Source organism: Chiloscyllium punctatum, chromosome 3 (genome assembly GCF_047496795.1).
Source record: "Chiloscyllium punctatum isolate Juve2018m chromosome 3, sChiPun1.3, whole genome shotgun sequence".
NCBI lineage: Eukaryota > Metazoa > Chordata > Chondrichthyes > Orectolobiformes > Hemiscylliidae > Chiloscyllium > Chiloscyllium punctatum.
The window spans coordinates 697,940-766,244 of NC_092741.1; the positions used below are offsets into that span (position 1 = coordinate 697,940).

Below are 68,305 nucleotides of genomic sequence, written 5' to 3' on the forward strand. Positions count from 1 at the left end.
ACCGACAATCTGTGTAATGTCTCTGTTATCCCTCTCAGACTGACAATCTGTGTAATGTCTGTGTTATCACCATCAGACTGACAATCTGTGAAATGTCTCTGTTATCACCATCAGACTGACAATCTGTGTAATGTCTCTGTTATCACACTCAGACTGACAATCTGTGTCATGTCTCTTTGATCACTCTCAGACTGACAATCTCTGTAATGTCTCTGTTATCACCATCAGACAGACAATCTATGTAATGTCTCTGTTTTTACTCTCAGACTGACAATCTGTATAATGTCTCTGTTATCACTCTCAGACTGACAATCTGTGTAATGTCTCATTTTTTACCATCAGACAGACAATCTATGTAATGTCTCTGTTTTTACTCTCAGACTGACAATCTGTGTAATGTCTCTGTTATCACCATCAGACCGACAATCTGTGTAATGTCTTTGTTATCACTCTCAGACTGACAATCTGTGTAATGTCTCTGTTATCACCATCAGACTGACAATCTGTGTAATGTCTCTGTTATCACACTCAGACTGACAATCTGTGTCATGTCTCTGTGATCACTCTCAGACTGACAATCTCTGTAATGTCTCTGTTATCACCATCAGACAGACAATCTATGTAATATCTCTGTTTTTACTCTCAGACTGACAATCTGTATAATGTCTCTGTTATCACGCTCAGACTGACAATCTGTGTAATGTCTCTGTTATCACCATCAGACAGACAATCTATGTAATGTCTCTGTTTTTACTCTCAGACTGACAATCTGTGTAATGTCTCTGTTATCCCTCTCAGACTGACAATCTGTGTAATGTCTTTGTTATCACTCTCAGACTGACAATCTGTGTAATGTCTCTGTTGTCACACTCAGACTGACAATCTCTGTAATGTCTGTTATCACTCTCAGACTGACAATCTGTGTAATGTCTCTGTTATCACCATCAGACTGACAATCTGTGTAATGTCTGTGTTATCACTCTCAGACTGACAATCTGTGTAATGTCTCTGTTATCCCTCTCAGACTGACAATCTGTGTAATGTCTTTGTTATCACTCTCAGACTGACAATCTGTGTAATGTCTCTGTTGTCACACTCAGACTGACAATCTCTGTAATGTCTGTTATCACTCTCAGACTGACAATCTGTGTAATGTCTCTGTTATCCCTCTCAGACTGACAATCTGTGTAATTTCTCTTTTATCCCTCTCAGACTGACAATCTGTGTAATGTCTCTGTTATCACCATCAGACCGACAATCTTTGACATGACTCTGTTATCACCATCAGACTGACAATCTGTGTAATGTCTCTGTTTTCACCATCAGACTGACAATCTGTGTAACGTCTCTGTTATCACTCTCAGACCGACAATCTGTGTAATGTCACTGTCATCACCATCAGACTGACAATCTGTGTAAAGTCTCTGTTCTCCCTCTCAGACTGACAATCTGTTTCATGTCTCTGTTATCACCATCAGACCGACAATTTGTGTAATGTCTCTGTTATCACTCTCAGATTGACAATCTGTGTAATGTCTCTGTTTTCATACTCAGACTGAAAATCTGTGTAATGTCTCTGTTCTCACTCTCAGACTGACAATCTGTGTAATGTCTGTGTTATCACCATCAGACTGACAATCTGTGTAATGTCTCTGTTATCACTCTCAGACAGACAATCTGTGTAATGTCTCTGTTATCCCACTCAGACTAACAATCTGTGTAATGTCTCTGTTATCACCATCAGACTGACAATCTGTGTAATGTCTCTGTTCTCACTCTCAGACTGACAATCTGTGTAATGTCTCTGTTATCACCATCAGACTGACAATCTGTGTAATGTCTCTGTTATTACACTCAGACTGACAATCTGTGTAATGTCTCTGTTATCACTCTCAGACAGACAATCTGTGTAATGTCTCTGTTATCCCACTCAGACTAACAATCTGTGTAATGTCTCTGTTATCACTCTCAGACTGACAATCTGTGTAATGTCTCTGTTTTCACCATCAGACTGACAATCTGTGTAATGTCTCTGTTATCACTCTCAGACTGACAATCTGTGTAATGTCTCTGTTATCGCTCTCAGACTGACAATCTCTGTAATGTCTCTGTTATCACACTCAGACTGACAATCTGTGTAATGTCTCTGTTATCCCTCTCAGACCGACAATCTGTGTAATGTCTCTGTTATCACTCTCAGACTGACAATCTGAGTAAAGTCTCTGTTATCACCATCAGACTGACAATCTGTGTAATGTCTCTGTTATCACCATCAGACCGACAATCTGTGTAATGTCTCTGTTATCACTCTCAGACTGACAATCTGTGTAATGTCTCAGTTATCGCCCTCAGACTGACAAACTGTGTAATGTCTCTGTTATCACCATCAGACTGACAATCTGTGTAATGTCTCTGTTATCACCATCAGACTGACAATCTGTGTAATGTCTCTGTTGTCACACTCAGACTGACAATCTATGTAATGTCTGTGTTATCATCATCAGACTGACAATCTGTGTAATGTCTCTGTTATCACTCTCAGAATGACAATCTGTGTAATGTCTCTGTTATCACCATCAGACTGACAATCTGTGTAATGTCTCTGTTATCACTCTCAGACTGACAATCTGTGCAATGTCTCTGTTCTCATTCTCAGACTGACAATCTGTGTAATGTCTCTGTTATCACTCTCAGACTGACAATCTGTGTAATGTCTCTGTTATCCCTCTCAGACTGACAATCTGTGTAATATCTGTGTTATCACTCTCAGACTGACAATCTGTGTAATGTCTCTGTTATCTCCATCAGACTGACAATCTGTGTAATGTCTCTGTTATCACCATCAGACTGACAATCTGTGTAATGTCTGTGTTATCACTCTCAGACTGACAATTTGTGTAACGTCTCTGTTATCACCATCAGGCTGACAATCTCTGTAATGTCTGTGTTATCACCATCAGACTGATAATCTGTGTAATGTCTCTGTTATCACCATCAGACTGACAATCTGTGTAATGTCTCTGTTATCCCTCTCAGACTGACAATCTGTGTAATTTCTCTGTTATCACCATCAGACTGACAATCTGTGTAATGTCTCTGTTATCACTCTCAGACTGACAATCTGTGTAATGTCTCCTTTATCACCATCAGACTGACAATCTGTGTAATGTCTGTGTTATCACTCTCAGACTGACAATCTGTGTAATGTCTCTGTTGTCACCATCAGACTGACAATCTGTGTAATGTCTCTGTTATCACACTCAGACTGACAATCTGTGTAATGTCTCCATTATCACTCTCAGACTGACAATCTGTGTAATGTCTCTGTTATCACTCTCAGACTGACAATCTGTGTAATGTCTCTGTTATCACTCTCAGACTGACAATCTGTGTAATGACTCTTTTTTCACCATCAGACTGACAATCTGTGTAATGTCTCTGTTATCACCATCAGACAGACAATCTGTGTAATGTCTCTGTTATCACTCGCAGACTGACAATCTGTGTAATGTCTCTGTTATCACCATCAGACTGACAATCTGTGTAATATCTCTGTTATCACTCTCAGACTAACAATCTGTGTCATGTCTCTGTTATCACCATCAGACCGACAATCTGTGTAATGTCTGTGTTATCACTCTGAGACTGACAATCTGTGTAATGTCTCTGTTATCACTCACAGACTGACAATCTGTGTAATGTCTCCGTTATCACACACAGACTGACAATCTGTGTAATTTCTCTGTTATCACAATCAGACTGACAATCTGTGTAACGTCTCTGTTATCACTCACAGACTGACAATCTGTGTAATGTCTCTGTTATCACACTCAGACTGACAATCTGTGTAATATCTCTGTTATCACACTCAGACTGACATTCTGTGTAATGTCTCTGTTATCACACTCAGACTGACAATCTGTGTAATGTCTCTGTGATCACTCTCAGACTGACAATCTGTGTTATGTCTCCGTTATCACTCTCAGACTGACAATGTGTGTAATGTCTCTGTTATCACTCTCAGACTGACAATCTGTGTAATGTCTGTGTTATCATTCTCAGACTGACAATCTGAGTAATGACTCTGTTATCACCATCAGACTGAAAATCTATGTAATGTCTGTGTTATCACCATCAGACAGGCAATCTGTGTAATGTCTCTGTTATCACTCTCAGACTGACAATCTGTGTAATGTCTCTGTTATCACCATCAGACTGACAATCTGTGTAATGTCTCTGTTATCACACTCAGACTGACAATCTGTGTAATGTCTCTGTTATCACTCTCAGACTGACAATCTGTGTAATGTCTGTGTTATCACTCTCAGACTGTCAATCTGTGGATTATGTCTCTGTTATCACTCTCAGACTGACAATCTGTGTAATGTCTGTGTTATCACTCTCAGACTGACAATTTGTGTAATGTCTCTGTTATCACCATCAGGCTAACAATCTCTGTAATGTCTGTGTTATCACCATCAGACTGATAATCTGTGTAATGTCTCTGTTATCACCATCAGACTGACAATCTGTGTAATGTCTCTGTTATCCCTCTCAGACTGACAATCTGTGTAATTTCTCTGTTATCACCATCAGACTGACAATCTGTGTAATGTCTCTGTTATCACTCTCAGACTGACAATCTGTGTAATGTCTCCTTTATCACCATCAGACTGACTATCTGTGTAATGTCTGTGTTATCACTCTCAGACTGACAATCTGTGTAATGTCTCTGTTATCACCATCAGACTGACAATCTGTGTAATGTCTCCGTTATCCCTCTCAGACTGACAATCTGTGTAATGTCTCCATTATCACTCTCAGACTGACAATCTGTGTAATGTCTCTGTTATCACTCTCAGACTGACAATCTGTGTAATGTCTCTGTTATCACTCTCAGACTGACAATCTGTGTAATGACTCTTTTATCACCATCAGACTGACAATCTGTGTAATGTCTCTGTTATCACCATCAGACAGACAATCTGTGTAATGTCTGTGTTATCACCATCAGACAGACAATCTGTGTAATGTCTCTGTTATCACTCGCAGACTGACAATCTGTGTAATGTCTCTGTTATCACCATCAGACTGACAATCTGTGTAATGTCTCTGTTATCACCATCAGACTGACAATCTGAGTAATGACTCTTTTATCACCATCAGACTGACAATCTGTGTAATGTCTCTGTTATCACCATCAGACTGACAATCTGTGTAATGTCTCTGTTATCACCATCAGACTGACAATCTGTGTAATATCTCTGTTATCACACTCAGACTGACATTCTGTGTAATGTCTCTGTTATCACACTCAGACTGACAATCTGTGTAATGTCTCTGTGATCACTCTCAGACTGACAATCTGTGTTATGTCTCCGTTATCACTCTCAGACTGACAATCTATGTAATGTCTCTGTTATCACTCTCAGACAGACAATATGTGTAATGTCTCTGTTATCACTCTCAGACTGACAATCTGTATAATGTCTCTGTTATCACTCTCAGACTGACAATCTGTGTAATGTCTCATTTTTTACCATCAGACAGACAATCTATGTAATGTCTCTGTTTTTACTCTCAGACTGACAATCTGTGTAATGTCTCTGTTATCACCATCAGACCGACAATCTGTGTAATGTCTTTGTTATCACTCTCAGACTGACAATCTGTGTAATGTCTCTGTTATCACCATCAGACTGACAATCTGTGTAATGTCTCTGTTATCACACTCAGACTGACAATCTGTGTCATGTCTCTGTGATCACTCTCAGACTGACAATCTCTGTAATGTCTCTGTTATCACCATCAGACAGACAATCTATGTAATGTCTCTGTTTTTACTCTCAGACTGACAATCTGTATAATGTCTCTGTTATCACTCTCAGACTGACAATCTGTATAATGTCTCTGTTATCACTCTCAGACTGACAATCTGTGTAATGTCTCTGTTATCACCATCAGACAGACAATCTATGTAATGTCTCTGTTTTTACTCTCAGACTGACAATCTGTGTAATGTCTCTGTTATCCCTCTCAGACTGACAATCTGTGTAATGTCTCTGTTATCACTCTCAGACTGACAATCTGTGTAATGTCTCTGTTGTCACACTCAGACTGACAATCTCTGTAATGTCTGTTATCACTCTCAGACTGACAATCTGTGTAATGTCTCTGTTATCCCTCTCAGACTGACAATCTGTGTAATGTCTCTGTTATCACCATCAGACTGACAATCTGTGTAATGTCTCTGTTATCACTCTCAGACTGACCATCTGTGTAATGACTCTGTTATCACCATCAGACTGACAATCTGTGTAATGTCTCTGTTATCACCATCAGACTGACAATCTGTGTAATGTCTCTGTTATCACTCTCAGACCGACAATCTGTGTAATCTCACTGTCATCACCATCAGACTGACGTTCTGTGTAATGTCTCTGTTCTCCCTCTCAGACTGACAATCTGTGTAATGTCTCTGTTATCACTCTCAGACTGACAATCTGTTTCATGTCTCTGTTATCACCATCAGACCGACAATTTGTGTAATGTCTCTGTTATCACTCTCAGACTGACAATCTGTGTAATGTCTCTGTTATCACCATCAGACTGACAATCTGTTTCATGTCTCTGTTATCACTCTCAGACTGACAATCTGTGTAATGTCTCTGTTTTCATACTCAGACTGAAAATCTGTGTAATGTCTCTGTTCTCACTCTCAGACTGACAATCTGTGTAATGTCTCTGTTATCACCATCAGACTGACAATCTGTGTAATGTCTCTGTTCTCACTCTCAGATTGACAATCTGTGTAATGTCTCTGTTATCACCATCAGACTGACAATCTGTGTAATGTCTCTGTTATGACACTCAGACTGACAATCTGTGTAATGTCTCTGTTATCACTCTCAGACAGACAATCTGTGTAATGTCTCTGTTATCCCACTCAGACTAACAATCTGTGTAATGTCTCTGTTATCACTCTCAGACTGACAATCTGTGTAATGTCTCTGTTATCACCATCAGACCGACAATCTGTGTAATGTCTCTGTTATCACCATCAGACCGACAATCTGTGTAATGTCTCTGTTATCGCTCTCAGACTGACAATCTCTGTAATGTCTCTGTTATCACACTCAGACTGACAATCTGTGTAATGTCTCTGTTATCCCACTCAGACTAACAATCTGTGTAATGTCTCTGTTATCACTCTCAGACTGACAATCTGTGTAATGTCTCTGTTATCACCATCAGACCGACAATCTGTGTAATGTCTCTGTTATCGCTCTCAGACTGACAATCTCTGTAATGTCTCTGTTATCACACTCAGACTGACAATCTGTGTAATGTCTCTGTTATCCCTCTCAGACCGACAATCTGTGTAATGTCTCTGTTATCACTCTCAGACTGACAATCTGAGTAAAGTCTCTGTTATCACCATCAGACAGACAATCTATGTAATGTCTGTGTTATCATCATCAGACTGACAATCTGTGTAATGTCTCTGTTATCACTCTGAGAATGACAATCTGTGTAATGTCTCTGTTATCACCATCAGACTGACAATCTGTGCAATGTCTCTGTTCTCATTCTCAGACTGACAATCTGTGTAATGTCTCTGTTATCACCATCAGACTGACAATCTGTGTAATGTCTCTGTTATCACTCTCAGACTGACAATCTGTGCAATGTCTCTGTTCTCATTCTCAGACTGACAATCTGTGTAATGTCTCTGTTATCACTCACAGACTGACAATCTGTGTAATGTCTCTGTTATCCCTCTCAGACTGACAATCTGTGTAATATCTGTGTTATCACTCTCAGACTGACAATCTGTGTAATGTCTCTGTTATCTCCATCAGACTGACAATCTGTGTAATGTCTCTGTTATCACCATCAGACTGACAATCTGTGTAATGTCTGTGTTATCACTCTCAGAATGACAATTTGTGTAATGTCTCTGTTATCACCATCAGGCTGACAATCTCTGTAATGTCTGTGTTATCACCATCAGACTGATAATCTGTGTAATGTCTCTGTTATCACCATCAGACTGACAATCTGTGTAATGTCTCTGTTATCCCTCTCAGACTGACAATCTGTGTAATTTCTCTGTTATCACCATCAGACTGACAATCTGTGTAATTTCTCTGTTATCACCATCAGACTGACAATCTGTGTAATGTCTCTGTTATCACTCTCAGACTGACAATCTGTGTAATGTCTCCTTTATCACCATCAGACAGACAATCTGTGTAATGTCTGTGTTATCACTCTCAGACTGACAATCTGTGTAATGTCTCTGTTATCACCATCAGACTGACAATCTGTGTCATGTCTCCGTTATCCCTCTCAGACTGACAATCTGTGTAATGTCTCCATTATCACTCTCAGACTGACAATCTGTGTAATGTCTCTGTTATCACTCTCAGACTGACAATCTGTGTAATGTCTCTGTTATCCCACTCAGACTAACAATCTGTGTAATGTCTCTGTTATCACTCTCAGACTGACAATCTGTGTAATGTCTCTGTTTTCACCATCAGACCGACAATCTGTGTAATGTCTCTGTTATCACTCTCAGACTGACAATCTGTGTAATGTCTCTGTTATCGCTCTCAGACTGACAATCTCTGTAATGTCTCTGTTATCACACTCAGACTGACAATCTGTGTAATGTCTCTGTTATCCCTCTCAGACCGACAATCTGTGTAATGTCTCTGTTATCACTCTCAGACTGACAATCTGAGTAAAGTCTCTGTTATCACCATCAGACAGACAATCTATGTAATGTCTGTGTTATCACCATCACACTGACAATCTGTGTAATGTCTCTGTTATCACTCTCAGAATGACAATCTGTGTAATGTCTCTGTTATCACCATCAGACTGACAATCTGTGTAATGTCTCTGTTATCACTCTCAGACTGACAATCTGTGCAATGTCTCTGTTCTCATTCTCAGACTGACAATCTGTGTAATGTCTCTGTTATCACCATCAGACTGACAATCTGTGTAATGTCTCTGTTATCACTCTCAGACTTACAATCTGTGTAATGTCTCTGTTATCCCTCTCAGACTGACAATCTGTGTAATATCTGTGTTATCACTCTCAGACTGACAATCTGTGTAATGTCTCTGTTATCACCATCAGACTGACAATCTGTGTAATGTCTCTGTTATCACTCTCAGACTGACAATCTGTGCAATGTCTCTGTTCTCATTCTCAGACTGACAATCTGTGTAATGTCTCTGTTATCACTCTCAGAATGACAATCTGTGTAATGTCTCTGTTATCACCATCAGACTGACAATCTGTGTAATGTCTCTGTTATCACTCTCAGACTGACAATCTGTGCAATGTCTCTGTTCTCATTCTCAGACTGACAATCTGTGTAATGTCTCTGTTATCACCATCAGACTGACAATCTGTGTAATGTCTCTGTTATCACTCTCAGACTTACAATCTGTGTAATGTCTCTGTTATCCCTCTCAGACTGACAACCTGTGTAATATCTGTGTTATCACTCTCAGACTGACAATCTGTGTAATGTCTCTGTTATCTCCATCAGACTGACAATCTGTGTAATGTCTCTGTTATCACCATCAGACTGACAATCTGTGTAATGTCTGTGTTATCACTCTCAGACTGACAATTTGTGTAACGTCTCTGTTATCACCATCAGGCTGACAATCTCTGTAATGTCTGTGTTATCACCATCAGACTGACAATCTGTGTAATGTCTCCGTTATCCCTCTCAGACTGACAATCTGTGTAATGTCTCCATTATCACTCTCAGACTGACAATCTGTGTAATGTCTCTGTTATCACTCTCAGACTGACAATCTGTGTAATGTCTCTGTTATCACTCTCAGACTGACAATCTGTGTAATGACTCTTTTATCACCATCAGACTGACAATCTGTGTAATGTCTCTGTTATCACCATCAGACAGACAATCTGTGTAATGTCTGTGTTATCACCATCAGACAGACAATCTGTGTAATGTCTCTGTTATCACCATCAGACTGACAATCTGTGTAATATCTCTGTTATCACTCTCAGACTAACAATCTGTGTCATGTCTCTGTTATCACCATCAGACCGACAATCTGTGTAATGTCTGTGTTATCACTCTCAGACTGACAATCTGTGTAATGTCTCTGTTATCACTCACAGACTGACAATCTGTGTAATGTCTCTGTTATCACCATCAGACTGACAATCTGTGTAATGTCTGTGTTATCACTCTCAGACTGACAATCTGTGTAATGTCTCTGTTATCACTCACAGACTGACAATCTGTGTAATGTCTCTGTTATCACCATCAGACTGACAATCTGTGTAATTTCTCTGTTATCACAATCAGACTGACAATCTGTGTAACGTCTCTGTTATCACTCACAGACTGACAATCTGTGTAATGTCTCCGTTATCACACTCAGACTGACAATCTGTGTAATATCTCTGTTATCACACTCAGACTGACATTCTGTGTAATGTCTCTGTTATCACACTCAGACTGACAATCTATGTAATGTCTCTGTTATCACTCTCAGACTGACAATCTGTGTAATGTCTGTGTTATCATTCTCAGACTGACAATCTGAGTAATGACTCTGTTATCACCATCAGACTGAAAATCTGTGTAAGGTCTGTGTTATCACCATCAGACAGACAATCTGTGTAATGTCTCTGTTATCACTCTCAGGCTGACAATCTGTGTAATGTCTCTGTTATCACACTCAGACTGACAATCTGTGTAATGTCTCTGTTATCACTCTCAGACTGACAATCTGTGTAATGTCTGTGTTATCACTCTCAGACTGACAATCTGTGGATTATGTCTCTGTTATCACTCTCAGACTGACAATCTGTGTAATGTCTCCGTTATCACACTCAGACTGACAATCTGTGTAATGTCTCTGTTATCACTCTCAGACTGACAATCTGTGTAATGTCTCTGTTATCACCATCAGACCGACAATCTGTGTAATATCTCTGTTATCACTCTCAGACTAACAATCTGTCATGTCTCTGTTATCACCATCAGACCGACAATCTGTGTAATGACTCTGTTATCACACTCAGACTGACAATCTGTTTAATGTCTCTGTTATCACTCTCAGACTGACAATCTCTGTAATGTCTGTGTTATCACTCTCAGACTGACAATCTGTGTAATGTCTCTGTTATCACCATCAGACTGACAATCTGTGTAATGTCTCTGTTATCACTCTCAGGCTGACCATCTGTGTAATGTCTCTGTTATCACCATCAGACTGACAATCTGTGTAATGTCTGTGTTATCCCTCTCAGACTGACAATGTGTGTAATGTCTCTGTTATCACTCTGAGACTGACAATCTGTGTAATTTCTCTGTTATCACCATCAGACTGACAATCTGTGTAATGTCTGTGTTATCCCTCTCAGACTGACAATGTGTGTAATGTCTCTGTTATCACTCTCAGACTGACAATCTGTGTTATCACTCTCAGACTGACAATGTGTGTAATGTCTCTGTTATCACCATCAGACTGACAATCTGTGTAATGTCTCTGTTGTCACACTCAGACTGACAATCTGTGTAATGTCTGTGTTATCACCATCAGACTGACAATCTGTGTAATGTCTCTGTTATCACCATCAGACCGACAATCTGTGTCATGTCTCTGTTATCACTCTCAGACTGACAATCTCTGTAATGTCTCTGTTATCACTCTCAGACTGACAATCTGTGTAATGTCTCTGTTATCACCATCAGACCGACAATCTGTGTAATGTGTCTGTTATCACTCTCAGACAGACAATCTGTGTAATGTCTCTGTTATCACACTCAGACTGACAATCTGTGTAATGTCTCTGTTATCCCTCTCAGACCGACAATCTGTGTAATGTCTCTGTTATCACTCTCAGACTGACAATCTGAATAAAGTCTCTGTTATCACCATCAGACAGACAATCTATGTAATGTCTGTGTTATCATCATCAGACTGACAATCTGTGTAATGTCTCTGTTATCACTCTGAGAATGACAATCTGTGTAATGTCTCTGTTATCACCATCAGACTGACAATCTGTGCAATGTCTCTGTTCTCATTCTCAGACTGACAATCTGTGTAATGTCTCTGTTATCACCATCAGACTGACAATCTGTGTAATGTCTCTGTTATCACTCTCAGACTGACAATCTGTGCAATGTCTCTGTTCTCATTCTCAGACTGACAATCTGTGTAATGTCTCTGTTATCACTCACAGACTGACAATCTGTGTAATGTCTCTGTTATCCCTCTCAGACTGACAATCTGTGTAATATCTGTGTTATCACTCTCAGACTGACAATCTGTGTAATGTCTCTGTTATCTCCATCAGACTGACAATCTGTGTAATGTCTCTGTTATCACCATCAGACTGACAATCTGTGTAATGTCTGTGTTATCACTCTCAGAATGACAATTTGTGTAATGTCTCTGTTATCACCATCAGGCTGACAATCTCTGTAATGTCTGTGTTATCACCATCAGACTGATAATCTGTGTAATGTCTCTGTTATCACCATCAGACTGACAATCTGTGTAATGTCTCTGTTATCCCTCTCAGACTGACAATCTGTGTAATTTCTCTGTTATCACCATCAGACTGACAATCTGTGTAATTTCTCTGTTATCACCATCAGACTGACAATCTGTGTAATGTCTCTGTTATCACTCTCAGACTGACAATCTGTGTAATGTCTCCTTTATCACCATCAGACAGACAATCTGTGTAATGTCTGTGTTATCACTCTCAGACTGACAATCTGTGTAATGTCTCTGTTATCACCATCAGACTGACAATCTGTGTCATGTCTCCGTTATCCCTCTCAGACTGACAATCTGTGTAATGTCTCCATTATCACTCTCAGACTGACAATCTGTGTAATGTCTCTGTTATCACTCTCAGACTGACAATCTGTGTAATGTCTCTGTTATCCCACTCAGACTAACAATCTGTGTAATGTCTCTGTTATCACTCTCAGACTGACAATCTGTGTAATGTCTCTGTTTTCACCATCAGACCGACAATCTGTGTAATGTCTCTGTTATCACTCTCAGACTGACAATCTGTGTAATGTCTCTGTTATCGCTCTCAGACTGACAATCTCTGTAATGTCTCTGTTATCACACTCAGACTGACAATCTGTGTAATGTCTCTGTTATCCCTCTCAGACCGACAATCTGTGTAATGTCTCTGTTATCACTCTCAGACTGACAATCTGAGTAAAGTCTCTGTTATCACCATCAGACAGACAATCTATGTAATGTCTGTGTTATCACCATCACACTGACAATCTGTGTAATGTCTCTGTTATCACTCTCAGAATGACAATCTGTGTAATGTCTCTGTTATCACCATCAGACTGACAATCTGTGTAATGTCTCTGTTATCACTCTCAGACTGACAATCTGTGCAATGTCTCTGTTCTCATTCTCAGACTGACAATCTGTGTAATGTCTCTGTTATCACCATCAGACTGACAATCTGTGTAATGTCTCTGTTATCACTCTCAGACTTACAATCTGTGTAATGTCTCTGTTATCCCTCTCAGACTGACAATCTGTGTAATATCTGTGTTATCACTCTCAGACTGACAATCTGTGTAATGTCTCTGTTATCACCATCAGACTGACAATCTGTGTAATGTCTCTGTTATCACTCTCAGACTGACAATCTGTGCAATGTCTCTGTTCTCATTCTCAGACTGACAATCTGTGTAATGTCTCTGTTATCACTCTCAGAATGACAATCTGTGTAATGTCTCTGTTATCACCATCAGACTGACAATCTGTGTAATGTCTCTGTTATCACTCTCAGACTGACAATCTGTGCAATGTCTCTGTTCTCATTCTCAGACTGACAATCTGTGTAATGTCTCTGTTATCACCATCAGACTGACAATCTGTGTAATGTCTCTGTTATCACTCTCAGACTTACAATCTGTGTAATGTCTCTGTTATCCCTCTCAGACTGACAATCTGTGTAATATCTGTGTTATCACTCTCAGACTGACAATCTGTGTAATGTCTCTGTTATCTCCATCAGACTGACAATCTGTGTAATGTCTCTGTTATCACCATCAGACTGACAATCTGTGTAATGTCTGTGTTATCACTCTCAGACTGACAATTTGTGTAACGTCTCTGTTATCACCATCAGGCTGACAATCTCTGTAATGTCTGTGTTATCACCATCAGACTGACAATCTGTGTAATGTCTCCGTTATCCCTCTCAGACTGACAATCTGTGTAATGTCTCCATTATCACTCTCAGACTGACAATCTGTGTAATGTCTCTGTTATCACTCTCAGACTGACAATCTGTGTAATGTCTCTGTTATCACTCTCAGACTGACAATCTGTGTAATGACTCTTTTATCACCATCAGACTGACAATCTGTGTAATGTCTCTGTTATCACCATCAGACAGACAATCTGTGTAATGTCTGTGTTATCACCATCAGACAGACAATCTGTGTAATGTCTCTGTTATCACTCGCAGACTGACAATCTGTGTAATGTCTCTGTTATCACCATCAGACTGACAATCTGTGTAATATCTCTGTTATCACTCTCAGACTAACAATCTGTGTCATGTCTCTGTTATCACCATCAGACCGACAATCTGTGTAATGTCTGTGTTATCACTCTCAGACTGACAATCTGTGTAATGTCTCTGTTATCACTCACAGACTGACAATCTGTGTAATGTCTCTGTTATCACCATCAGACTGACAATCTGTGTAATGTCTGTGTTATCACTCTCAGACTGACAATCTGTGTAATGTCTCTGTTATCACTCACAGACTGACAATCTGTGTAATGTCTCTGTTATCACCATCAGACTGACAATCTGTGTAATTTCTCTGTTATCACAATCAGACTGACAATCTGTGTAACGTCTCTGTTATCACTCACAGACTGACAATCTGTGTAATGTCTCCGTTATCACACTCAGACTGACAATCTGTGTAATATCTCTGTTATCACACTCAGACTGACATTCTGTGTAATGTCTCTGTTATCACACTCAGACTGACAATCTATGTAATGTCTCTGTTATCACTCTCAGACTGACAATCTGTGTAATGTCTGTGTTATCATTCTCAGACTGACAATCTGAGTAATGACTCTGTTATCACCATCAGACTGAAAATCTGTGTAAGGTCTGTGTTATCACCATCAGACAGACAATCTGTGTAATGTCTCTGTTATCACTCTCAGGCTGACAATCTGTGTAATGTCTCTGTTATCACACTCAGACTGACAATCTGTGTAATGTCTCTGTTATCACTCTCAGACTGACAATCTGTGTAATGTCTGTGTTATCACTCTCAGACTGACAATCTGTGGATTATGTCTCTGTTATCACTCTCAGACTGACAATCTGTGTAATGTCTCCGTTATCACACTCAGACTGACAATCTGTGTAATGTCTCTGTTATCACTCTCAGACTGACAATCTGTGTAATGTCTCTGTTATCACCATCAGACCGACAATCTGTGTAATATCTCTGTTATCACTCTCAGACTAACAATCTGTCATGTCTCTGTTATCACCATCAGACCGACAATCTGTGTAATGACTCTGTTATCACACTCAGACTGACAATCTGTTTAATGTCTCTGTTATCACTCTCAGACTGACAATCTCTGTAATGTCTGTGTTATCACTCTCAGACTGACAATCTGTGTAATGTCTCTGTTATCACCATCAGACTGACAATCTGTGTAATGTCTCTGTTATCACTCTCAGGCTGACCATCTGTGTAATGTCTCTGTTATCACCATCAGACTGACAATCTGTGTAATGTCTGTGTTATCCCTCTCAGACTGACAATGTGTGTAATGTCTCTGTTATCACTCTGAGACTGACAATCTGTGTAATTTCTCTGTTATCACCATCAGACTGACAATCTGTGTAATGTCTGTGTTATCCCTCTCAGACTGACAATGTGTGTAATGTCTCTGTTATCACTCTCAGACTGACAATCTGTGTTATCACTCTCAGACTGACAATGTGTGTAATGTCTCTGTTATCACCATCAGACTGACAATCTGTGTAATGTCTCTGTTGTCACACTCAGACTGACAATCTGTGTAATGTCTGTGTTATCACCATCAGACTGACAATCTGTGTAATGTCTCTGTTATCACCATCAGACTGACAATCTGTGTAATGTCTCTGTTATCACCATCAGACCGACAATCTGTGTCATGTCTCTGTTATCACTCTCAGACTGACAATCTCTGTAATGTCTCTGTTATCACTCTCAGACTGACAATCTGTGTAATGTCTCTGTTATCACCATCAGACCGACAATCTGTGTAATGTGTCTGTTATCACTCTCAGACAGACAATCTGTGTAATGTCTCTGTTATCACACTCAGACTGACAATCTGTGTAATGTCTCTGTTATCACCTTCAGACTGACAATCTGTGTAATGTCTCTGTTATCACTCTCAGACTGACAATCTGTGTAATGTCTCTGTTATCACCATCAGACTGACAATCTGTGTAATGTCTCCATTATCACTCTCAGACTGACAATCTGTGTAATGTCTCTGTTATCACTCTCAGACTGACAATCTGTGTAATGTCTCTGTTATCCCACTCAGACTAACAATCTGTGTAATGTCTCTGTTATCACTCTCAGACTGACAATCTGTGTAATGTCTCTGTTTTCACCATCAGACCGACAATCTGTGTAATGTCTCTGTTATCACTCTCAGACTGACAATCTGTGTAATGTCTCTGTTATCGCTCTCAGACTGACAATCTCTGTAATGTCTCTGTTATCACACTCAGACTGACAATCTGTGTAATGTCTCTGTTATCCCTCTCAGACCGACAATCTGTGTAATGTCTCTGTTATCACTCTCAGACTGACAATCTGAGTAAAGTCTCTGTTATCACCATCAGACAGACAATCTATGTAATGTCTGTGTTATCACCATCACACTGACAATCTGTGTAATGTCTCTGTTATCACTCTCAGAATGACAATCTGTGTAATGTCTCTGTTATCACCATCAGACTGACAATCTGTGTAATGTCTCTGTTATCACTCTCAGACTGACAATCTGTGCAATGTCTCTGTTCTCATTCTCAGACTGACAATCTGTGTAATGTCTCTGTTATCACCATCAGACTGACAATCTGTGTAATGTCTCTGTTATCACTCTCAGACTTACAATCTGTGTAATGTCTCTGTTATCCCTCTCAGACTGACAATCTGTGTAATATCTGTGTTATCACTCTCAGACTGACAATCTGTGTAATGTCTCTGTTATCACCATCAGACTGACAATCTGTGTAATGTCTCTGTTATCACTCTCAGACTGACAATCTGTGCAATGTCTCTGTTCTCATTCTCAGACTGACAATCTGTGTAATGTCTCTGTTATCACTCTCAGAATGACAATCTGTGTAATGTCTCTGTTATCACCATCAGACTGACAATCTGTGTAATGTCTCTGTTATCACTCTCAGACTGACAATCTGTGCAATGTCTCTGTTCTCATTCTCAGACTGACAATCTGTGTAATGTCTCTGTTATCACCATCAGACTGACAATCTGTGTAATGTCTCTGTTATCACTCTCAGACTTACAATCTGTGTAATGTCTCTGTTATCCCTCTCAGACTGACAATCTGTGTAATATCTGTGTTATCACTCTCAGACTGACAATCTGTGTAATGTCTCTGTTATCTCCATCAGACTGACAATCTGTGTAATGTCTCTGTTATCACCATCAGACTGACAATCTGTGTAATGTCTGTGTTATCACTCTCAGACTGACAATTTGTGTAACGTCTCTGTTATCACCATCAGGCTGACAATCTCTGTAATGTCTGTGTTATCACCATCAGACTGACAATCTGTGTAATGTCTCCGTTATCCCTCTCAGACTGACAATCTGTGTAATGTCTCCATTATCACTCTCAGACTGACAATCTGTGTAATGTCTCTGTTATCACTCTCAGACTGACAATCTGTGTAATGTCTCTGTTATCACTCTCAGACTGACAATCTGTGTAATGACTCTTTTATCACCATCAGACTGACAATCTGTGTAATGTCTCTGTTATCACCATCAGACAGACAATCTGTGTAATGTCTGTGTTATCACCATCAGACAGACAATCTGTGTAATGTCTCTGTTATCACTCGCAGACTGACAATCTGTGTAATGTCTCTGTTATCACCATCAGACTGACAATCTGTGTAATATCTCTGTTATCACTCTCAGACTAACAATCTGTGTCATGTCTCTGTTATCACCATCAGACCGACAATCTGTGTAATGTCTGTGTTATCACTCTCAGACTGACAATCTGTGTAATGTCTCTGTTATCACTCACAGACTGACAATCTGTGTAATGTCTCTGTTATCACCATCAGACTGACAATCTGTGTAATGTCTGTGTTATCACTCTCAGACTGACAATCTGTGTAATGTCTCTGTTATCACTCACAGACTGACAATCTGTGTAATGTCTCTGTTATCACCATCAGACTGACAATCTGTGTAATTTCTCTGTTATCACAATCAGACTGACAATCTGTGTAACGTCTCTGTTATCACTCACAGACTGACAATCTGTGTAATGTCTCCGTTATCACACTCAGACTGACAATCTGTGTAATATCTCTGTTATCACACTCAGACTGACATTCTGTGTAATGTCTCTGTTATCACACTCAGACTGACAATCTATGTAATGTCTCTGTTATCACTCTCAGACTGACAATCTGTGTAATGTCTGTGTTATCATTCTCAGACTGACAATCTGAGTAATGACTCTGTTATCACCATCAGACTGAAAATCTGTGTAAGGTCTGTGTTATCACCATCAGACAGACAATCTGTGTAATGTCTCTGTTATCACTCTCAGGCTGACAATCTGTGTAATGTCTCTGTTATCACACTCAGACTGACAATCTGTGTAATGTCTCTGTTATCACTCTCAGACTGACAATCTGTGTAATGTCTGTGTTATCACTCTCAGACTGACAATCTGTGGATTATGTCTCTGTTATCACTCTCAGACTGACAATCTGTGTAATGTCTCCGTTATCACACTCAGACTGACAATCTGTGTAATGTCTCTGTTATCACTCTCAGACTGACAATCTGTGTAATGTCTCTGTTATCACCATCAGACCGACAATCTGTGTAATATCTCTGTTATCACTCTCAGACTAACAATCTGTCATGTCTCTGTTATCACCATCAGACCGACAATCTGTGTAATGACTCTGTTATCACACTCAGACTGACAATCTGTTTAATGTCTCTGTTATCACTCTCAGACTGACAATCTCTGTAATGTCTGTGTTATCACTCTCAGACTGACAATCTGTGTAATGTCTCTGTTATCACCATCAGACTGACAATCTGTGTAATGTCTCTGTTATCACTCTCAGGCTGACCATCTGTGTAATGTCTCTGTTATCACCATCAGACTGACAATCTGTGTAATGTCTGTGTTATCCCTCTCAGACTGACAATGTGTGTAATGTCTCTGTTATCACTCTGAGACTGACAATCTGTGTAATTTCTCTGTTATCACCATCAGACTGACAATCTGTGTAATGTCTGTGTTATCCCTCTCAGACTGACAATGTGTGTAATGTCTCTGTTATCACTCTCAGACTGACAATCTGTGTTATCACTCTCAGACTGACAATGTGTGTAATGTCTCTGTTATCACCATCAGACTGACAATCTGTGTAATGTCTCTGTTGTCACACTCAGACTGACAATCTGTGTAATGTCTGTGTTATCACCATCAGACTGACAATCTGTGTAATGTCTCTGTTATCACCATCAGACTGACAATCTGTGTAATGTCTCTGTTATCACCATCAGACCGACAATCTGTGTCATGTCTCTGTTATCACTCTCAGACTGACAATCTCTGTAATGTCTCTGTTATCACTCTCAGACTGACAATCTGTGTAATGTCTCTGTTATCACCATCAGACCGACAATCTGTGTAATGTGTCTGTTATCACTCTCAGACAGACAATCTGTGTAATGTCTCTGTTATCACACTCAGACTGACAATCTGTGTAATGTCTCTGTTATCACCTTCAGACTGACAATCTGTGTAATGTCTCTGTTATCACTCTCAGACTGACAATCTGTGTAATGTCTCTGTTATCACCATCAGACTGACAATCTGTGTAATGTCTCTGTTATCACCTTCAGACAGACAATCTGTGTAATGTCTCTGTTATCACACTCAGACTGACAATCTGTGTAATGTCTCTGTTATCACCATCAGACTGACAATCTGTGTAATGTCTCTGTTATCACTCTCAGACTGACAATCTGTGTAATGTCTCTGTTATCACTCACAGACTGACAATCTGTGTAATGTCTCTGTTATCACCATCAGACTGACAATCTGTGTAATTTCTCTGTTATCACAATCAGACTGACAATCTGTGTAACGTCTCTGTTATCACTCACAGACTGACAATCTGTGTAATGTCTCCGTTATCACACTCAGACTGACAATCTGTGTAATATCTCTGTTATCACACTCAGACTGACATTCTGTGTAATGTCTCTGTTATCACACTCAGACTGACAATCTATGTAATGTCTCTGTTATCACTCTCAGACTGACAATCTGTGTAATGTCTGTGTTATCATTCTCAGACTGACAATCTGAGTAATGACTCTGTTATCACCATCAGACTGAAAATCTGTGTAAGGTCTGTGTTATCACCATCAGACAGACAATCTGTGTAATGTCTCTGTTATCACTCTCAGGCTGACAATCTGTGTAATGTCTCTGTTATCACACTCAGACTGACAATCTGTGTAATGTCTCTGTTATCACTCTCAGACTGACAATCTGTGTAATGTCTGTGTTATCACTCTCAGACTGACAATCTGTGGATTATGTCTCTGTTATCACTCTCAGACTGACAATCTGTGTAATGTCTCCGTTATCACACTCAGACTGACAATCTGTGTAATGTCTCTGTTATCACTCTCAGACTGACAATCTGTGTAATGTCTCTGTTATCACCATCAGACCGACAATCTGTGTAATATCTCTGTTATCACTCTCAGACTAACAATCTGTCATGTCTCTGTTATCACCATCAGACCGACAATCTGTGTAATGACTCTGTTATCACACTCAGACTGACAATCTGTTTAATGTCTCTGTTATCACTCTCAGACTGACAATCTCTGTAATGTCTGTGTTATCACTCTCAGACTGACAATCTGTGTAATGTCTCTGTTATCACCATCAGACTGACAATCTGTGTAATGTCTCTGTTATCACTCTCAGGCTGACCATCTGTGTAATGTCTCTGTTATCACCATCAGACTGACAATCTGTGTAATGTCTGTGTTATCCCTCTCAGACTGACAATGTGTGTAATGTCTCTGTTATCACTCTGAGACTGACAATCTGTGTAATTTCTCTGTTATCACCATCAGACTGACAATCTGTGTAATGTCTGTGTTATCCCTCTCAGACTGACAATGTGTGTAATGTCTCTGTTATCACTCTCAGACTGACAATCTGTGTTATCACTCTCAGACTGACAATGTGTGTAATGTCTCTGTTATCACCATCAGACTGACAATCTGTGTAATGTCTCTGTTGTCACACTCAGACTGACAATCTGTGTAATGTCTGTGTTATCACCATCAGACTGACAATCTGTGTAATGTCTCTGTTATCACCATCAGACTGACAATCTGTGTAATGTCTCTGTTATCACCATCAGACCGACAATCTGTGTCATGTCTCTGTTATCACTCTCAGACTGACAATCTCTGTAATGTCTCTGTTATCACTCTCAGACTGACAATCTGTGTAATGTCTCTGTTATCACCATCAGACCGACAATCTGTGTAATGTGTCTGTTATCACTCTCAGACAGACAATCTGTGTAATGTCTCTGTTATCACACTCAGACTGACAATCTGTGTAATGTCTCTGTTATCACCTTCAGACTGACAATCTGTGTAATGTCTCTGTTATCACTCTCAGACTGACAATCTGTGTAATGTCTCTGTTATCACCATCAGACTGACAATCTCTGTAATGTCTCTGTTATCAATCTCAGACTGACAATCTGTGTAATGTCTGTGTTATCACTCTCAGACTGACAATGTGTGTAATGTCTCTGTTGTCACACTCAGACTGACAGTCTGTGTAATGTCTGTGTTATCACCATCCGACTGACAATCTGTGTAATATCTCTGTTATCACCATCAGACTGACAATCTGTGTAATGTCTCTGTTATCACCATCAGACCGACAATCTGTGTAATGTCTCTGTTATCCCTCTCAGACTGACAATCTGTGTAATGTCTCTGTTAACACTCTCAGACTGACAATCTGTGTAATGTCTCTGTTATCACTGTCTGACTGACAATCTGTGTAATGTCTGTGTTATCACCATCAGACTGACAATCTGTGTAATGTCTCTGTTATCACCATCAGACCGACAATCTGTGTAATGTCTCTGTTATCACACTCAGACTGACAATCTGTGTAATGTCTCTGTTATCACCATCAGACTGACAATCTGTGTAATGTCTCTGTTATCACCATCAGACTGACAATCTGTGTAATGTCTCTGTTATCACTGTCTGACTGACAATCTGTGTCATGTCTCTGTTATCCCTCTCAGACTGACAATTTGTGTAATGTCTCTGTTATCACCATCAGACAGACAATCTGTGTAATGTCTCTGTTATCACCATCAGACTGACAATCTGTGTCATGTCTCTGTTATCACCATCAGACAGACAATCTGTGTAATGTCTCTGTTATCACCATCAGACTGACAATCTCTGTAATGTCTGTGTTATCACCATCAGACTGACAATCTGTGTAATGTCTCTGTTATCACCATCAGACTGACAATCTGTGTAATGTCTCTGTTATCCCTCTCAGACAGACAATCTGTGTAATGTCTCTGTTATCCCTCTCAGACTGACAATCTGTGTAATGTCTCTGTTATCACCATCAGACTGACAATCTGTGTAATGTCTCTGTTATCACTCTCAGACTGACAATCTGTGTAATGTCTCCGTTATCACCATCAGACTGACAATCTGTGTAATGTCTCTGTTATCACCATCAGACTGACAATCTGTGTAATGTCTCTGTTATCCCTCTCAGACTGACAATCTGTGTAATGTCTCTGTTATCACACTTAGACTGACAATGTGTGTAATGTCTCTGTTATCACCATCAGACTGACATTCTGTGTAATGTCTCTGTTATCACCATCAGACTGACAATCCGTGTAATGTCTCTGTTATCACTCTCAGACTGACAATCTGTGTAATATCTCTGTTATCACTCTCAGACTGACAATCTGTGTAATGTCTCTGTTATCAGCATCAGACCGACAATCTGTGTAATGACTCTGTTATCACACTCTGACTGACAATCTGTGTAATGTCTGTGTTATCATTCTCAGACTGACAATCTGTGTAATGTCTCTGTTATCACCATCAGACTGACAATCTGTGTAATGTCTCTGTTATCCCTCTCAATCTGTGTCATGTCTCTGTTATCACCATCAGACTGACAATCTGTGTAATGTCTCTGTTATCCCTCTCAGACTGACAATCTGTGTAATGTCTCTGTTATCACCATCAGACCGACAATCTGTGTCATGTCTCTGTTATCACCATCAGACTGACAATCTGTGTCATGTCTCTGTTGTCACCATCAGACCGACAATCTGTGTCATGTCTCTGTTATCACCATCAGACTGACAATCTGTGTCATGTCTCTGTTATCACCATCAGACTGACAATCTGTGTCATGTCTCTGTTATCACCATCAGACCGACAATCTGTGTCATGTCTCTGTTATCACCATCAGACTGACAATCTGTGGATTATGTGTCTGTTAGCACTGTCAGACTGACTGTCTCTGGGATTACAGCCCTTTCCTGATTGTCCTGCTGTTTTTGGACAGGATGCCATTCCGAATGAGGTGTGGGAAACAAACTTGAAAGTGAGTCAGGCAGAATTGAGAAATCACTGTAATTTATTGAATCCGTTTGAACGCTGCCCAACTCTTGGTAATATATTGACCTCTGTGACCCCACGTTGACCTCTGTGACCCCACGTTGAGAGCTCCTGGCACTGGCTCGATCTTGGGTCCGGAGAAAGATTGAACCCATTTGTCTGAGTATCACACGTCCAGCTCCCTTTCCACATCGTGTTCTTGCAGCCAATGCCAGTCCCATCTCTGCAGACAGCCCGTTATCTCTGTGAGTGCCATGTTGGTTTCTGAATGTCTGCGTTATCCCAGATTCCTGATTATCAACGGGGGTGGAATATTGGGACTCTGGGATAGGGCTGAGACTGGGAAACTCGGAATCAAATTCCGAGTTAGCATTGGGTTGGGAAACTGGGCATCACTGGGGTTCTGGGATTGTGCTGAGATTAGGAAACTGTGCGTGAAGTGTTGAAATCCCAGATTGAATTGGGATGAGTAAATGGGATTGGAGTCTGATATGTCCAGGGCTTGGGTCTGGTGAGAAAACGGGAATAAATGAGAGGGTAATAATGGAACGTGGGGATGGGGAGAGTGGTAAAGTGGGCAGGAGAGGGAGTTGAGGTTGGATTGTGAACTCCTGTTCTACAGGAAGGTGCCGTGGTGTCAGTCGTCCAGTTGGCACAACAGTGCTACTCCCCGGGTGACCCAGTAACTGGCAGCAACATGTGTGGGCAGATTGACGGGAATGACGAAGTTGGTGGAATGTCCGGTGGATGTGAGTGTTCCTGCCCGTTGGGAGGTCCGATACAAGGGGCACTCATAAACCCTCTTCCCAGGGAGCTCTGCCGACATCCGGTCAACCTGAAATCAGACAAACTGCGATCAGCCCACACTCAGGGTCATGGAACCTTCATCAACACATTGTTATACTTCACCCCTCCAAACCCTCCGAGGGAGCCTCCTCCAAACCCTCCGAGGGAGCCTCCTCCAAACCCTCCGAGGGAGCCTCCTCCAAACCCTCCGAGGGAGCCTCCTCCAAACCCTCCGAGGGAGCCTCCTCCAAACCCTCCGAGGGAGCCTCCTGCAAACCCTCCGAGGGAGCCTCCTCCAAACCCTCCCAGGGAGGCTCCTCCAAACCCTCCGAGGGAGCCTCCTCCAAACCCTCCAAGGGACTCCCCTCCGAGGGACTCCCCTCAGACTCCCCTCTGAGGGACTCCCCAGAGACTCCCCTGTGAGGGACTCCCCTCAGACTCCCCTCCAAGGGACCCCCCTCAGACTCCCCTCTGAGGGACTCCCCTCAGACTCCCCTCCGAGGGACCCCCCTCAGACTCCCCCTCTGTGGGACCCCCCTCCGAGGGGCTCTGTGTTGGGTCTGTCCTGAGGCCCTCTTGGTACACGATAAACAATGGAGATTGACCCAAAGGGAAGGATGACCCTCACCTGGACGGGGAGGAAGAGAATCTCCGGCATTTCCGAATATCGCTGACCCACACTGGAATCCTGCAGCACCTGGTTCTCATGGTCCCAGCAGGCGCCATCCAAATACAGGCCCAAAAGGAAAGCCCCATTGTCAGGGGGGGCAGGGTGGTGGGTACGGGCACGTTCAGGGTCAGGGTCAGGGTCAGGGTGCTGTGACAAAACCACATCAAAGGGAATCAGACAGCAGTGCGAGGGCCCCATTACTCTTCCCAGTAACCCCTGACCCCTACTCTGGGTAAACGCCCTTACCCTGCCCAGTAACCCCTGACCCCTACTCTGGGTAAACGCCCTTACCCTGCCCAGTAACCCCTGACCCCCAACCTGGGTAAATGCCCTTACCTTGCCCTGTAACCCCTGACGGGGTAAAAACAATAACTGCAGATGCTGAAAACCAGATTCTGTATTAGTGGTGCTGGAAGAGCACAGCAGTTCAGGCAGCATCCAACAAGCAGCGAAATCAACGTTTCGGGCAAAAGCCCTTCATCAGGAATAAAGGCAGTGAGCCTGAAGCGTGGAGAGATAAGCTAGAGGAGGGTGGGGACGGGGAGAAAGTAGCAGAGAGTACAATGGGTGAGTGGGGGAGGGGATGAAGGTGATGGGTCAAGGAGGAGAGGGTGGAGTGGATAGGTGGAAAAGGAGATAGGCGGGTCGGACAAGTCCGGACAAGTCATGGGGACAGTTACTGAGCTGGAAGTTTAGAACTAGGGTGAGGTGGGGGAAAGGGAAATGAGGAAGCTGTTGAAGTCCACATTGATGCCCTGGGGTTGAAGTGTTCCGAGGCGGAAGATGAGGCGTTCTTCCTCCAGGCGTCTGGTGGTGAGGGAGCGGTGGTGAAGGAGGCCCAGGACCTCCATGTCCTCGGCAGAGTGGGAGGGGGAGTTGAAATGTTGGGCCACGGGGCGGTGTGGTTGATTGGTGCGGGTGTCCCGGAGATGTTCCCTAAAGCGCTCTGCTAGGAGGTGCCCAGTCTCCCCAATGTAGAGGAGACTGCATCGGGAGCAACGGATACAATAAATGATATTAGTGGATATGCAAGTAAAACTTTGATGGATGTGGAAGGCTCCTTTAGGGCCTTGGATAGAGGTGAGGGAGGAGGTGTGGGCGCAGGTTTTACAGTTCCTGCGGTGGCAGGGGAAAGTGCCAGTATGGGAGGGTGGTCGTAGGGGGGTGTGGACCTGACCAGGTAGTCACGGAGGGAACGGTCTTTGCGGAAGGTGGAAAGGGGTGGGGAGGGAAATATATCCCTGGTGGTGGGGTCTGTTTGGAGGTGGCAGAAATATCGGCGGATGATTTGGTTGATGCGAAGGTTGTCTGGACCCCAGCTATGCCTGTCTCTTTGTTGGCTATGTAGAACAGTTCTTCCTCCGTTACATTGATGACTGCATTGGCGCCACCTCGTGCTCCCGCGAGGAGGTTGAGCAATTCATCAACTTCACCAACACTTTCCACCCTGACCTTAAATTTACCAGGACCATCTCTGACACCTCCCTCCCCTTCCTGGACCTCTCCATCTCCATTAATGACGACCAACTTGACACTGACATTTTTTACAAACCCACTGACTCCCATCGCTACCTGGATTACACCTCTTCCCACCCTACCTCTTGCAAAAATGCCATCCCGTATTCCCAATTTCTCCGCCTCCGCCGTATCTGCTCCCAGGAGGATCAGTTCCACCACAGAACACACCAGATGGTCTCCTTCTTTAGAGACCGCAATTTCCCTTCCCACGTGGTTAAAGATGCCCTCCAACGCATCTCGTCCACATCCCGCACCTCCGCCCTCAGACCCCACCCCTCCAACCATAACAAGGACAGAACCCCCCTGGTGCTCACCTTCCACCCTACCAACCTTCGCATAAACCAAATCATCTGTCGACATTTCCGACACCTCCAAACAGACCCCATCACCAGGGATATATTTCCCTCTCCACCCCTTTCCGCCTTCCGCAAAGACCGTTCCCTCTGCGACTACCTGGTCAGGTCCACACCCCCCTACGACCCACCCTCCCATCCTGGCACTTTCCCCTGCCACCACAGGAACTGTAAAACCCACACCTCCTCCCTCACCTCTATCCAAGGCCCTAAAGGAGCCTTCCACATCCATCAAAGTTTTACTTGCACATCCACCAATATCATTTATTGTATCCGTTGCTCCCGATGCAGTCTCCTCTACATTGGGGAGACTGGGCGCCTCCTAGCAGAGCGCTTTAGGGAACATCTCCGGGGCACCCGCACCAATCAACCACACCACCCCGTGGCCCAACATTTCAACTCTCCCTCCCACTCTACCGAGGACATGGAGGTCCTGGGCCTCCTTCACCGCCGCTCCTTCACCACCAGACGCCTGGAGGAAGAACGCCTCATCTTCCGCCTCGGAACACTTCAACCCCAGGGCATCAATGTGGACTTCAACAGTTTCCTCATTTCCTCTTCCCCCACCTCACCCTAGTTTCAAACTTCCAGCTCAGTTACTGTCCCCTTGACTTGTCCGGACTTGTCCGACCTACCTATCTCCTTTTCCACCTATCCACTCCACCCTCTCCTCCTTGACCCATCACCTTCATCCCCTCCCCCACTCACCCATTGTACTCTATGCTACTCTCTCCCCACCCCCACCCTCCTCTAGCTTATCTCTCCACACTTCAGGCTCACTGGCTTTATTCCTGATGAAGGGCTTTTGCCCAAAACGTCGATTTCGCTGCTCGTTGGATGCTGCCTGAACTGCTGTGCTCTTCCAGCACCACTAATCCTGTAACCCCTGACCCCTGCCCTGGGTAAACACACTCACCCTGCCCAGTAACCCCGATCCCTACCCTGGGTAAACACTTGCACCCTGAAGGACTCTGTATACTCCCCGTGTCTGTCCCCTGAGTTCACTCTGTCCCCCCAGGACACTGTATACTCCCCGTGTCTGTTCCCTGGGTTCACTCTCCCCCCCAGGACACTGTATACTCCCCGTGTCTGTCCCCTGAGGTCACTCTGTCCCCCGAGGACACTGTATACTCCCCGTGTCTGTCCCCTGGGTTCACTCTCCCCCCCAGGACACTGTATACTTCACGTATCTGTCCCCTGGGTTCACTCTCCCCCCAGGGACACTGTATACTCCCCGTGTATGTCCCCTGGGTTCACTCTTCCCCCCCCCTCCCCCCAGGACACTGTATACTCCCCGTGTATGTCCCCTGAGTTCACTCTCCCCCCCAGGACACTGTATACTTCCCGTGTATGTCCCCTGGGTTCACTCTGTCCCCCCTCAGGACACTGTATACTCCCCGTGTATGTCCCCTGGGTTCACTCTGTCCCCCCAGGACACTGTATACTCCCCGTGTCTGTCCCCTGGGTTCACTCTCCCCCCCAGGACACTGTATACTCCCCGTGTCTGTCCCCTGGGTTCACTCTGCCCCCCCAGGACACTGTATTCTCCCCGTGTCTATCCCCTGGGTTCACTCTCCCCCCCAGGACACTGTATACTCCCCGTGTCTGCCCCTGGGTTCACTCTCCCCCCCAGGACACTGTATACTCCCCGTGTATGTCCCCTGGGTTCACTCTCCCCCCCCCCTCCCCCGAGGACACTGTATACTCCCCGTGTCTGTCCCCTGGGTTCACTCTGTCCCCCGAGGACACTGTATACTCCCCGTGTCTGTCCCCTGGGTTCACTCTCCCCCCCAGGACACTGTATACTTCACGTATCTGTCCCCTGGGTTCACTCTCCCCCCAGGGACACTGTATACTCCCCGTGTATGTCCCCTGGGTTCACTCTTCCGCCCCCCTACCCCCAGGACACTGTATACTCCCCGTGTATGTCCCCTGAGTTCACTCTCCCCCCCAGGACACTGTATACTTCCCGTGTATGTCCCCTGGGTTCACTCTGTCCCCCCTCAGGACACTGTATACTCCCCGTGTATGTCCCCTGGGTTCACTCTGTCCCCCCAGGACACTGTATACTCCCCGTGTCTGTCCCCTGGGTTCACTCTCCCCCCCAGGACACTGTATACTCCCCGTGTCTGTCCCCTGGGTTCACTCTCCCCCCCAGGACACTGTATACTCCCCGTGTCTATCCCCTGGGTTCACTCTCCCCCCCCAGGACACTGTATACTCCCCGTGTCTATCCCCTGGGTTCACTCTCCCCCCCAGGACACTGTATACTCCCCGTGTCTGCCCCTGGGTTCACTCTCCCCCCCAGGACACTGTATACTCCCCGTGTATGTCCCCTGGGTTCACTCTCCCCCCCCCTCCCCCCAGGACACTGTATACTCCCCGTGTCTGTCCCCTGGGTTCACTCTCCCCCCCCCCCCTCCCCCCAGGACACTGTATACTCCCCATGTCTGTCCCCTGAGTTCACTCTCACCCCCAGGACACTGTATACTCCCCGTGTCTGTCCCCTGGGTTCACTCACCCCCCCCAGGACACTGTATACTCCCCGTGTCTGTCCCCTGGGTTCACTCTGTCCCCCAGGACACTGTATACTCCCCGTGTCTGTCCCCTGGGTTCACTCTCCCCCCCAGGACACTGTATACTCCCCGTGTCTGTCCCCTGGGTTTTGTCTCCCCCCCCAGGACACTGTATACTCCCCGTGTCTCTCCCCTGGGTTGACTCTCCCCCCCCAGTACACTGTATACTCCCGGTGTCTCTCCCCTGGGTTCACTCTCCCCCCCCAGTACACTGTATACTCCCGGTGTCTCTCCCCTGGGTTCACTCTGTCCCCCAGGACACTGTATACTCCCCGTGTCTGTCCCCTGGGTTCACTCTCCCCCCCAGGACACTGTATACTCCCCATGTCTGTCCCCTGGGTTTTGTCTCCCCCCCAGGACACTGTATACTCCCCGTGTCTGTCCCCTGGGTTTTGTCTCCCCCTCCCCAGGACACTGTATACTCCCCGTGTCTGTCCCCTGGGTTTTGTCTCCCCCCCCCAGGACACTGTATACTCCCCGTGTCTCTCCCCTGGGTTCACTCTCCCCCCCCAGTACACTGTATACTCCCGGTGTCTCTCCCCTGGGTTCACTCTCCCCCCCCAGTACACTGTATACTCCCGGTGTCTCTCCCCTGGGTTCACTCTCCCCCCCCCAGGACCCTCTATACTCCCGGTGTCTCTCCCCTGGGTTCACTCTCCCCCCCAGGACACTGTATACTCCCCATGTCTGTCCCTTGGGTTCACTCTCCCCCCCCCAGGACACTGTATACTCCCCGTGTCTGTCCCCTGGGTTCACTCTCCCCCCCAGGACACTGTATACTCCCCGTGTCTCTCCCCTGGGTTGACTCTCCCCCCCAGTAGTCTCCTGATCCTTCCCCATGTTGACCCTTGTCTCGGTTTTTCCCAGAATATTCACCTTGAAGGCTTGCAGCCAGATGTTGGATTGGTGTTTGCGGACACTGAAGAACTCTTTGGTTAGTTTGGTGAAAGGCTGGACGTGGAACTCGAAGGTGACATTATCCACGGAGAGGCTGTTTTTGCGAGCATGGTTCTGTAACAGAGCTGTCAGGAGTCCTGCAGTGGAACACGGGGCCTCTGTTACAAACCAGAGGATCAACCTCATCTTCATCACCACGATCCCCCGAGGAGAGCTCAAATCCCAAACTCCCGGAGTGAAACCTCATCAGGGAGTCAATCAGATATTACCCTCAGTTATTGTCTGACTGAGTGAGCTGGGAAAATCCAGGAGGGCAGCTGGGGAGAGTGAAAGGGGGATCGTTGGGGGATCCACTCACTCCCACCGATTCATTGGGGAACAGGGCTTCGTCACCAAGGGACTGGAACATGTCCTCACCACCCAACTCCCGGGGGACCAGTACAGGTGCTCAGTCAGTGAGGGACAAGTACAGGCGCCCAGTCAGTGAGGGACAAGTACAGGCGCTCAGTCAGTGAGGGACCAGAACAGGTGCTCAGTCAGTGAGGGACCAGTACAGGCACTCAGTCAGTGAGGGACCAGTACAGGCGCTCAGTCAGTTAGGGACCAGTACAGGTGCTCAGTCAGTTAGGGACCAGTACAGGTGCTCAGTCAGTGAGGGAACAGTATAGGCGCTCAGTCTGTGAGGGATCAGTACAGGCGCTCAGTCTGTGAGGGACTAGTACAGGCGCTCAGTCTGTGAGGGATCAGTACAGGCACTCAGTCTGTGAGGGACCAGTACAGGTGCTCATTCAGTGAGAGACCAGTACAGGTGCTCAGTCTGTGAGGGACCAGTACATGTGCTCAGTCTGTGAGGGACCAGAACAGGGGCTCAATCTCTGAGGGACTAGTACAGGCGCTCAGTCTGTGAGGGACCAGTACACGTGCTCAGTCTGTGAGGGACCAGAACAGGGGCTCAGTCTCTGAGGGATCAGTACAGGCACTCAGTCTGTGAGGGACCAGTACAGGTGCTCAGTCAGTGAGGGACCAGAACAGGGGCTCAGTCAGTGAGGGACCAGAACAGGGGCTCAGTCTCTGAGGGACCAGTAGAGGTGCTCAGTCTGTGAGGGATCAGTACAGGCACTCAGTTTGTGAGGGACCAGTACAGGTGCTCAGTCTGTGAGGGACCAGTACAGGTGCTCAGTCTGTGAGGGACCAGAACAGGGGCTCAGTCTCTGAGGGACCAGTACAGGCCTCCAGTCTGTGAGGGACCAGTACAGGTGCTCACTCTGTGAGGGACAAGTACAGGTGCTCAGTCTGTGAGGGCCCAGAACAGGGGCTCAGTCTGTGAGGGACCAGAACAGGGGCTCAGTCTCTGAGGGACCAGTACAGGTGCTCACTCTGTGAGGGACCAGTACAGGTGCTCAGTCTGTCTGGGACAAGTACAGGTGCTCAGTCTGAGAGGGACCAGTACAGGGGCTCAGTCTGAGAGGGACCAGTACAGGGGCTCAGTCTGTGAGGGACCAGTACAGGTGCTCAGTCAGTGAGAGACCAGTACAGGTGCTCAGTCAGTGAGGGACCAGAACAGGTGCTCAGTCTGTGAGGGATCAGTACAGGCACTCAGTCTGTGAGGGACCAGTACAGGTGCTCAGTCTGTGAGGGACCAGTACAGGCGCTCAGTCTGTGAGGGACCAGTACAGGTGCTCACTCTGTGAGGGACCAGTACAGGTGCTCAGTCTGTGAGGGACCAGAACAGGGGCTCAGTCTCTGAGGGACCAGTACAGGCGTCCAGTCTGTGAGGGACCAGTACAGGTGCTCAGTCTGTGTGGGACAAGTACAGGCGCTCAGTCAGTGAGGGACCAGTACAGATGTTCACTCTATGCATGACGCGTACAGGTGCTCAGTCTGTGAGGGACCAGTACAGGCACTCAGTTTCTGAGGGACCAGTACAGGTGCTCAGTGAGTGAGGGACCAGTACAGGTGCTCAGTCAGTGAGGGACCAGTACAGGTGCTCAGTCTGTGAGGGAACAGTACAGGCGCTCAGTCAGTGAGGGACCAGTACAGATGTTCACTCTATGCATGACGCGTACAGGTGCTCAGTCTGTGAGGGACCAGTACAGGCACTCAGTTTCTGAGGGACTAGTACAGGTGCTCAGTGAGTGAGGGACCAGTACAGGTGCTCAGTGAGTGAGGGACCAGTACAGGCGCTCAGTCTGTGAGGGACCAGTACAGGTGCTCAGTCTGTGAGGGATCAGTACAGGCACTCAGTTTGTGAGGGACCAGTACAGGTGCTCAGTCTGTGAGGGACCAGTACAGGTGCTCAGTCTGTGAGGGACCAGAACAGGGGCTCAGTCTCTGAGGGACCAGTACAGGCCTCCAGTCTGTGAGGGACCAGTACAGGTGCTCACTCTGTGAGGGACAAGTACAGGTGCTCAGTCTGTGAGGGCCCAGAACAGGGGCTCAGTCTGTGAGGGACCAGAACAGGGGCTCAGTCTCTGAGGGACCAGTACAGGTGCTCACTCTGTGAGGGACCAGTACAGGTGCTCAGTCTGTCTGGGACAAGTACAGGTGCTCAGTCTGAGAGGGACCAGTACAGGGGCTCAGTCTGAGAGGGACCAGTACAGGGGCTCAGTCTGTGAGGGACCAGTACAGGTGCTCAGTCAGTGAGAGACCAGTACAGGTGCTCAGTCAGTGAGGGACCAGAACAGGTGCTCAGTCTGTGAGGGACCAGTACAGGTGCTCAGTCAGTGAGAGACCAGTACAGGTGCTCAGTCTGTGAGGGACCAGTACAGGTGCTCAGTCTGTGAGGGACCAGTACAGGCGCTCAGTCTGTGAGGGACCAGTACAGGTGCTCACTCTGTGAGGGACCAGTACAGGTGCTCAGTCTGTGAGGGACCAGAACAGGGGCTCAGTCTCTGAGGGACCAGGACAGGTGCTCAGTCAGTGAGGGACCAGTACAGGTGCTCAGTCTGTGTGGGACAAGTACAGGCGCTCAGTCAGTGAGGGACCAGTACAGATGTTCACTCTATGCATGACGCGTACAGGTGCTCAGTCTGTGAGGGACCAGTACAGGCACTCAGTTTCTGAGGGACCAGTACAGGTGCTCAGTGAGTGAGGGACCAGTACAGGTGCTCAGTCAGTGAGGGACCAGTACAGGTGCTCAGTCTGTGAGGGAACAGTACAGGCGCTCAGTCAGTGAGGGACCAGTACAGATGTTCACTCTATGCATGACGCGTACAGGTGCTCAGTCTGTGAGGGACCAGTACAGGCACTCAGTTTCTGAGGGACTAGTACAGGTGCTCAGTGAGTGAGGGACCAGTACAGGTGCTCAGTGAGTGAGGGACCAGTACAGGCGCTCAGTCTGTGAGGGACCAGTACAGGTGCTCAGTCAGTGAGGGACCAGAACAGGGGCTCAGTCTCTGAGGGACCAGTAGAGGTGCTCAGTCTGTGAGGGATCAGTACAGGCACTCAGTTTGTGAGGGACCAGTACAGGTGCTCAGTCTGTGAGGGACCAGTACAGGTGCTCAGTCAGTGAGGGACCAGTACAGGTGCTCAGTCTGTGTGGGACAAGTACAGGCGCTCAGTCAGTGAGGGACCAGTACAGATGTTCACTCTATGCATGACGCGTACAGGTGCTCAGTCTGTGAGGGACCAGTACAGGCACTCAGTTTCTGAGGGACCAGTACAGGTGCTCAGTGAGTGAGGGACCAGTACAGGTGCTCAGTCAGTGAGGGACCAGTACAGGTGCTCAGTCTGTGAGGGACCAGTACAGGTGCTCAGTCTGTGAGGGAACAGTACAGGCGCTCAGTCAGTGAGGGACCAGTACAGATGTTCACTCTATGCATGACGCGTACAGGTGCTCAGTCTGTGAGGGACCAGTACAGGCACTCAGTTTCTGAGGGACTAGTACAGGTGCTCAGTGAGTGATGGACCAGTACAGGTGCTCAGTCAGTGAGGGACCAGTACAGGTGCTCAGTGAGTGAGGGACCAGTACAGGTGCTCAGTCTGTGAGGGACCAGTACAGGTGCTCAGTCAGTGAGGGAGCAGTATAGGGGCTCAGTCTGTGAGGGACCAGTACAGGTGCACAGTGAGTGAGGGACCAGTACAGGTGCTCAGTGAGTGAGGGACCAGTACAGGCGCTCAGTCAGTGAGGGACCAGTACAGGTGCTCAGTCAGTGAGGGACCAGTATAGGGGCTCAGTCTGTGAGGGACCAGTACAGGTGCTCAGTCTGTGAGGGAACAGTACAGGCGCTCAGTCTGTGAGGGAACAGTACAGGCGCTCAGTCAGTGAGGGACCAGTACAGATGTTGACTCTATGCATGACGCGTACAGGTGCTCAGTCTGTGAGGGACCAGTACAGGCACTCAGTTTCTGAGGGACCAGTACAGGTGCTCAGTGAGTGAGGGACCAGTACAGGTGCTCAGTCAGTGAGGGTCCAGTACAGGTGCTCAGTCTGTGAGGGAACAGTACAGGCGCTCAGTCAGTGAGGGACCAGTACAGATGTTCACTCTATGCATGACGCGTACAGGTGCTCAGTCTGTGAGGGACCAGTACAGGCACTCAGTTTCTGAGGGACCAGTACAGGTGCTCAGTGAGTGAGGGACCAGTACAGGTGCTCAGTCAGTGAGGGACCAGTACAGGCGCTCAGTCAGTGAGGGACCAGTACAGGCACTCAGTTTGTGAGGGACCAGTACAGGTGCTCAGTGAGTGAGGGACCAGTACAGGTGCTCAGTCTGTGAGGGAACAGTACAGGCGCTCAGTCTGTGAGGGAACAGTACAGGCGCTCAGTCAGTGTGGGACCAGTACAGATTTTCACTCTCTGCATGACGCGTACAGGTGCTCAGTCTGTGAGGGACCAGTACAGGCACTCAGTTTCTGAGGGACCAGTACAGGTGCTCAGTGAGTGAGGGACCAGTACAGGTGCTCAGTCAGTGAGGGACCAGTACAGGTGCTCAGTCTGTGAGGGAGCAGTACAGGCACTCAGTTTGTGAGGGACCAGTACAGGTGCTCAGTCTGTGAGGGACCAGTACAGGTGCTCAGTCCGTGAGGGACCAGAACAGGTGCTCAGTCAGTGAGGGACCAGTACAGGTGCTCAGTCTGTGAGGGACCAGTACAGGTGCTCAGTCAGTGAGGGACCAGTACAGGTGCTCAGTCGGTGAGGGACCAGTACAGGTGCTCAGTCGGTGAGGGACCAGTACAGGTGCTCAGTCTGTGAGGGACCAGTACAGGTGCTCAGTCAGTGAGAGACCAGTACAGGTGCTCAGTCGGTGAGGGACCAGTACAGACGCTCAGTCAGAGAGGGACCAGTACAGGTGCTCAGTCAGAGAGGGACCAGTACAGGGGCTCAGTCTGTGAGGGACCAGTACAGGTGCTCAGTCTGTGAGGGACTAGTACAGGTGCTCAGTCTGTGAGGGACTAGTACAGGTGCTCAGTCATTGAGGGACCAGTATAGGAGCTCAGTCTGTGAGGGACCAGTACAGGTGCTCAGTCGGTGAGGGACCAGTACAGGCGCTTGGTCTGTGAGGGAACAGTATAGGCGCTCAGTCTGTGAGGGACCAGAACAGGTGATCAGTCTGTGAGGGACTAGTACAGGCGCTCAGTCTGTAATGGATCAGTACAGATGCTCAGTCAGTGAGGGACCAGTACAGGTGCTCAGTGAGTGAGGGACCAGTACAGGCGCTCAGTCAGTGAGGGACTAGTACAGGCGCTCAGTCTGTGAGGGATCAGTACAGTTGCTCAGTCAGTGAGGGACCAGTACAGGTGCTCAGTGAGTGAGGGACCAGTACAGGCGCTCAGTCAGTGAGGGACCAGTAGAGGTGCTCAGTCTGTGAGGGATCAGTACAGGCACTCAGTTTGTGAGGGACCAGTACAGATGCTCAGTCAGTGAGGGACCAGTACAGGTGCTCAGTCTGTGAGGGACCAGTACAGGCGCTCAGTCAGTGAGGGACCAGTACAGGTGCTCAGTCTGTGAGGGACCAGTACAGGCACTCAGTCTGTGAGGGACCAGTACAGGCACTCAGTCTGTGAGGGACCAGTACAGGTGCTCAGTCTGTGAGGGACCAGAACAGGGGCTCAGTCTCTGAGGGACCAGTACAGGCGTCCAGTCTGTGAGGGACCAGTACAGGTGCTCAGTCTGTGTGGGACAAGTACAGGTGCTCAGTCTGTGAGGGACCAGTACAGGCACTCAGTTTCTGAGGGACCAGTACAGGTGCTCAGTGAGTGAGGGACCAGTACAGGTGCTCAGTCAGTGAGGGTCCAGTACAGGTGCTCAGTCTGTGAGGGAACAGTACAGGCGCTCAGTCAGTGAGGGACCAGTACAGATGTTCACTCTATGCATGACGCATACAGGTGCTCAGTCTGTGAGGGAACAGTACAGGCGCTCAGTCTGTGAGGGAACAGTACAGGCGCTCAGTCAGTGAGGGACCAGTACAGATGTTCACTCTATGCATGACGCGTACAGGTGCTCAGTCTGTGAGGGACCAGTACAGGCACTCAGTTTCTGAGGGACCAGTACAGGTGCTCAGTGAGTGAGGGACCAGTACAGGTGCTCAGTCAGTGAGGGACCAGTACAGGTGCTCAGTCTGTGAGGGACCAGTACAGGTGCTCAGTCAGTGAGGGACCAGTACTGGTGCTCAGTCTGTGAGGGAACAGTACAGGTGCTCAGTCTGTGAGGGATCAGTACAGGTGCTCAGTCTGTGAGGGATCAGTACAGGTGTTCATTCTGTGAGGGATCAGTACGGGTGCTCAGTCTGTGTGGGATCAGTACAGGCGCTTGGTCTGTGAGGGAACACTAAGGCGCTCAGTCTGTGAGGGATCAGTACAGGTGCTCACTCTGTGAGGGACCAGTACAGGTGCTCAGTCTGTGCGGTAACAGTACAGGTGCGAAGCCAGTGAAGGACCAGTACAGGCATCAATTTGTGAGGCACCAGTACAGGCGCTTGTTCTGTGAGGGACCCGTACGGGTTCTCAGTTTCTGAGGGACCAGTACAGGCGCTCAGTCTGTGAGGGACCAGTACAGGTGCGAAGTCCGTGAGAAACCAGTACAGGTGTTCCGTGTGTGATGGACCAGTACATGTGCTGAGCCTCTGAGAGACCAGTACAGGCACTCAGTTTGTGAGGAACCAGTAAAGATGTCCAGTCTGTGAGGGACCAGTACGGGTGCTCCGTATGTGAGAGACCACTACAGGCGCTCAGTGTGTGAGGGACCAGTACAGGTGCTCAATCTGTGCGGTAATAGTACAGGTGCAAAGTCAATGAGGGACCAGTACAGGTTCTCAGTCTCTGAGGGACCAGTACTGGTGCTCAGATTGTGAGGGACCAGTACAGGCGCAGTCTGTGAGGGACCAGTACTGGTGCTCAGTTTGTGAGGGACCAGTACAGGCACTCAATCTGTGAGGGACCAGTACAGATGCTCAATCTGTGAGGGACCAGTATGGGTGGTCAGTCTGTGAGGGACCAGTACAGGTGCTCAGCCTGTGAGGGACCATTATGGGTGGTCAGTCTGTGAGGGACCAGTACAGGTGCTCCATGTGTAATGGACCAGTACAGGTGCTCCGTATATGAGGGACCATTACAGGTGCTTAGTCTGTGAGGGATCAATACAGGCAGTCAGTCTGTGAGGGACCAGTACAGGTGCTCAGTCTGTGAGGGATCAGTACAGGTAGTCAGTCTGTGAGGGACCAGTACAAGTGCTCAGCCTGTGCAGTAACATTACAGGTTGTCAGTCGGTGAGGGACCAGTACAGGTGCTCAGTCCGTGAGAGATCAGGACAGGCGCTCAGTCTGTGTGGGCCAGTACAGGTGCTCAGTCTGTGAGGGACTGGTACAGGCGTTCAGTCTGTGAGGGACCAGTATGGGTGCTCAGTCTGTGAGGGACCAGTACAGGTACTCAGTCTGTGAGGGACCAGAACAGGTGCTCAGTCTGTGAGGGACCAGTACAGACGCTCAGTCTGTGAGGGACCAGTACAGGTGCTCAGTCAGTGAGGGAGCAGTACAGATGTTCACTCTATGCATGACGCGTACAGGTGCTCAGTCTGTGAGGGACCAGTACAGGCACTCAGTTTCTGAGGGACCAGTACAGGTGCTCAGTGAGTGAGGGACCAGTACAGGTGCTCAGTCAGTGAGGGACCAGTACAGGTGCTCAGTCTGTGAGGGACCAGTACAGGCACTCAGTTTGTGAGGGACCAGTACAGGTGCTCAGTCTGTGAGGGACCAGTACAGGTGCTCAGTCTGTGAGGGAGCAGTACAGGTGTTCACTCTATGAGGGACCACTACAGGCGCTCAGTGTGTGAGGGACCAGTACAGACGCTCAGTGTGTGAGGGACCAGTACAGGCGCTCAGTGTGTGAGGGACCAGTACAGGTGTTCACTCTATGAGGGACCACTACAGGCGCTCAGTGTGTGAGGGACCAGTACAGGCGCTCAGTGTGTGAGGGACCAGTACAGGCGCTCAGTGTGTGAGGGACCAGTACAGGTGTTCACTCTGTGGTGGACCAGTACAGGCCCTTGGTAACGTACCTTGTGGGAAGAAGAATGCAGATAGCCAGAAGGAATACGGTTCTGGGGAGTCAATCTCCTGAAGCTGACTGGCCTTTCTCGGGGTTAGTTTCAGTGTTTTCCCGGGGGAGATCCTGTGGAGCATGAAGAGGTGGATGCGGTTAAATACAGGAGGTGCGCGAAGCCCGGTATCCTTAGGGTACAAAGTAGCAACCAGAACAAATGGGATTTACATTTCAGGGTGGAGAAATTTGGATCAGATATGGGAGAGAAACCAGGGGATCAGGGAGATGGGGATCGGATAGTGGAGTAATCACTGGGGATCAAGGAGATGGGGATCTGGAGGATAGGGATCTGGGGGATGGGGATCAGGGGGATGGGGATCAGGGGGATGGGGATCTGGGGGATGGGGATCAGGGAGATGGGGATCAGGGAGATGGGGATCAGGGGGATGGGGATCAGGGGGATGGGGATCAGGGGGATGGGGATCAGGGGGATGGGGATCAGGGGGATGGGGATCTGGGGGGTGGGGATCTGGGGGATGGGGATCTGGGGGATGGGGATCTGGGGGATGGGGATCAGGGGGATGGGGATCTGGGAGATGGGGATCAGGGGGATGGGGATCAGGGGGATGGGGATCAGGGGGATGGGGATCTGGGGGGTGGGGATCTGGGGGTTGGGGATCTGGGGGATGGGGATCAGGGAGATGGGGATCTGGGAGATGGGGATCTGGGGGATGGGGATCTGGGGGATGGGGATCAGGGAGATGGGGATCTGGGGGATGGGGATCTGGGGGATGGGGATCTGGGGGATGGGGATCAGGGGGATGGGGATCTGGGAGATGGGGATCAGGGGGATGGGGATCAGGGGGATGGGGATCAGGGGGATGGGGATCTGGGAGATGGGGATCTGGGGGATGGGGATCTGGGGGATGGGGATCAGGGAGATGGGGATCTGGGGGATGGGGATCTGGCTGTGTGTACCTTTTCTGAGCAATTGCAGTAAATTGCCTTGACCAGGTCCTGAAGAAGTTCACCCGCTCAGCCAGGTCATCAATCCAGGAGGCCAGAGGTTTGCAGGATTCATAGGAATGTTGCTGTATGGGAAGAGAAATGAACTCACACCCAAACGGGAAGCATTACTCCAAACAAATCTGCCCCTTCCTATCCTATCAATGTTTGTGTTGTCGGGGAAGGTGTCCATTGCCACCATCCAGGCCAAACCCTTCCGTTAATTCAACCAAACTCCCAGAAAAGCTTCCCCCAGCTCAGAATCTGTCAAACCATGATTGTCAGAGTACTCCCCAAATTTCACTATTTAGAGAGAAAATCGCTCCAAAAGACAACATTAAACAACAACTATTTCCAACTCCATGTCTCCCTCTTTCTAAGGTCTTGTTATCTCCCTCCCACTCTCTAACAATCTGCCAATCCAATAAAGCCCCTGCTACATTTGCAGCTAATCAATTTCCGAAACCATCTCGGATGTCGATCTTCCCCTGTTTGGAGAGTCCCCTGGGATCGTCTACGGTCACCTGCTACAAAGATGTTCCATATGATAAAGGTACCTTTGGTCGAGAGTGTTTTCAATAGCAGTTTCTCTCTCTCTCTCTCTCTTTCCCGAGATGGATCTCTCTCCCTGGCTAACTCTCAAAACGCTGGGTTTTTTCATACCCCAATCAGCGGATCGTTTGATTGGTTCAATGTTGTTACAACAGTAAAATTCAAATTCGATTGGGTTTTTCAATCCTGGGGCATAATTTAAACTGATTGGGTGAAATTTAAAGTGTTGTGGAAACAGCTGAATGTTCCATATTTTCAGGTTTGCAGTGTCCTCTGAGACTGCTCGTCAGTCACACGACAGGTACCTGTAACATCTCAGTATAAAACAGTTTTCAGGGTACAGCACACACCTCCAAGTTCAGAACATCGTTCGACTCATTAGGTGCACACCAACTTTCGGACCCTATCCCTGTCACAGTCATTTCCCATGGCTAACCCACACTTCTTAGGACTGGGCAGGAAACTGGAGCATCCAGAGGAAATCCACACAGACACAGGGAGAAGATGCAAACTCCACACCTGCGGCTGGAGTCGAAGCTGGGTCTTTCACACAGTAAGATAGCAGTGCTAACAACAGCTCCAGCAGGTACATACCTGGGTGGCACACACTCCTACACAGCTGACATGTCCTGAGGTACACCTTATGATTCCAAGATTCCAAGCCCGTTGAAATCTGGGCTACACTTCCTGTAATGTCCATGAGAGTCTCGCAGATTCTCATCGCTGGGCAAAGAATGGGCAGTATTGTGCCACCATCCCATCTCATTCAGGGAGTCATATAGTCTTCAGCCAAGGCCAGCAAGGGAAGGCCTCATCCTCCAGGAACCAGCCTCTGGAGGTAACAGGCTCCCTGAACAGATTGGAATATGAGAGCACTCGAGAAAAAACCGCATCATGGCAGCTTCAGGTGGTGAAGATGGAGTGTGGCTGTTGATCGCGGTGATGGAAGTGCCCTTTACGCCACGGTACAATGGGACTCTGACTGGCATGTGTGGGCAAGCACCAGGAGGACACCACTGAGGGTCCTGACTTCACCACAGATCCCATCACCGGGGAAACACAGGGATAGAACATAGAACATAGAACAGTACAGCACAGAACAGGCCCTTCAGCCCACGATGTTGTGCCGACCACTGATCCTCATGTATGCACCCTCAAATTTCTGTGATCATATGTATGTCGAGGAGTCTCTTAAATGTCCCCAATGACCCTGCCTCCACAACTGCTGCTGGCAACGCATTCCATGCTCTCACAACTCTCTGTGTAAAGAACCCACCTCTGACATCCCCTCTATACTTTCCTCCAACCAGCTTAAAACTATGACCCCTCGTGTTAGCCATTTCTGCCCTGGGAAATAGTCTCTGGCTATTGACTCTATCTATGCCTCTCATTATCTTGTATACCTCAATTAGGTCCCCTCTTCTCCTCCTTTTCTCCAATGAGAAAAATCCGAGCTCAGTCAACCTCTCTCCTTATAAGATAAGCCCTCCAGTCCAGGCAGCATCCTGGTAAACCTCCTCTGAACCCTCTCCAATGCATCCACATCTTTCCTATAATAGGGTGACCAGAACTGGACACAGTATTCCAAGTGCGGTCTAACCAAAGTTTTATAGAGCTGCAACAAGATCTCACGACTCTTAAACTCAGTCCCCCTGTTAATGAAAGCCAAAACACCATATGCTTTCTTAACAACCCTGTCCACTTGGGTGGCCATTTTAAGTGGATCTATGTACCTGCACCCCAAGATCCCTCTGTTCCTCCACACTGCCAAGAATCCTATCCTTAATCCTGTACTCAGCTTTCAAATTCGACCTTCCAAAATGCATCATCTCACATTTATCCAGGTTGAACTCCATCTGCCACCTCTCAGCCCATCTCTGCATCCTATCAATGTCCCGCTGCAGCCTACAACAGCCCTCTATACTGTTAACGACACCTCCAACCTTTGTGTCATCTGCAAACTTGCTGACCCATCCTTCAATTCCCTCATCCAAGTCATTAATAAAAATTACAAACCCTTGTAAAAATTACAAAGGGATGTGGGGGTGTGATCTGGCACAGACCGCAGTGGTAACAGCCCTAACACTGTCGTGAGTTGACCATTTCGAGATCCTCTGCAGGTCCCCATTGGCGTCTTGGTAGGAGCTGGTCACATTCCAGTTCACTTGGGCCAGTAACAATGTCCCTGAACATCCTCAGTCTGGAGCCCTCCGTGATGCAGAGGAAATGATTGATTGTGGTCCTCCTGTCCACCAGGGGAGGACACCTCCAGCTGCTGCTAGGCGTGTTGGGGTGGGGGGGGGGGTTGTTGCTGGTCCACATCTTGCTGGTCTTTCCTATCTCTACACCTTCACTGCTTTGTAAGGTCCCAATGGGAACCCCTGCAGTGACTGGATCCATCAATCAGACTGGGTCAGGACAGCTCCTCAGTGATGGGAACAGTCAATATTCCCAGGCCTCCCAAACGATGGCCTGGCATGGTCCTCGATACTCTGGGACATGGAGCATGGAGCACTCCAACAAGGCCACCCAGGGAGAAGCTGCCAGTTTAACTTGGACAGTGTTCCTTATTGCAAGGAGACCGTGCCAATAATGTCGCAGGGTGAGCGTATGACAGTCCGAGTCCTGTCCGAACACTCTTCCCAGCCCCAGGAAAGACATCGTTGTGTAAAAGCAGCCCAAGGTATGAGGGAATTACTTGGTGTGCCTGTGCAGCCAGTTGGTTCTCCCGGGTTTTTGTGACCGTTGGGGGGGTGGGGGGGTTGGGGGGGGGGATTGGGGGGGGCGGTGGGGGTGCTGCTTTGATCGTCGCCTGGACTTTGTGCTGCTTCACTGAGGCTCGTTTCATTCGTTCACAGGATGAAGGTGTCACTGGCCGGGCCAGCGTTTATTGCCCATCACTAGTTGCCCAGGGGGGGCAGCGATGGGTCAGCCCCATCGCTGTGGGTCTGGAGACGAGGGAAGGTTAGCAGATTCCCACCCTAAAGGACATTAGTGAAGCTGATGGGGTTTTCCTTCCACTCTTAATTCCAGATTTTAAAATTAAATTGAATTCCAATTCCACCATCAGCCAGGGCAGGGATTTGAGCCACGGTCCTCGGGTTGAACAGTCCAGTGATAATACCACAGGCCACCAGCTCCTGGGTGAGTAAGGCATCCCCTAGACTCGGATACCCCTGACTGTGTGTACGGAGTACCCCAGACAAACAGCCCGAGCCTTGATTGAAAGCTACTCCCAGTGACTGTGTGCTCTGACGATGGGGCCTGGTGTTGAAGGTGGAGAGCCCCAGTGAGTCTGGGCGACTGGGAAACCACCGATTGATGAAGTGAGATAGTGTGTGATTGTGATTCATGTTGTTGTCGGTGAATCCATGCAAGGAGACCACCCAGTGCCCACTCACTGGAATCCTGGCTCACCCTTTCACCTTCAGTAGGGAACATCAGAGCGTTTCGGTTTCACGTCAAGGAGCTAGTCCCTGGCTAACTTTCTCACCGTCCCCCTTGCTATTCAGTTCTTGGAAGATGTGGCGCAAACATTTTGAAAAGACAGACAGAATTCTAAGCGGAGAATGTGAAGGTGCAAGTGAACAGCAGGAGATGAGTGAGAAAGGAACAGGAAGTCCGATGAGTCTGGCAGTAAATGAGGAAAGACAAGAATTCAGAAGCACTGGTGGGTGTTGTGGATAGAATTACAGAGTGGCTGCAGTACACAAGGAGGTCACTGTGTGCTGTCATGTCCTCGTGTCTCTCTGGACTGAGATCCAGCTGCAGTACATTCCTGCTGTGACCCTACTACCTTACGATGATGACCCAGCTCCCCCCCCACTCACTCTCTGACAGTGTCGTTGAATCTGGCTCCAGCCTTCTCTCAGACAGCGAGCTGCAGATGCTAACGTCTCCTTCCAGCCGGCTCTGCTATTCATGGCAGATTGGATTGCAAACACAAATCCAGGTCGCTCCCTTTCACCCTTCCTTTGCTCACCCAGAATCTCTCGCGATCTGCCTGAAAACTGGTCAGCAGCTGTGCTCCACGTCTCCATGACCCTCAGACTCTGCTTCCAATGTCATTTCAGGACAACACTCTGACAGAGAAATAAAATCACTCTCTTTATCTTAAACATACTTATTTCTGGCTTCTCCCTTATCTATATCTCCATCTATATCCTGTCAGGATGATAGGCTTCAGTCAAGTTCAATCCCGGTCTGTCCAACAGTTGCATGTTACTGTTTCACCAACCTTACTCCTGTTAGATTGCTATGGAGAAGGTTTCCCTGTGTCTCCACTAGTCTGCCAGTGTGGTTTAGGAGTTGGTTATCTCGATCACCAATTCCCTGTGTGGTTTAGGAGTTGGTTATAGAACATAGAACATAGAACATAGAAGAATACAGCGCAGTACAGGCCCTTCGGCCCTCGATGTTGCGCCGATCCAAGCCCACCTAACCTACACTAACCCACTATCCTCCATATACCTATCCAATGCCCGCTTAAATACCCATAAAGAGGGAGAGTCCACTACTGCTACAGGCAGGGCATTCCATGAGCTTACGACTCGCTGAGTGAAGAACCTACCCCTAACATCAGTCCTATATCTATCTCGATCTCCAATTCCCTGTGTGGTTTAGGAGTTGGTTATCTCGATCACCAATTCCCTGTGTGGTTTAGGAGTTGGTTATCTCGATCACCAATTCACTGTGTGGTTTAGGAGTTGGTTATCTCGATCACCAATTCCCTGTGTGGTTTCGGAGTTGGTTATCTCGATCTCCAATTCCCTGTGTGGTTTAGGAGTTGATTATCTCGATCACCAATTCCCTGTGTGGTTTAGGAGTTGGTTATCTCGATCACCAATTCCCTGTGTGGTTTAGGAGTTGATTATCTCGATCACCAATTCCCTGTATGGTTTAGGAGTTGACTATCTCGATCACCAATTCCCTGTATGGTTTAGGAGTTGGTTATCTCGATCACCAATTCCCTGTGTGGTTTAGGAGTTGGTTATCTCGATCTCCAATTCCCTGTGTGGTTTAGGAGTTGGTTATCTCGATCTCCAATTCCCTGTATGGTTTAGGAGTTGATTATCTCGATCACCAATTCCCTGTGTGGTTTAGGAGTTGGTTATCTCGATCTCCAATTCCCTGTGTGGTTTAGGAGTTGATTATCTCGATCACCAATTCTCTGTGTGGTTTAGGAGTTGGTTATCTCGATCTCCAATTCCCTGTGTGGTTTAGGAGTTGGTTATCTCGATCTCCAATTCCCTGTGTGGTTTAGGAGTTGGTTATCTCGATCTCCAATTCCCTGTGTGGTTTAGGAGTTGGTTATCTCGATCACCAATTCCCTGTGTGGTTTAGGAGTTGATTATCTCGATCACCAATTCCCTGTATGGTTTAGGAGTTGGTTATCTCGATCACCAATTCCCTGTATGGTTTAGGAGTTGATTATCTCGATCACCAATTCCCTGTGTGGTTTAGGAGTTGGTTATCTCGATCACCAATTCCCTGTGTGGTTTAGGAGTTGATTATCTCGATCACCAATTCCCTGTATGGTTTAGGAGTTGGTTATCTCGATCTCCAATTCCCTGTGTGGTTTAGGAGTTGGTTATCTCGATCACCAATTCCCTGTATGGTTTAGGAGTTGGTTATCTCGATCACCAATTCCCTGTGTGGTTTAGGAGTTGGTTATCTCGATCTCCAATTCCCTGTGTGGTTTAGGAGTTGGTTATCTCGATCACCAATTCCCTGTGTGGTTTAGGATTTGGTTATCTCGATCTCCAATTCCCTGTGTGGTTTAGGAGTTGGTTATCTCGATCACCAATTCCCTGTATGGTTTCCAGCCTTTCGGGATTGACTAAGACAGAGCAATAGACAATGAAGTACCTGCCAAAGTTTCGGCATCTTCATACTGAGAAAGGAATTGTAGGTTTCCTCAAGAGTGTCTGTCAGGATCATCTGTCCCTTCACGACGAGGCAGAGGGAGTGCAGTGAGGAACAAACCACTGAGAGCAGCCGATTAAATCGAGAGATCTCCTGCCGCAGGATGACCAGCAGTGCGGAGTTTACCAAGGAATCATAGCCTGGGGAAGAGGAGGCAGCAACAGAGTCAAACTGGTGGCATTGGGCGCAGGGGGCAGCTGGTGAACACTGATCGGGCATCAAGCTGGTCAGATGGTTCCATTGGGTCTAGTCAGGAGGATGTGCAGGAAGAGTGGGAGTGAGAGCCAGCCAGGGACATTCACACCAACAGGATGGGGACAGGGGGATGGGTGGGGGACGGAGGGATTCTGCAGGCGAAGAATAGCTCCAATTCTCCACATATCCTGCCTGTCCATCTCACCCTGTATGTCCCTCACCCCCTGCCCATCCCTCCCTGTACCACCCTCACCCCCTGCCCATCTCCCCCTGTACCACCCTCACCCCCTGTCCATCCCTCCCTCTACCACCCTCACCCCCTGCCCATCCCTCCCTGTATGTCCCTCACCCCCTGCCCATCCCTCCCTCTACCACCCCCACCCCCTGCCCATCTCCCCCTGTACCACCCTCACCCCCTGCCCATCCCTCCCTCTACCACCCTCACCTCCTGCCCATCTCCCCCTGTACCACCCTCATCTCTGAGGGAGTGCCGCACTGTCACAGGGTCAGTACTGAGGGAGTGTCGCACTGTCGGAGGGTCAGTACTGAGGGAGTGCTGCACTGTCGGAGGGTCAGTACTGAGGGAGTGTCGCACTGTCAGAGGGTCAGTACTGAGGGAGTGCCGCACTGTTGGAGGGTCAGTACTGAGGGAGTGCTGCACTGTCAGAGGGTCAGTACTGAGGGAGTGCCGCACTGTCAGAGGGTCAGTACTGAGGGAGTGCCGCACTGTCACAGGGTCAGTGCTGAGGGAGTGCCGCACTGTCAGAGGGTCAGTACTGAGGGAGTGCTGCACTGTCGGAGGGTCAGTACGAGGGAGTGCCGCACTGTCAGAGGGTCAGTACTGAGGGAGTGCCGCACTGTCAGAGGGTCAGTGCTGAGGGAGTGGTGCACTGTCAGAGGGTCAGTACTGAGGGAGTCCCGCACTGTCAGAGGGTCAGTACAGAGGGAGTGCCGCACTGTCAGAGGGTCAGTACTGAGGGAGTCCCGCACTGTCAGAGGGTCAGTACAGAGGGAGTGCCGCACTGTCAGAGGGTCAGTACAGAGGGAGTGCCGCACTGTCAGAGGGTCAGTGCTGAGGGAGTGCTGCACTGTCAGAGGGTCAGTACTGAGGGAGTGCTGCACTGTCAGAGGGTCAGTGCTGAGGGAGTGCCGCACTGTCAGAGGGTCAGTACTGAGGGAGTGCCACACTGTCGGAGGGTCAGTACTGAGGGAGTGCCGCACTGTCAGAGGGTCAGTACTGAGGGAGTGCCGCACTGTCGGAGGGTCAGTACTGAGGGAGTGCCGCACTGTCGGAGGGTCAGTACAGAGGGAGTGCCGCACTGTCGGAGGGTCAGTACTGAGGGAGTGCCGCACTGTCGGAGGGTCAGTGCTGAGGGAGTGCCGCACTGTTGGAGGGTCAGTACTGAGGGAGTGCTGCAGTGTTGGAGGGTCAGTGCTGAGGGAGTGTCACACACTGTCAGAGGGTCAGTACTGAGGGAGTGCTGCACTGTCAGAGGGTCAGTGCTGAGGGAGTGCTGCACTGTCAGAGGGTCAGTACTGAGGGAGTGCTGCACTGTCAGAGGGTCAGTACTGAGGGAGTGCTGCACTGTCAGAGGGTCAGTACTGAGGGAGTGCCGCACTGTCAGAGGGTCAGTACTGAGGGAATGCTGCACTGTCAGAGGGTCAGTACTGAGGGAGTGCTGCACTGTTGTGAGACACGTATTGAAGCTTCCCTCTAAGTTCAATATTTGCGGATGAGTGTGTCTGTGACGTAATGCACTACTTGAGGCAATCCTTCCCCACCCATAAACATCGGTACCTCCTGGTGAATTGGTGAAGGTGTTCATGGTGAAATGGGGACATAAATGATATTCCTGGTCTTTGATGAGAGAAACGACATCGGTCGGAAGTGAGATGGGGATTTAAGGCCGATCATCAGGGAGTTAGGGTGGAAGCTTCGAGCTCGGACAAACAGAGCTGTTATCTCTGGACTGTTCCCTGTGCCATGTACTTGTGAGCTGAGGAATAAGGAGAGAGAGGAGTTGAACACATGGCTACAGGGATGGTGCAGGAGGGAGGGTTCCGGAGATCCGGATAATTGGGGCTCTTTCTAGGGAAGGTGGGATCTCTACAAACAGGATGGTCTTCATCTGAACCAGAGCGGGAAATTCGCTCGTGCCCCTCGGGAAGGTTTGAACTAATGCAGCAGGGGGATGGGAACCTGAATTGTAGGCTCAGTGCCCAGGGGGGGAGTAGTGAGGTCAGAGGTCGGTTGACAAGGCCATGGGAGTGCACCGGCCATCAGGGTGTTGGTTTGGAATGGGTTCTCTTCAATGCCTGGAGCATCCAGAATAAGGTGGTGAACTTGCAGCATAGGGGTTGGTACCTGGGATTTCGATGTTGTGGCCATTTCAGAGACATGGATAGAGCAGGGACAGGAACGTTGCAGGTTCCGGGATTTCGATGTTTCAGCAAGAACAGGGTAAATGGTAAAAGGAGAGGTGTGGCATTGGTAATCAAGGACAGTATTATGGCAGCTGGGATAACGTGTGAGGACCCATCCACTGAGATAGTCTGGCCTGAGGTTAGAAACAGGAAAGGAGAGGTCACCCTGTTGGGAGTTTTCTATAGACTTTCAAAAAGTTCCAGAGATGTAGAGGAAAGGATTACAAAGATGATTCGCGATAGGAGTGAGAGTAATAGGGTAGTTGTCATGGGGGGACTTCTCAAATATTGACTGGAAATACGATAGTCTGAGGACTTTAGTTGGGTCAGTTTTTGTCCAGTGTGTGCAGGAAGGTTTCCTGACAGAGTATGGAGACAGGCCAACAAGTCAGGAGGGAGGTCACACTAGGTTTGGTACTGGGTAATGAACCCAGCCAGGTGTTAGATTGGGAGGTAGGTGAGCACTTTGGTGACAATGACCACAATTCAGTTATGTTTACTTTAGCGATTGAAAGGGATAGGTATATACAGCAGGGCAAGGATTACAGCTGGGGGAAAGGCAGTTACGATGCGCTTAGGCAAGATTTAGGAAGCATAGGATGGGGAAGGAAACTGCAGGGAGTGGGCACAATAGAAACGTGGAACTTATTCAAGGAACAGCTCCTGTGGGTCCTTGGTAAGTATGTACCTGTCAGGCAGGGAGGAAGTGGTCGAGTGAGGGAGCCGTGGGTTACTCAAGGAGTTGTATCTCTTGTCAAGAGGAAGAAGGAGGCTTATGTTAGGATGAGATGTGAAGGCTCAGTTAGGGCACTTGAGGGTCACAGGTTAATCAGGAAAGACCTAAAGAGAGAGCTCAGAAGAGCCTGAAGGGGGAATGAGAAGTTGTTGGGGGATAGGATCAGGATAAACCCTAAAGCTTTCTCTGGGTATATCAGGAATAAAAGAATGACGAGAGTAAGGTTAGGGCCAATCAGGGATAGTCGTGGGAAGTTGTCTGTGGAATCTGAGGAGTTCGGTAAAACAGATCAGTATTCACACTGGAAAAAGATAATGTTGTTGAGGAGAATCCTGAGATCCAGGCGACGAGACTAGATGGGATTGAGGTTCACAGGGAGGAGGTGTTAGCAAGTCTGGAAAATGTGAAATAGTTAAGTGCCCTGGGCTAGATGGGATATATCCTAGGATTCTCTGGGAAGCCAGGGAGGAGATTGCAGAGTCTTTGGCTTTGATCTTTGTCATCATTGTCTATAGGAATAGTGCCAGAAGACTGGAGGATAGCAAATGGTGTTCCCCTGTTCAAGAGGGGGAGTTGAGACAACCCTGGTAATTATAGACCAGTGAGCCTTACTTCGGTTATGGGTGAAGTGTTGGAGAAGGTGATAAGAGATAGGATTTATAATCATCTAGAAAGGAATAAGTTGATTAGGGATAGTCAGCACGGTTTTGTGAAGGGTAGGTCGTGCCTCACAAACCTTATTGAGTTCTTTGAGAAGGCGACCAAACAGGTAGATGAGGGTAAAGTGGTTGAGGTGGTGTATATGGGTTTCAGTAAAGCATTTAATAAGGTTCCTCACAGTAGGGGAATACTCTGTACAAAATTCTGAGGCATGGGATTGAAGGTGATTGAGCAGTTTGGATCAGAAAAGAAGACAAGAGGGTTGATGGGGAATGTTTTTCCTGTAGTTCAGTTATTAGTGGTGTACCACAAGGATCTGTTTTGGGGCCACTGCTGTTTGTCATTTTTTATAAATGACCTGGATGAGGGCAGAGAAGGATGGGTTGGTAAATTTGTGGATGACATTAAGGGTGGTGGAGTTGTGGATAGTGCCAAAGGATGTTGTAGGTTACAGAGGGACATCGATAAGCTGCAGAGCTGGGCTGAGAGGTGGCAAATAGAGTTTAATGTGGAAAAATGTGAGGTGATTCACTTTGGAAGGAGTAACAGGAATACAGAGTACTGGGTTAACAGTAAGATTCTTGGCAGTGTAGACAAACAGAGATATCTCGGTGTCCTGGTGCATAAATCCCTGAAAGTTGCCACCCAGGTTGATAGGGTTGTTAAGAAGGCACACGGTGTGTTGGCGTTTATTAGGAGAGAGACTGAGTTTCAGAGCCACGAGGTCATGCTGCAGCTGTACAAAACTCTGGTGCGGCCGCACATGGGAGTATTGTGTGCAGTTCTGGTCACCGCATTATCGGAAGGATGTGGAAGCTTTGGAAAGGGTTCAGAGGAGATTTACTGGGATGTTGCCTGGTCTGGAGGGAAGGTCTGAAGAGGAAAGGCTGAGGGACTTGAGGCTGTTTTTCTTAGAGAGAAGAAGGTTGAGAGGTGACTTAATTAAGATGTATAAAATAATCCGAGGGTTAGACAGGGTGGACACTGAGAGCTTTTTTCTTTGGCTGGTGATGACTAGCACGAGGGGAGATAGCTTTAAATTGAGGGGAGATAGATCTAGGACAGATGTCAGAGGTAGTTTCTTTACTCAGAGAGTAGTAGGGGGCGTGGAACGCACTGCCTGCAACAGTAGTAGACTTGCCAACTGTAAGGGCATTGAAATGGGCATTGGACAGACATATGGATAACAATGAAACAATGTGGGTTAGATGGGCACCAGATTAATTTCACAGATTGGCGCAACATCAAGGGCCGAAGGGCCTGGACTGTGCTGTAACGTTCTATGTTCGATGTTCTGTGTCAAACAAATTGGGAGCGAATTGTTGACCCTTTGATGTGAATTACAATGGGATTAACGGTGTAATGGCAGGCTGAGTGAGTAGAAGTGAGGCCTATGACCTCCTGACACTGAGGAGTGTGCCGTGTCTTTGGCAGTCATATCTCTGAGCTGTGTACCTCAATGTGAGCTCACAGCTCGGACCGTGGGGGGGATATGGTCAGATAACCAAGCAGGACCCCTCACCTTTCACTGACTGAACGTATGCTGTCCATGTGGGTAAAGCCAGAAGACCAGCTAGATCCAGGAAGGTGTCGTCTGACTCCTGTATCCCCTCCACTGTTTCTGGCAGCTTCTTCAGGATGCTCTCTGCTTTCTCGAACACAATTTCACCCTCACTCCTTTGCTCCCTAAAAAAAAACAAGAAGAAGATTCACTCGATTCTTCAAACAGTGAAAGGCCATTCTCTGGAACTGTTTTGTTGGTGAACAACTGCCTCAGGTCGATTCTTTAACAATTCCCAGAAGGTTCAGTCGTGGATTTCCAGAGCCTGAACCAATCCCTTTCCTGACTCCATGTCCCTCTCCTCACACTCCTTCAGAAATCCCAGGCCATCCTCCAAATCCCAGAATTCAGCCCAGACTGGAATCAGTTCCTGAAACCAGAGGGTTTCACTGAATCCAAGGGTTCATGGTCACTGACACAGACCTGGTAACTGGTCACTAACACAGACCTGGTTACTGGTCACTAACACAGACCTGGTAACTGGTCAGTAAAGCCAGCACCGGTTAATGGTCACTTACACAGTTCCAGTTAATGGTCAGTAACAGCAGCACCGGTTAATGATCACTAACACAGAACTTGGTTAACGGTCAGTAACGACAGCACTGGTTAATGGTCACTAACACAGTTCTGGTTAATGGTCAGTAACGGCAGCACAGGTTCATGGTCACCGACACAATGCCGGTTAATGGTCAGTAACACAGTGCTGGTTAATGGTCACTAACACAGTGCCGGTTAATGGTCAGTAACAGCAGCACTGGTTCATGGTCACTAACACAGTGTTGGTTAATGGTCACTAACACAGTGCTGGTTAATGGTCAGTAACATCAGCACTGGTTCATGGTCACCAACGCAGTGCTGGTTAATGGTCACTAACACAGTGCCGGAAAATGGTCAGTAACAGCAGCACTGGTTAATGGTCACTAACACAGTGCTGGTTAATGTTCACTAACACAGTGCCAGTTAATGGTCAGTAACGGCAGCACTGGTTAATGGTCACCGACACAGTGCTGGTTAATGGTCACTAACACAGTGCCGGTTAATGGCCACTAACATAGTGCCGGTTAATGGTCAGTAATGGCAGCACTGGTTAATGGTCACTGACACAGTGCCGGTTAATGGTCACTAACACAGTGCCGGTTAATGGTAAGTAATGGCAGCACTGGTTAATGGTCACTGACACAGTGCCGGTTAATGGTCAGTGACACAGTGCCGGTTAATGGTCAGTAATGGCAGCAGTGGTTAATGGTCACCGACACAGTGCTGGTTAATGGTCACTAACACAGTGCCGTTTAATGGCCACTAACACAGTGCCAGTTAATGGTCAGTAATGGCAGCACTGGTTAATGGTCACCGACACAGTGCTGGTTAATGGTCACTAACACAGTGCCGGTTAATGGTAAGTAATGGCAGCACTGGTTAATGGTCACTGACACAGTGCCGGTTAATGGTCAGTAACAGCAGCACTGGTTAATGGTCACTGACACAGTGCCGGTTAATGGTCAGTGACACAGTGCCGGTTAATGGTCAGTAATGGCAGCAGTGGTTAATGGTCACCGACACAGTGCTGGTTAATGGTCAGTAACAGCAGCACTGGTTAATGGTCACTAACACAGAACCTGGTTAACGGTCAGTAACAACAGTACTGGTTCATGGTCACCGACACAATGCTGGTTCATGGTCACTAACACAGTTATGGTTAATGGTCAGTAACGGCAGCACTGGTTCATGGTCACTGACACAGTGCTGGTTAATGGTCAGTAACACAGTGCCGGTTAATGGTCAGTAACAGCAGCACTGGTTCATGGTCACTGACACAGTGCTGGTTAATGGTCACTAACACAGTGCCGGTTAATGGTCAGTAACACAGTGCCGGTTAATGGTCAGTAACAGCAGCACTGGTTCATGGTCACTGACACAGTGCTGGTTAATGGTCACTAACACAGTGCCGGTTAATGGTCAGTGACACAGTGCTGGTTAATGGTCAGTAACACAGTGCCGGTTAATGGTCAGTAACAGCAGCACTGGTTCATGGTCACTGACACAGTGCTGGTTAATGGTCACTAACACAGTGCCGGTTAATGGTCAGTAACGGCAACACTGGTTAATGGTCACTAATACAGTGCTGGTTAATGGTCACTGACACAGTGCCGGTTAATGGTCAGTAATGGCAGCACTGGTTAATGGTCACTGACACAGTGCCGGTTAATGGTCAGTAACAGCAGCACTGGTTCATGGTCACTAACACAGTGCCGTTTAATGGTCACCAACACAGTGCCGGTTAATGGTTAGTAACGGCAGCACTGGTTAATGTTCACCGACACAGTGCTGGTTAATGGTCACAAACACAGTGCTGGTTAATGGTCAGTAACAGCAGCACTGGTTAATGGTCACCAACACAATGCCGGTTAATGGCCACTAACACAGTGCCAGTTAATGGTCAGTAACAGCCGCACTGGTTCATGGTCACTGACACAGTGCTGGTTAATGGTCAGTAATGGCAGCACTGGTTCATGGTCACTGACACAGTGCCGGTTAATGGTTAGTAACAGCAGCACTGGTTAATGGTCACTAACACAGTGCCGGTTAATGGTCAGTGACACAGTGCCGGTTAATGGTCACCGACACAGTGCCGGTTAATGGTCAGTAACAGCAGCACTGGTTCATGGTCACTAACACAGTGCCGGTTAATGGTCACCGACACAGTGCCGGTTAATGGTCAGTAACAGCAGCACTGGTTCATGGTCACTGACACAGTGCTGGTTAATGGTCACTGACACAGTGCTGGTTAATGGTCAGTGACACAGTGGCGTTTAATGGTCAGTAACAGCAGCACTTGTTCATGGTCACTAACACAATGCCGGTTAATGGCCACTAACACAGTGCCGGTTAATGGTCAGTAATGGCAGCACTGGTTAATGGTCAGTAACACAGTGCCAGTTAATGGCCACTAACACAGTGCCGGTTAATGGTCACTAACAGCAGCACTGGTTCATGGTCACTAACACAGTGCCAGTTAATGGCCACTAACACAGTGCCGGTTAATGGTCACTAACAGCAGCACTGGTTCATGGTCACTAACACAGTGCTAGTTAATGGTCAGTAACGGCAGCACTGGTTCATGGTCAATGACACAGTGCCGGTTAATGGTCAGTAACACAGTGCTGGTTAACGGTCAGTAACAGCAGCACTGGTTCATGGTCGCCGACACAGTGCCGGTTAATGGTCAGTAACAGCAGCACTGGTTCATGGTCACTAACACAGTGCGCGTTAATGGTCAGTAACAGCAGCACTGGTTCATGGTCACTAACACAGTGCGCGTTAATGATCAGTAACGGCAGCACTGTGCTGGTTAATGGTCAGTGACACAGTGCTGGTTAATGGTCACTAACACAGTGCCGGTTAATGGTCAGTAACAGCAGCACTGGTTCATGGTCACTAACACAGTGCCGGTTAATGGTCACTAACACAGTGCCGGTTAATGGTCAGTAACAGCAGCACTGGTTCATGGTCACTGACACAGTGCTGGTTAATGGTCAGTGACACAGTGCTGGTTAATGGTCACTAACACAGTGCCGGTTAATGGTCAGTAACAGCAGCACTGGTTCATGGTCACTAACACAGTGCCGGTTAATGGTCACTAACACAGTGCCGGTTAATGGTCAGTAACAGCAGCACTGGTTCATGGTCACTGACACAGTGCTGGTTAATGGTCACTAACACAGTGCCGGTTAATGGTCAGTAACAGCAGCACTGGTTCATGGTCACTGACACAGTGCCGGTTAGTGGTCACCAACACAGTGCCGGTTAATGGTCAGTAACAGCAGCACTGGTTCATGGTCACTGACACAGTGCTGGTTAATGGTCACTAACACAGTGCCGGTTAATGGTCAGTAACAGCAGCACTGGTTCATGGTCACTAACACAGTGCCGGTTAATGGTCACCAACACAGTGCCGGTTAATGGTCAGTAACAGCCGCACTGGTTCATGGTCACTGACACAGTGCCGGTTAGTGGTCACCAACACAGTGCCGGTTAATGGTCAGTAACAGCAGCACTGGTTCATGGTCACTAACACAGTGCTGGTTAATGGTCAGTAACAGCCGCACTGGTTCATGGTCACTAACACAGTGCCGGTTAATGGTCACCAACACAGTGCCGGTTAATGGTCAGTGACACAGTGCTGGTTAACGGTCAGTAACAGCCGCACTGGTTCATGGTCACTAACACAGTGCCGGTTAATGGTCACCAACACATTGCCGGTTAATGGTCAGTAACAGCCGCACTGGTTAATGGTCACGAACACAGTGCTGGTTAATGGTCACCAACACAGTGCCGGTTAATGGTCAGTAACAGCCGCACAGGTTAATGGTCACTAACACAGTGCTGGTTAATGGTCAGTAACAGCCGCACTGGTTAATGGTCACGAACACAGTGCTGGTTAATGGTCACCAACACAGTGCCGGTTAATGGTCAGTAACAGCCGCACAGGTTAATGGTCACTAACACAGTGCTGGTTAATGGTCAGTAACAGCCGCACTGGTTCATAGTCACTAACATAATGCCGGTTAATGGTCACTAACACAGTGCTGGTTAACGGTCAGTAACAGCCGCACTGGTTAATGGTCACTAACAGAGTGCTGGTTAATGGCCAGTGACACAGTGCCGGTTAATGGTCACTAACAGCCGCACTGGTTAATGGTCACTAACACAGTGCTGGTTAATGGTCACTAACAGCAGCACTGGTTAATGGTCACCAACGCAGTGCTGGTTCATGGTCACTAACACAGTGCCGGTTAACGGTCAGTAACAGCAGCACTGGTTAATGGTCACTAACAGAGTGCTGGTTAATGGTCAGTGACACAGTGCCGGTTAATGGTCACTAACAGCCGCACTGGTTAATGGTCACTAACACAGTGCTGGTTAATGGTCACCAACACAGTGCCGGTTAATGGTCAGCAACAGCCGCACTGGTTAATGGTCACTAACACAGTGTTGGTTAATGGTCAGTAACAGCAGCACTGGTTCATGGTCACTGACACAGTACCGGTTAATGGTCAGTAACAGCTGCACAGGTTAATGGTCACTAACACAGTGCTGGTTCATGGTCACTAACACAGTGCCGGTTAATGGTCACCAACACAGTGCCGGTTAATGGTCAGTAACAGCCGCACTGGTTAATGGTCACGAACACAGTGCTGGTTAATGGTCACCAACACAGTGCCGGTTAATGGTCAGTAACAGCCGCACAGGTTAATGGTCACTAACACAGTGCTGGTTAATGGTCAGTAACAGCCGCACTGGTTCATGGTCACTAACAGAGTGCTGGTTAATGGTCACTGACACAGTGCCGGTTAATGGTCACTGACACAGTGCCGGTTAATGGTCAGTAACTGCACCATCATTAGTGTTCATTAACAGGGTACTGGCTAAATGTCAATCAGAACACAATTGGTTAATGCTGGTTAATGGTTAGTGCTTTGACTAGTTCCTGATTATTACTGGTTGGGTTGTTGGTAGTCTGGAAGTGGAGTGCTGGCTCACTGAGCTTTCCTTTCACGGTGTTTCGGTAACAATGTGGTCGTCACTCTTTCTGATCCTGTCATGAATAGACACATCCACAGCTGGCAGATTGGTAAGGATGAGGTCAGGTATGCTTTTCTCTCTTGTTGGTTCCCTCACCACCTGCTGTCCACCCAATCTAGCAGCTCTGTCCTTGAGGACCTGACCAGCTCAATCAGTAACGCTGCTGCTGAGCCCGTCATGGTGGTGGGACACTGAAATCCCACACCCAGAGTACAGTTTACACCCTCGGCACATGGAGGAGGTCTGATACATCAGCCGAGGGGAGGAGGGGCCGTGGTAATCAGCAGGAGGTTTCCTTGCCCATGTTTTACCTGAAACCCTGAGACTTCATGGGGTGTGGAGTCAATGGTGAGGATTCCCAGGGCACCTCCCTGCTGACTGTATCCCACGGTGGGGCCATCTCTGCTGGGTCTGTCCTGCTGGTGATGGTCCCAGAGATGGTGCTGGAGTGGGGGACATGGCCTGTGAGGTAGGATTCCCTGAGCAGCACCATGTCAGACCCCGTAAGGATGGCAGGTTTTCTTCTGTCAAGGCCATTCATGATCCGAATGGGTTCTGACAACGATTGCCGAGGGTTTCGCTGGTCAATATTCGGGCCAGATATTTATTGAATTGGAACGTCCCCAATTACCAGGGTGGGATTTAAACCCATCTCCCTGGAACATTTGCCTGGGGCTCTGGATGAGTGATATAACCGTGACACCATCCTCCGAGGGAAATCTGAAAGGTCTCAGCCCAGCGCAGACAACTGGTGTTTCATTGAACTGGATTCTTGAACCTGGTGATGGTGGGATCATGAAGGTGATGGATTGTCTATGAGACATGACGAGCCAGCAGCTGGACTGACCTGAATGTTTGCACCCCAGCGCTCAGCCGGGGCTCAATACTCTTGATGGTGGTCATGAAGCTTTTGGCTTGGTTTCCAAGGTACGCTTTCTCAGCGTTATCCTGCATTCCGAAGATACCTGGGGAATCGCGGTCTGGGATAGACTCGATGGAGTTGATGCATTGTAGAAAGTCCATGCTCTCCGAGATCATACAATAAACCTAATCAGGTAGGCAGAGGAGACAAACAGATTCACATCAGTGGGACAACAGGAGTCCACTCGGCCCATCCAGCCGGTTCGAGCACATCGCAGAGCTCTATCTCATCACCTTTAGACAACTTCAATCCCTGGAGAAATATCACCAGTGGAGCCATCCCCAAATTCGGTGGGTCCACTGATAGGATATGTAATATTGGGGCAGACCCAGCACCCCAGGGACTGCTCACTATCACACAGCTCCATTGGGAGGGGGGGGATTCATTATGAACAAGACACCCCCCCACCCCCCCCCCCCCCCAGTTCCAGGCACAGGAACCTCCTCAACGTCTCTGGGTGGGGGATGGACTGGGTTAGACCCGGCCCCCCTTGATGATCCAACTCCTGAGATGGGGTTAGACCAAGGTCTCATGGTGATCCAAGTCCCGAGATGGGGATTGGATTGGGTTAGACCCAGGCCCCACGGTGATCCAACCCCTGAGATGGGGATTGGATTGGGTTATACCCAGGCCCTACGGTGATCCAACCCCTGAGATGGGGAATGGATTGGGTTAGACCCAGGCCCCACGGTGATCCAACTCCTGAGATGGGGAATGGATTGGGTTAGACCCAGGCCCCACGGTGATCCAACTCCTGAGATGGGGAATGGATTGGGTTAGACCCAGGCCCCACGGTGATCCAACTCCTGAGATGGGGAATGGATTGGGTTAGACCCAGGCCCCACGGTGATCCAACCCCTGAGATGGGGAATGGATTGGGTTAGACCCAGGCCCCATGGTGATCCAACTCCTGAGATGGGGATTGGATTGGGTTAGACCCAGGCCCCACGGTGATCCAAGTCCTGAGATGGGGATTGGATTGGGTTAGACCCAGGCCCCATGGTGATCCAACTCCTGAGATGGGGATTGGATTGGGTTAGACCCAGGCCCCATGGTGATCCAACTCCTGAGATGGGGATTGGATTGGGTTAGACCCAGGCCCCACGGTGATCCAAGTCCTGAGATGGGGATTGGATTGGGTTAGACCCAGGCCCCACGGGTAATGATATCCCTCTTCCCCTCCACCCCACTCGCAGCTATGGATGGTGCTGTTTGTGGACAGATTGACTGACAGACAAGAAGGGTTTGTCCTGAAGTGATGCTCACCCCGTCAGTGGAAAAGCAGAAGCCTTCGTTGAGGATGTCGGGGTTGTAGAAATTGCTGAGGGTGCAGTTGAGACATCGCCTGTCCCAATGGTCTGTGACCCGGCCTCCATATACCACCTCCCCAGTCAGGTAACGCAATGCTGTCCATGGGATTTCCGTCTCCTGGGAAATCAGCATCTCCAGGTTCAGAATGGCCACCTGATGTGGGAGACACAGAGACACTCTCAGGAGCAGAACTCTCCCCCTGCTAGCTCATTGGGCTGTCGATTGTTATTGACCCCCAGGCTGCAGTCCGTCAGTGAAGCCCAGCTCCTGGTGGATCTCTGCCTCCTACTTCCTGTCCTGAACCTTTCCCCCAGTTTCCATCACACTGACCCACGGTTTGGTCACAGGCTGCATCATAGGGAAAGGGTTACCATTGAGAAGGAGATTCGAAGGAAGCTCTCTCTGGGTGTTTCGGAAGCTGTGATGTTGATGGGAGTAAAAGTGTTGGTGGAGGGTGTGATGGGTGATCCCTAGACCCGTACCCAGGACTGAAACCTGTCCAGGCCAATCACAGGCATTTCCCCGAGTCCGAGAGAGGGACATCAGACCTCAGCAAGTGTCCGGATGGCTGGGTGGGTTTGTTAAAAGGCAGCAGTTGAGGGACGATGCACTGTTTAACAGGAGAGAGAGAGAGAGAGAGAGAGAGAGAGAGAGAGAGAGAGAGAGAGAGAGAGAGAGAGAGAAACACTTGGCAATGTGTCACAGGGGAACACTTTCCTGATCCTCACTCTGAGGCAGGACAGGGTCTTCCAGAACGTGTTTCTCCAGGATGATGATCCAGGATGTTTCATCGTCTCCAGTGGGAACAGACTTTGTTCATCCCCAAGAGCTGCTGGCTTCTCCCGAGAAACTAGGGACTGGTTCCTGCCCCCACTTATCCCCCTTCCCCCATCAATGTTCCCTCCCCTTCCCCTATCGATGATCCCGCCTTCCCCTATCGATGTTCCCCCCTTCCCCCTTCCCCTATCGATGATCCCCCTTTCCCCTATCAATGTTCCCCCCCTTTTCCCTATCGATGTTCCCCTTCCCCTATCGATGTTCCCCCTTCCCCTAGCGATGTTCCCCCCTTCCCCTATCGATGTTCTCCCTTCCCCTATCGATGTTCCCCCTTCCCCTATCGATGTTCCCCCCTTCCCCTATCGATGATCCCCCCCTTCCCCCCTTCCCTATCAATGTTCCCCCCTTCCCCTATCGATGTTCCCCCTACCCCTATCGATGATCCCCCCCTTCCCCTATCAATGTTCCCCCCTTCCCTATCGATGTTCCCCTTCCCCCTTCCCCTAATCGATGTTCCCCCTTCCCCTATCAATGTTCCTCCCTTCCCCTATCGATGCTCCCCCCTCCCCTTCCCCTATCAATGTTCCCCCCTTCTCCTATCGATGATTCCCCCCTTACCCCATCAATGTTCCCCCCTTACCCTATTGATGTACCCCACTTCCCCCTTCCCCTGTCGGTGCTCCCCCCTTTCCTCCTTCCCTATCGATGCTCCCCCCTTTCCCCCTTCCCCTATCAATGTTTCCCCTTCCCCCCTTCCCCCTATCAATGTTCCACCCTCCCCCTTCCCCTATCAATGTTCCTCCCTTCCCCTTCCCATCGATGTTCCCCCCTTCCCCTTCCCCTATCGATGTTCCCCCCTTCCCCCCTTCCCCTATCGATGTTCCCCCCTTCCCCTATCGATGATCCTCCCCTTCCCCTATCGATGTTCCCCCTTCCCCCCTTCCCCTATCGATGATCCTCCTTCCCCTATCGATGATCCTCCCTTCCCCTATCGATGTTCCCCCCCTTCCCCCCTTCCTTATCGATGTTCCCCCCCTTCCCCCTTCCCCTATCGATGATCCTCCTTCCCCTGTCGATGATCCTCCTTCCCCTATCGATGTTCCCCCCTTCCCCCCTTCCCTTATCGATGTTCCCCCCTTCCCCCCTTCCCCTATCGATGATCCTCCCTTCCCCTATCGATGATCCTCCCTTCCCCCTATCGATGATCCTCCCTTCCCCCTATCGATGATCCCCCCTTCCCCCCTTCCCCTATCGATGATCCCCCCTTCCCCTATCGATGTTCCCCCCCTTCCCTATCGATGATCCTCCCTTCCCTATCGATGATCCTCCCTTCCCCTATCGATGATCCCCCCTCCCCTATCGATGTTCCCCCCTTCCCTATCGATGATCCTCCCTTCCCCTATCGATGTTCCCCCCTTCCCCTATCGATGTTCCCCCCTTCCCCTATCGATGATCCTCCCTTCCCTATCGATGTTCCCCCCTTCCCCCCTTCCCTTATCGATGTTCCCCCCTTCCCCCCTTCCCCTATCGATGATCCTCCCCTTCCCCTATCGATGTTCCCCCCTTCCCCCCTTCCCTTATCGATGTTCCCCCCTTCCCCCCTTCCCCTATCGATGATCCTCCCTTCCCTTATCGATGTTCCCCCCTTCCCCCCTTCCCTATCGATGATCCTCCCTTCCCCTATCGATGATCCCCCCTTCCCCTATCAATGTTCCCCCCTTCCCCCTTCCCCCCTTCCCCTATCGATGTCCCCCCTTCCCCTATCGATGATCCTCCCTTCCCCTATCGATGTTCCCCCCTTCCCCCCCTTCCCCTATCGATGTTCCCCCCTTCCCCTATTGATGATCCTCCCTTCCCCTATCGATGTTCCCCCCTTCCCCCCTTCCCTTATCGATGTTCCCCCCTTCCCCCTTCCCCTATCGATGATCCTCCCTTCCCCTATCGATGTTCCCCCCCTTCCCCCCCTTCCCTTATCGATGTTCCCCCCTTCCCCCCTTCCCCTATCGATGATCCTCCTTCCCTTATCGATGTTCCCCCCTTCCCCCCTTCCCCTATCGATGATCCTCCCTTCCCCTATCGATGATCCCCCCTTCCCCTATCAATGTTCCCCCCCTTCCCCCTTCCCCCTTCCCCTATCGATGTCCCCCCTTCCCCTATCGATGATCCTCCCTTCCCCTATCGATGTTCCCAACTTCCCCACCCCTTGCACTCCAGGTCTCTTTGTTCAGCAACACTCCCTAGGACCTTACCATTAAATGTATAAGTCCTGCTAAGATTTGCTTTCCCCAAAATGCAGCACGGTGGCTCAGTGGTTAGCACTGCTGCCTCACAGCGCCAAAGGACCCGGGTTCAATTCCCGCCTCAAGCGACTGACTGTGTGGAGTTTGCATGTTCTCCCCGTGTCTGTGTGGGTTTCCTCCGGGTGCTCCGGTTTCCTCCCACAGTCCAAAGATGTGCAGGTCAGGTGAATTGGCCATGCTAAATTGCCTGTAGTGTTAGGTAAGGGGTAAATGTAGGGGTATGGGTGGGTTGCACTTCGGCGGGGCGGTGTGGACTTGTTGGGCCGAAGGGCCTGTTTCCACACTGTAAGTAATCTAAAAAAAACCTAATCTAAACTCTATCTGCCACTTCTCAGCCCACTGGCCCATCTGGTCCAGATCCTGTTGTAATCTGAGGTAACCCTCTTTGCTGTCCACTACACCTCCAATTTTGGTGTCATCTGCAAACTTACTAACTGTACCTCTTATGCTCGCATCCAAATCATTTATGTAAATGACAAAAAGTAGAGTGGTCACAGGCCTCCAGTCTGAAAAACAACCCTCCACCCCCACCCTCTGTCTTCTACCTTTGAGCCAGTTCTGTATCTAAATGGCTACTTCTCCCTGTATTCCATGAGATCTAACCTTGCTAACTAATCTCCCCATGAGATCTAACCTTGCTAACTAATCTCCTGTGGGGAACCTTGTCGAATGCCTTACTGAAGTCCATATAGATCATATATAGAACACGTGTGTGTACATATACACAGACTGTGTGTGTGTGTGTGTGTGTGTGTGTATATGCTGTACGTATGTACACACAGTCTGTGTGTGTCTGCATGTGTGTGTGTACACAGGCTGCCTGTGTGTGCGTGTGCATGTGTGCCCGTGCGCGTGTGTGTGCCAATTTGTGTGTATGTGTTTCTGTGTGTGTGTACACAGGCTGTCTGTGTGTGTGTATGTGTGTGTGTACACACAGGCTGTCTGTGTGTGTGTATGTGTGTGTGTACACACAGGCTGTCTGTGTGTGTGTATGTGTGTGTGTACACAGGCTGTCTGTGTGTGTGTATGTGTGTGTGTACACACAGGCTGTCTGTGTGTGTGTATGTGTGTGTGTACACACAGGCTGTCTGCGTGTGTGTATGTGTGTGTGTACACACAGGCTGTCTGCGTGTGTGTATGTGTGTGTGTACACAGGCTGTCTGCGTGTGTGTATGTGTGTGTGTACACAGGCTGTCTGCGTGTGTGTATGTGTGTGTGTACACAGGCTGTCTGAGTGTGTGTATGTGTGTGTGTACACACAGGCTGTCTGTGTGTGTGTATGTGTGTGTGTACACACAGGCTGTACATCTCCTTGTGTGTATGCACATGGAGATGTGATGTTCTAGATTACTGTAAGTGACTCTAACGGAACGTGTGTCTACTGCCAGTCCCTCTCGGACCCTGTGATCACTGCAGTGTACACCATCTTGTCCTGGAATTAACAACACCATCTGAGCAGGTGAATTGGAAATTGCCCAGAACAAAAGCTGAAGCCCACAGGTGGGAGCAGAGCCAATGTCTGACTTGGGCCATGATTTTGGTTTATGTCCAAGTCGCCTGGTAACAGCAGCCATCTTCACTCGACAACTAAGAATGGAGGAAAATGGCCAGCGGCTGAGGGAGAGAAAGCTTTCTGCTTTAATTATTCCAGCTCTGCAGGCAGCGAGTGAGAGAGACAGCCATTAGATTAGATTCCCGACAGTGTGGAAACAGGCCCTTTGGCCCAACAATGTCCACACCGACCCTACCGAGAGAGAGAGAGAGAAGAGAGAGAGAGAGAACACAGAGAGAGAGAGAGAGAGAACACAGAGAGAGAACACAGAGAGAGAGAGAGAGAGAGAACACAGAGAGAGAGAGAGAACACAGAGAGAGAGAGAGAACACAGAGAGAGAGAGAGACAGACAGAGAGAGAGAGAAGACAGAGAGAGAGAGAGAAGACAGAGAGAGAGAGAGAAGACAGAGAGAGAGAGAGAAGACAGAGAGAGAGAGAGAACACAGAGAGAGAGAGAACACAGAGAGAGAGAGAGAACACAGAGAGAGAGAGAGAAGACAGAGAGAGAGAGAGAACACAGAGAGAGAGAGAGAGAGAGAGAGAGAAGACAGAGACAGAGAGAGAGAAGACAGAGACAGAGAGAGAGAAGACAGACAGAGAGAGAGAGAGAGAGATTCTCTGCCCAGTGCCTGCTGTCCAACAGACTCAGCCCTAAGGAAGATCAATCCCAACCCTTCCCCTCCTGAGGCTGTTCACCCCTGCAGGATCTGATGTTCAATGTTACTCCTTACGCTTTCGACAGGATGGGTGCAGGGAGGATGTATCCCGATGGTGGCTCTGCCCCGTACCAGGGGTCCCAAGCTGACGTTTCTGGGTGAACCATTTAGGATCGAGATGAGGAGACATTTCTTCACCCAGAGAGTGGGGAGCCTGTGGGATTCATGACCACGGGAAGGAGCTGATGCTTAAAGCTCGAGTGTATTCAAACCGCAGCTAGATACAGCACTTGGGGCGAGTGAATTGAAGTTTCTGGGAGAAAGCAGGATTGGGTCATTGAGTTGGACCATCAGCCATGATCCTGATGAGTGGCAGACTAGGCTCGAAGGGCCGAATGGACTCCTCCTGCTCCTAGCTTCTACGTTTCTGTGTGACAAGGAACTGAAGTCATGGGCTCCATTGGTATAACCTGGAGAGACTTTTCTTTCCGAAATATTTCATTGTATTCCCTTTTTCTTGATAGTTGTGAATTTCCTTACCTTGATGGAAGCTTCAGTAAGGACCTGACCGCACCTGGTCAGAACAGGGAAGGAAGGGAGTGACTCCAGTGGCACAGACTGGATCCAGGTTCGGACCAGTATCCTGATGGCTGGGGGAGGATTTGGAGAGAGGAACAAAGGAGATTCCAGCTTCCCAGGGTGATGGTGATACCCAGACTGGGACAAGAGGGACAGAGTGGATTAACAAAACAAAAACAGGAGCAATCAGAGAGAGCTGACGGCCGAATGTACTGTCACTAGGACGATTCATCCAAGAACAGAGAATGTGGTGCTGGAAAGCACAGCAGCAGGTCAGTCAGGATCCGAGGAGCAGGAGAATTGACATTTCCAGCATAAACTCTTTTGAGGTATTAATCCAGAACCACAGGTAATGCTGTGGGGGCTTGGTTTCATATCCCATCATGGCAGGTGAGGTAATTTTTTGGAAGAAATCTGGAATTGAGCATCTTCTGATACCCCTGAAGGGCCCTCTGATTCATTACTATCCCTCAGGGAAGGAACCTGCCTTCCTTCACTGTCTGGCCTACATGTGACTCCAGACCCACAGCAACGGGGCTGACTTCCAAATACCCTCTGAAATGGACACTCAGTTCAGGGGTAGTTAGGGACAGGCGATAATACTGTTGTGCAGCAACGACCACATCCCAGGAGGAAAGAAAAAGGCAAAAGTAAAGGGTCTTCACTTAAAACTGTGTTATATTTGCAACAAACTTAATGAATTAACAGCTCAAATTGATGTGAACAGATATGAGCTTATAGTAATTACAGGGGACATTGTAACAAGTCATCTCTCAGAGACACTGCTGTCCTGAGGGGGTACAGACTGGGTTAGTGGGATCTGGTTTTTTCTCCAGGATGCAGCGTTTCATGATTAGGGAGCACATTTTTAGATTAGATTCCCTCCAGTGTGGAAACAGGCCCTTCGGCCCAACCAGTCCACCCCGACCCTCCAGAGAGTAACCCACCCAGACCCCTTTCCCTCTGACTACGCACTGAACACTACGGGCAATTTAGCGTGAAGCATTCACCTGACCTGCACATCTTTGGAGTGTGGGAGGAAACCGGAGCACCCGGAGGAAACCCACGCAGACACGGGAGAATGTGCAAACTCCACACAGACTGTCCACCTGAGGGAGGGATCAAATCCAGGCCCCTGGTGCTGTGAGGCAGCAGTGCTAACCACTGAGCCACCGTGCCAACCCAGTCTTAAGGTGAGAGGAGCAAGATTTTAAAAGGGCAATTTTTTGACACAGAGGGTGGTTTGTGTGTGAGTGAGCTCCTTGAGGAAGTGGTGGATGTGGGTACAGTTACAACGTTTAAAAGACATTTGGATAAGGAAAGAATTGGAGGGATATGGGCCAGGAGCAGGCAGGTGGGACTAGTTTAGTTTGGGAACCTGGTCAGCACAGACTGATTGGACCGAAGGGTCTGTTTGTGCGCTGTAAGACTGTATTACTCTCTCTCTTACTGAAACATCACAACATCTGTTAACCCAGAGTGTCTGTGTGAGGAGCTGCTGGGTTCCCTGATGGGTTTAGACCCAACGTTGAGGGCAGAGGTGAAGTGAATGGATGAGAAGGTTGAGGATGAGAAGGGTCAGGAATACAAGGATCACAACAGGCAGAAAGTGTGTCAGAGATTGGTTGGAATGAGACAGGCATTGGGTGAGAAAGGTCAAAGATTATTTTTTTATTTCTTTGTGGGTTGTGGATGTCTCTGTGTGGTCAGCAATGTTTGTCCGTCTCTAGTTGCCCTTGGGATGGTGCTAGTGCACTGCCCTGTTGAGCTGCTGTGAGAGGGGGAATCCCGGGATTCTGACTTAGTCACATCGAAGGAACATTCAATATATTTCCCAGTCAGGATGGTGAGGGATTTGGTGGGGAACATGCAGGGGGTGGTGTTCCCATGTATCTGCTGCCCTTGTCCTTCGAGGTGGAGGGGCTTGTGGTTTTGGAAGGTGCTGCCTGAGGATCTTTGGTGAATTTCAACAGTGGATCTTGTAGACAGTACACACTGCTGTTACTGAGGGTCGGTGGGGTGGGGGGGGGGAGGGGATGGTACACACTGCTGTTACTGAGGGTCGGTGGGGGGGAGGCGGGGATGGTACACACTGCTGTTACTGAGGGTCGGTGGGGCGGAGGGGGATGGTACACACTGCTGTTACTGAGGGTCGGTGGGGTGGGGGAGGGGATGGTACACACTGCTGTTACTGAGGGCCGGTGGGGGGGGGAGGGAGGGG

At 48.2% G+C, this 68,305-nt stretch overlaps 1 protein-coding gene across 2 annotated transcripts; it reads right to left on the minus strand.

Annotated features, from left to right (window-relative positions):
• Window positions 1–24,069: 24,069 nt before the first annotated feature.
• Window positions 24,070–60,369, minus strand: LOC140455223 (dynein axonemal heavy chain 6-like). 2 transcript variants are annotated; one of them, XM_072549948.1, is made up of 9 exons: window positions 60,176–60,369; window positions 58,835–59,034; window positions 52,366–52,529; window positions 46,772–46,968; window positions 40,325–40,437; window positions 39,363–39,475; window positions 30,851–31,008; window positions 25,486–25,674; window positions 24,070–24,906 (listed from the first exon to the last, which is right to left on the minus strand). In XM_072549948.1, the coding sequence occupies exons 1-9, from the start codon at window positions 60,350–60,352 to the stop codon at window positions 24,709–24,711; spliced, it is 1,509 nt and encodes a 502-aa protein (XP_072406049.1). In that variant the 5' UTR covers window positions 60,353–60,369; the 3' UTR covers window positions 24,070–24,708. The 2 variants fall into 2 exon arrangements, with proteins under 2 accessions (XP_072406049.1, XP_072406056.1); XM_072549955.1 differs by lacking the exon at window positions 25,486–25,674.
• Between the last annotated feature and the right edge of the window lie 7,936 nt (window positions 60,370–68,305).

Bases quoted from the DNA above. Each gene is read 5' to 3' on its own strand.
- LOC140455223 (XM_072549948.1), bottom strand. From the start codon at position 60,352: ATGCTGATTTCCCAGGAGACGGAAATCCCATGGACAGCATTGCGTTAC. The intron at 52,530-58,834 runs GTCAGTCCAGCT...GTTTTTTTTTAG, and splicing joins GCTGGGGTGCAAACATTCAG to GGAGCAAAGGAGTGAGGGTG. The intron at 31,009-39,362 runs GTACGTTACCAA...GTTCCACTGCAG, and splicing joins TGCATTCTTCTTCCCACAAG to GACTCCTGACAGCTCTGTTA.